The 63,529-nt window shown below is 43.2% G+C and overlaps 2 protein-coding genes and 1 long non-coding RNA gene across 8 annotated transcripts; all 3 read left to right on the top strand.

Moving 5' to 3' along the window:
* Positions 1–23,954: 23,954 nt before the first annotated feature.
* On the top strand, positions 23,955–33,265 carry LOC110497480 (fos-related antigen 2). 2 transcript variants are annotated; one of them, XM_021573603.3, is made up of 5 exons: positions 23,955–24,354; positions 24,543–24,662; positions 27,394–27,648; positions 27,900–28,007; positions 30,667–33,265. In XM_021573603.3, exons 3-5 carry the CDS (start codon positions 27,409–27,411, stop codon positions 31,198–31,200), a joined length of 882 nt encoding a protein of 293 aa, XP_021429278.1. In that variant the 5' UTR covers positions 23,955–24,354; positions 24,543–24,662; positions 27,394–27,408; the 3' UTR covers positions 31,201–33,265. The 2 variants fall into 2 exon arrangements, with proteins under 2 accessions (XP_021429278.1, XP_021429277.1); XM_021573602.3 differs by lacking the exon at positions 23,955–24,354 and having other exon boundaries at positions 24,400–24,662.
* An 8,480-nt stretch (positions 33,266–41,745) lies between these two features.
* LOC149975171 (uncharacterized) lies at positions 41,746–47,835 on the top strand. Its single transcript, XR_016488675.1, has 2 exons — positions 41,746–42,009; positions 45,775–47,835. It is a non-coding gene; the product is annotated as an uncharacterized LOC149975171 (long non-coding RNA).
* A 6,350-nt stretch (positions 47,836–54,185) lies between these two features.
* Positions 54,186–62,602, top strand: LOC100305151 (serine/threonine/tyrosine interacting protein). 5 transcript variants are annotated; one of them, XM_021573129.3, is made up of 12 exons: positions 54,228–54,432; positions 54,813–54,845; positions 54,990–55,043; positions 55,923–56,020; positions 56,130–56,190; positions 57,711–57,743; positions 59,152–59,188; positions 60,199–60,238; positions 60,388–60,438; positions 60,554–60,626; positions 60,810–60,903; positions 62,057–62,602. In XM_021573129.3, the coding sequence occupies exons 1-12, from the start codon at positions 54,373–54,375 to the stop codon at positions 62,128–62,130; spliced, it is 708 nt and encodes a 235-aa protein (XP_021428804.1). In that variant the 5' UTR covers positions 54,228–54,372; the 3' UTR covers positions 62,131–62,602.
* The last annotated feature ends 927 nt before the right edge of the window (positions 62,603–63,529 follow it).

Genomic DNA, 63,529 nt, shown 5'->3' with positions numbered 1-63,529 from the left:
TCTGTCTCTCTTTCTTTGCACTCTACCACTTTTCCTCTGCTCTTTCTCCCCTCCTTCTCCATCTCTCTCTTCCCTCTCTTTTCCACTGGCAAGTCTACCTGAGGAGCTGTCACTCTGGGTTGGGATGCTGCCGGTTCAGCCTGTCACACTGACTGAGGGACACATCCCAATCTGCCTTGTACACTGATAGACCTGTCAGGTGGAGTGACAGCCGGGACTTGGACAAGCAGGAAATAAATAGATGTAAATACGTGCATGTTGGTAACTTCTCATAGTGTGTGGACTAGTGTCCATGCAACTTGGAAAACTTTACCTGAGCCTAAATGAATGTGAAATAGCCTACTGTAAGCATGTGATATGTCAATTATAGATGAACACGAAATTAGAACTGCATTTTTTACATTTTTTCAGGTTTTCGAATTCATGTTTGAGTGAAATGTGCTCCAAATGAATTTCGTTGTTTTTTTTACTATTGAATTCTCGCTATTTACAGTAACAGGCTTATTACTAAATATTGTGTTATGCCGATTATAACTTTTTTAGCTACAAAGATTAGCACTGTTCTATAGATACAGTGGGGAGAACAAGTATTTGATACACTGCCGATTTTGTAGGTTTTCCTACTTACAAAGCATGTAGAGGTCTGTAATTTTTTATCATAGGTACACCTCAACTGTGAGAGTCAGAATCTAAAACAAAAATCCAGAAAATCACATTGTATGATTTTTAAGTAATTAATTAGCATTTTATTGCATGACATAAGTATTTGATCACCTACCAACCAGTAAGAATTCCAGCTCTCACAGACTTGTTAGTTTTTCTTTAAGAAGCCCTCCTGTTCCACTCATTACCTGTATTAACTGCACCTGTTTGAACTCGTTACCTGCATAAAAGACACCTGTCCACACACTCAATCAAACAAACTCCAACCGCTCCACAATGGCCAAGACCAGAGAGCTGTGTAAGGACATCAGGGATAAAATTGTAGACCTGCACAGGGCTGGGATGGGCTACAGGACAATAGGCAAGCAGCTTGGTGAGAAGGCAACAACTGTTGGCGCAATTATTAGAAAATGGAAGAAGTTCAAGATGACGGTCAATCACCCTCGGTCTGGGGCTCCATGCAATATCTCACATCGTGGGGCATCAATGATCATGAGGAAGGTGAGGGATTAGCCTAGAACTACACGGCAGGACCTGGTCAATTACCTGAAGAGAGCTGGGACCACAGTCTCAAAGAAAACCATTAGTAACACACTACGCCGTCATGGATTAAAATCCTGCAGCGCACGCAAGGTCCCCCTGCTCAAGCCAGCGCATGTCCAGGCCCGTCTGAAGTTTGCCAATGACCATCTGGATGATCCAGAGGAGGAAAGGGAGAAGGTCAAGTGGACTGATGAGACAAAAATAGAGCTTTTTGGTCTAAACTCCACTCGCCGTGTTTGGAGGAAGAAGAAGGATGAGTACAACCCCAAGAACACCATCCCAACCGTGAAGCATGGAGGTGGAAACATCATGCTTTGGGGGTGCTTTTCTGCAAAGGGGACAGGATGACTGCACAGTATTGAGGGGAGGATGGATGGGGCCATGTATCGCAAGATCTTGGCCAACAACCTCCTTCCCTCAGTAAGAGCATTGAAGATGGGTCATGGCTGGGTCTTCCAACATGACAAAGACCCAAAACACACAGCCAGGGCAACTAAGGAGTGACTCCGTAAGAAGCATCTCAAGGTCCTGGAGTGGCCTAGCCAGTCTCCAGACCTGAACCCAATAGAACATCTTTGGAGGGAGCGGAAAGTCTGTATTGCCCAGCGACATCCCCGAAACCTGAAGAATCTGGAGAAGGTCTGAATGGAGGAGTGGGCCAAAATCCCTGTTGCATTGTGTGCAAACCTGGTCAAGAACTACAGGAAACGTGTGATCTCTGTTATTGCAAACAAAGTTTTCTGTACCAAATATTAAGTTATGCTTTTCTGATGTATCAAATACTTATTTCATGCAATAAAATGCAAATTAATTACTTAAAAATCATACAATGTGATTTTCTGGATTTTTGTTTTAGATTCCATCTCTCACAGTTGAAGTGCACCTATGATATAAATTACAGACCTCTACATGCTTTGTAAGTAGGAAAATCTGCAAAATCGGCAGTGTATCAAATACTTGTTCTCCCCACTGTAAGCACCATTTTGGCTATATAGATTAAATAAAATTGGCACACCATCACACACATACTCTCATACACACCTACAAATGTCTGACGTTTAAGCTCATTAATATTACATTTTGTTGTGAGTATGTAGCTACAAATAATATTTGCCCTTTTTTGCGTAACCATAAAGAAATGTTAACCCAATCCAGAGACAACAGCACCTGAAACTACCCTGACACTCGATGGCAGCTCAATAAAATGCTCTGCCAGCTATACAGTATGTGGCCACTGCACAGCTGTACACGGTTTACCTCGATCTGCCCCATCAGCCCTGTAGGTCATGTCCCCAAGGACTGTGGGTAAAAAGTGAGGTGCGGGATGGACTACAGCAAACACAGTAATGAAAGAGTGAAGGGGAGAGGGGTTGCTCGTGCCAAGTGACACAAACTCCCCTTGGCAGCCTAATTACATTTTCCACTTTTCCACACTCGCATTAAACCTCCATCCAGCCAGAAGAAATGGACTCACCGGAGGAGTAGACCTCAGGAAAAGACTCTGCCCCCTACCCCTCCCTCCTTCCTTCTTTTTTGCTCCTGTCTCCTCTTTTCTCTTCCCTTGCATTTGTGCTGTAGTTGTTTGCGTATGGCAAAAGGGAGAAAGAGTCTGTTGTGCATGCGACAAGAGCAGTCAGGAGAAGTCAGTCTCTTCGTCTTCACCAGCTGACTGTCCCTTAGCACCTAGAAGAGAAGCCCTATAGTGGGAATACTCATCAGTCATTATAGAGATGCCTGCTCATTTTCTTCCATTTAAAATGTGCATGAGGGAACATGATCAAAAGCATAGATAAAACACAACATTATTGGGACGATTCTTGCAGATTAGAAGCAACATGCTGAGCTTGAGGCATTTATTGGCACACACTTCGCAGCACCATGAATTATTTTCTTCAAGATTAAGAAATACAAGCTCAAGTCTATTGTGTGGTAATCTTGCTCAAGCATTCCATGGGAATTCAGGGATATAAGCACAATTTATGGATTCCTGATTTTCCTTCGTTAATGTGTCTGTAAAGAGAGTATTCAGACAGGACGATGCTCATTTGAGTGTGCACAGTGACAAAAGAGATATTCTGCCTGTGTGTCGCTCTCTATTTCTTTCCCTTTGATGCTATCATTTTCTCTATCTCGCTTCCTTTTTTCCCCCTGCTTCTCAATGTTTGCTGTGCTGTGGCACACCTGCCTTCTAGATGGCCATTGTTGACAACCTCAAATTCTTCTCATATCTAGTCTGACAACCTACATTTCTTCTTAGATCCTCTAGATCATCTTTGAGGTAAGCAATTACACTTTATCACTGTATTTAGGAGTCATCATAAGAAAGGATCAGTTAGTGAGGATCATACTCAGCAAACTGGATGCAGTTTATCACAGAGCCATCCGTTTTGTTACTAAAGCACCTTATACCACCCACCACTGCGACCTGTATGCTCTAGTCGGCTGGCCCTCGCTACATATTCGTCACCAGACCCACTGGCTCCAGGTCATCTACAAGTCCATGCTAGGCAAAGCTCCGCCTTATCGCAGATCACTGGTCACGATGGCAACACCCACCCGTAGCACGCACTCCAGCAGGTGTATCTCACTGATCATCCCTAAAGCCAACACCTCATTTGGCCGCCTTTCATTCCAGTTCTCTGCTGCCTGTGACTGGAATGAATTGCAAAAATCGCTGAAGTTGGAGACTTTTATCTCCCTCACCAAATTCAAACATCTGCTATCTGAGCAGCTAACCGATCGCTGCAGCTGTACATAGTCTATCGGTAAATAGCCCACCCAATTTTACCTACCTCATCCCCATACTGTTTATATTTATTTACTTTTCTGCTCTTTTGCACACCAATATCTCTACCTGTACATGACCATCTGATCATTTATCACTCCAGTGTTAATCTGCAAAATTGTAATTATTCGCCTACCTCCTCATGCCTTTTGCACACAATGTATATAGACTCTTTTTTTCTACTGTGTTATTGACTTGTTAATTGTTCACTCCATGTGTAACTCTGTGTTGTTGTCTGTTCACACTGCTATGCTTTATCTTGGCCAGGTCGCAGTTGCAAATGAGAACTTGTTCCCAACTAGCCTACCTGGTTAAATAAAGGTGAAATAAAAATAAATAAAACAAAAAAGTGTAGTTAATGGGAGCACGACTTGCTCTCCGACCCCAAAAAAAGCCATTAACATTCCAAGCTGACAGGCCTTCCCGCTCAGGCCGACATTTTTGTATGCACTGGACAACATTGTTGACGGACAGAGATAAACTTCCCCATTGTGTTGTGGTTCCCTTGAAAAGCACTACTGAAAACACAATTCGATTTGACCTGTTTTGGAGCAGTGAGGGGTGAAAACAAGGCCGAGAACTACCAAAATAAAAACCTGACCTACGGCACTACTTGTCAGGTGGCCAACTAACAGGTTACTTTGTCATTGTTTTTATTGGGCCTTTTTCCAGTCTGCAAAACAAGTTGGCGAAATGTCCGGTAAGGTGATGGACGTACGAGGGTCCTGTTTATCCATAGCTGCAGATGGAGGGGTTGACTCCTCCATTGCCTGTTCAGAAGTCCCCCAACCACCAAAGGGGTGGCAGGGTAGCCTAGTGGTTAGAGCATTGGACTAGTAACCGAAAGGTTGCAAGTTCAAATCCCCGAGCTAACAAGGTACAAATCTGTCTTTCTGTCCCTGAACAGGCAGTTAACCCACTGTTCCTCGGCCGTCATTGAAAATAAGAATTTGTTCTTAACTGACTTGCCTAGTTAAATAAAGGTAAAAAAATAAGTTATTTTCCTCTCCAAGTCCAGGCTATTTGTTCGCTTCTTCGACCACACACTCCAACATTTCCCCTCTTCTGTTTTTCGCCTTGCCTGAGCAGTGTTTCATTCTTCTTTGTTTTGTGGCGTACTTCCTTCCATTGTAGCAGGAAGAACTGATACCCTCTGGTTGTAAACTTATGGTAAAGAAAAACTCACTTATTACTGTTAAGTTTGTTCACGTGTAACGTGATTGAGGATATCAACATAAGAACGCCTTGATTCTGTCCTATGTAGAAAAATTGGAGATTCTGTTTTTTACATTGGATAAAAGCAGAAGCACAAAGCTACAAAATGGTATATCATACACTGCATTTGAGGAACACTGAGAAAGTAATTCTGCTTTGAAAGTTGATAAACTTGTAACTTCACTTTTGAGAAAATGGCCTTTGAATGTTTTGGTACCTACTAGACTCTTCTTTGTCTACACCCATTCAGCATCGTTCACACAAACTTTAGCCCCCACCCAAACTCTGACCATTTTACTCACCCTAGCAGAGCTGGTTAGGCTGTTTTCATGTTGTCCAGAGCGTTGGTGAATGTAACTGTGCCACTGGAAACAATTATTATTATTAAATATTTTAAAAAATTTACCCCTTTTTCTCCACAATTTTGTGGTATCCAACAGTAGTTACAGTCTTGTCCCATCGCTGCAACTCCCGTACGGACTCGGGAGAGGCGAAGGTCGAGAGCCATCCGTCCTCTGAAACAAATGGACAGAAGTGTGCTACAGCATATGGCAGACCAATCCAAACTCATCTTTCGGCATGTCTAGCCCACTCATTATCTTAGCCAATCATGGCTAGCGGGAAAGTTGCTGTCTTTTTCTGTGGCTAAACCAATGAGGCTCGTAATTCAACAATTGTATTCATATTTACATTTGGCATACAAGTTTGTTATTAAGGCACATGAAAGTTCACATGTTCGAGAATGCATTTCTGCCAAAAAACGCATTTTGATTTAAAAAAAGTTTATGTTCAAACGGCTTTCCTGTGAAGTAGTCACCTGCGACATAAGCCTAGTTTCCTGAAACAGGTCACATATGGTACCTTCACTCACAGTCATCTCTTGTTGCACATGGTGTTGTTGCAGCTTGTTTTTGCCACTAGAATGGCTAGGGTAAAGGTTATGATTCCATTGCAGAATTGTATAGCATTTAGCAACGAATATCGAGAATCACCTTTAGTCCACTATGCAATGGACTTTGAATGGTTGTCAACATACAAAGGAGTAGTGTTGAACCGTAGCGTTCCTTAACAACATTGAGTCACCTCTCAGGTCACCAGCTCGATTTTTCCGCCCTCAGCAAACAAACAAAGAACCATTTGGTGGTTGCTACATAATGGCAAGTTGGCATTTTAGCCAGTGCTATTCCTCAGAGGTTTTCACATAAGACTATTCTTTTTTCTACAGCACTAGTGTCCAATTGGATACTTTATGACATATTGAAATTATAAATGAGACTGCGGCATTATGAATGCAAGGTTTGTTGACTACTACGAATACTCGAATACTGTTTAAAATAAGCAAAGAGGTAGGCCTACCTACTAGCGCCTCATCCATAAGCAACCTTTAAAGGTTGGATTCCTGAGATCACCACCTGTTTAAAATTGTATCAAAGCCTGCCCATACCTCCTTGAACAGATCAGTGATCTGACAAGGATGTAAAGAAGAAGTTTATGATCGAGTCATAGAAATAGATCATAGTTGGGGTTATCAATCACTGTGAAGCCCTGGAAGCTCTTGGCTTGACGTGTCCAAAACACCATATAGGCTTTCTGATTTTCTTGCTCTGACCCTCTAATTAGTTCACATCATAATGACGGCTGTCAGAATAGAGACCAGAGGATTAAAACTGCACTTGGATAAAATAAATTATCCTCGGTATCACACATTCCACTATGGTCAGGAATGCTCTATTGTGCTGGTGTGCTCCTCTGTTTCTTACTACTTGACATTAGTCACCATGGTAACCGGCAAACACAATTGCAGAAAGATAGGTTGCTAATATGGATCAGCTGTGTCTACCAATCTGGATTAAAATACAATACAAATCTGTGCAAGGTTCATGACGTGAATGGGTTGTCATCTTGAGTACTGGTTCTTCAAAATATTACATGAAATGTAGTAACATTATGAAGACCATGGTAGATGTCACCAACAAAGGGGTGCATATTTGGCTCTTACATTTTGCCATTTAAAATAGGTTGTAACAAAATTATATGTTCTTGCTTAAATTCAGGTGGTGGTTAGAAAATCTTATAGACAAACCACTATATTTTCAGTCACCTGGATAACATGTCAGCTAATGTATAGTATAATAATAACAATAACAATAATAATAATGGTAGTACAACTAGGCTTTTGAATTTTTATATGTAAAATATATATATATGATTGTCATGCTGACATCAAAAATAGTTGTACATACACCACGTGCATATGACTGCAATAACAGCTCACACTGCCTAGTTCCCTGCCTGATCCTTTACCCCATTGCCCTCCGAGTCAGCACTTTAGCGTGTGCACGCATAGACAGCATTTGGAGTGATCAGATTAGCTAGTCTGATCACATGAGGTATTATCCAGGTTAGAGTGTTAATTAAACCTGTTTAAAAAATACTGTCGCGGAGGTGATACAGAGAAAGAAAACAAATGAGTTTTGTCATCCAATTCCCATACATTCATTAAATGATTTGATAGCCGATATAAACATTTTCTCATACTTTGAATATCAGTTCATATCCTTGGCTAACTTTTAAACAAATGGAACTGAGCCCACTTCAGTTTATAGTCTGGTTAATCACACAGTTCTTCTCCCCGCCTTTCCAGCCATCTCACTTTTATCTTAACACTTTCATCATTACACGTTACCTTACGTTCCTAATCTTTCAGATTTGTCTTCGCACAAGTGAAAACATTAGTACACCAAAAAGCATACTATTTATATCATTCAATCAGACAAATACTATTTCAAATATCTCAATTACTTTCACATACATTCAAATCAAGTATTCAGATATATTTTCTTTGAAAGACAAGTAATTGAATATTTTAAGGTATTTGGAAATACACTTGGAAAGTATTCTACAGTATTTTCAAAAATGTATTTCAAATATTTTCAGATACCTGAGTTAAATGCATGGGAGTGTATTTGAAATATGTCTTCCATACTGTATCTCCAATACAAACCACCATAAAACAATATTACAATGTACGTGTGTGTAGAGTGCGTGTGCTAGCGTGTACCTGTGTTTGTGTGTGTCTTCACAGTCCCCGCTGTTCCATAAGATGTTTTTTATCTGGGTTTTTTTATCTGATTTTACTGCTGGCATCAGTTACCTGATGTGAAATAGAATGCCATGTAGTAATAGTCATAGTCTGTTCTGGACTTGGGGATTGTGAAGAGACCTCTAGTGGCATGTCTTGTGGAATACGCATGGGTGTCCGAGGTGTGTGCTAGTATTTTGAACAGACAGCTCGGTGCACTCCACTTGTCAACACTTAAACTAGAAGTAGTGATGAAGTCAATCTCTTCTCCACTTTGAGCCATGAGAGACTTACTTACTGACTTTATTGTCCCCGTGGGGAAATTTTGTTGCAGTGTCATGTACACAGTGGTGTTTTAAATACATAACACAATTGACAATACAACTTTCAGAACAGTTACATACCAATAAAACATTTTTTTTTAAAGCCTACTGGCCTTACTGAATCGATAGGAACATTAGCCCGAGCTATTTAGGAGGGATATCACATCTGGAACAAATGATTGTCTAGTTCTGTTGTTCCTGCTGAGGGGTGCCCTGTGTACCCGCGCCAAGAGGGGAGTAAGTTTAAAGTCCGGGTACAGGGGGTGGCTTGGGTCTAAAATTATTTTGTGAGCCTTGCGGAGGGTCCTGACCTTAAAGATCTCATCCAGGCCTGTCTGTTTGACTCCAAGTACCCTGCTTGGTGTGGTGATAATCCTTCTCAGCATATTCTGGCTGACAGTGGCATTGCCAAACCAACAAACAAAGACAGACATGCATATCATTAATGTTAACTCTGCTGCCCTGTTCTAAGCCAATTGTAATTTTCCTAAGTCCCTCTTTGTGACACCTTACCACACGACTGACCAGTAGTCCAGGTGTGACTAAACTATGCCCTGTAGGATCTGCCTTGTTGAAAGTGTTGTTAAATAGGCAGAGCAGCGCTTTATTATGGACAGACTTGTCCCCATCTTAGCTACTGTTGTATCAATATGTTTTGACCATGACCATGACACTCCAGTGTTACGCCAAGCAGTTTAGTCACATCAACTTGCTCAATTTCCACATTATTCACCACAAGATTTAGTTGAGGTTTAGCGTTTAGTGAATGATTTCTCCCAAATAGTTTTTGAAATATTTAGGACTAACATATTCCTTGCCACCCATTCTAAAACGAACTGCAGCTCTTTGTTAAATGTTGCAATCATTTCAGTCACTATAGTAGCTGACGTGTATAGAAGTGAGTCATCCGCATACATGACACACTGGCTTTAAAAACAATTTTTAAAAGTAAGGGGCCTAGACAGCTGCCCTGGGAATTCTACCTGGATTAAGTTGGAGAGGCTTCCATTAAAAAACACTTTTTGTGTTCTGTAAGACGGGTAACTCTTTATCCACAATATAGCAGAGGGTGTAAAGCCATAACACAATTTTTTTCCAGCAGCAGACTATGATCGATAATGTCAAAAGCCGCACTGAAGTCTAACAAAACAGCCCCCACAATCTTTTTATCATCAATTTCTCTCAGCCAATCATCAGTCATTTGTGTAAGTGCTGTGCTTGTTGAGTGTCCTTCCCTACAATCATTCTGAAATTATGTTGTCAATTGTTTACTGTGAAATAGCATTGTATCTGGTCAAACACTTAAAAAAAGGGAGCTTTACTATTCTTGGGTAGCGGAATTACTTTTGCTTCCCTCCAGGTCTGAGGGCACACACATACTAGTAGACTTTGACTGAAAATATGGCAAATAGGAGTGGTAATATAATTCGCTATTATCCTTAGTAATTTTCCATTGAAGTTGTCAGACCCCAGTGGCTTGTCATTGTTGTCTGGACAACATACATTTTTTCACTTCTTCCAGACTCACTTTACGGAATTCATAATTTGGTCAGATATACTTGGATGTGTAGTGTCAGTGTTTGTTGTTGTCATGGCATGCCTAAGTTTGCAACATCAGTGGGTTTTGTGGTGAATGAGCCATGAATGGAGCTGAGTAGCCTTTTTACCCAAAGTTTCATTTAAGGTGCTCCAAAGCTTTTTACTTTTGTTCTTTATATCATTTATCTGTGATTCACAGCACAGTTTCTTCTTTTTATTCAGTTCAGTCACATGATTTCTCAATATGCAGTACGTTGTGCTGCCAGACTTATTTGCTGTACCTTTTGCCTTATCCCTCTCAATTTTTCAATTACTCATCAATCCAAGGGGATTTAACAGTTTTTACAGTCATTTCCTTAATGGTGTGTCTTATTAGTAACTGGAATAAGCAATTTCATAATTGTGTCAAGTGCAAGGTCTGGTTGCTCCTCATTACACACCACAGACCAGCACATATTCTTTACATCATCAACATAAGAATCACAACAAAACTTATTAGGTCCATCCTTTGGAACTTTGGTTTTCCTAGATATGGCTATTATATTGTGATCACTACATCTGATGAATTTGGATACTGCTTGAAAGCACATGTCTGCAGCATTAGTAAAGATGATTAAATGTTGATGATTTCATTCCTGTACTGTTTGTAACTACCTATGTGTTGCACGGCCTTGTCCTACATTGTTGATAAGGCTGTAGAGAGCCCATGTAAAACAATTAGGTAACAATGTATAATTACTTTCATGAATAAATCTTCTTAAACTATATAAGTAATGTACATATTATTAATCAATGAGTATGTACATTTGTTGATTGCAAAATTATGTATTGATACATTTGAAACAATGTCTAATTGTAACCGGATTAGATTGTGAACGTCTCTTGGCGGAATGCATTGCTTGACTGCTGTGAGGGGTGATAAGCATGATATCGTTTGAATTGCAGCACCCAGGCAGACCCCCAAACAATTTGTTCTCGAGTTAGAGTTTGTTAAGCAGAGGCTGTGTGTGTTTTGGTTCTACAAAGCTGTGTCCATCATAACATTCAATAAACAATTATTTGTCACAATTCTTCAAAATCGAACCCAGAAGCAGACCAGGACAAGGAGAGTAGGAAGAAGGTGAGTATTTATTTACAAGTGAATGGGTAGATATATCCAGGTGGTGTAGCGGGTAGTGGTGGTGAGTTGATGGGAGTAAATAGGTGGATCCAATGGGGAAGCGGAATCCTCTGACGACCAGGCGAGAATGGGGTAAATGATCCGGGTGAGTAACTGAAGACAGAACAAACAGAGGTAAGTTCAAGGCAAGCAATACGTAACAAACAAAACAAATTCTATCCAACTTGAGGCTGATACTCTGGCACAACATACTGTTCATGGCTAACGATCCGGCAGGGAATGGATGTCAGGTCAGAGCTTTTGAAGGGGAGAGGTGATGATCAGGACAGGTGTGCAGATTACTGATGGGATACAGGTGTGGGTGAACATCGATCTCCCAACAAGCTAATTCGCCCGGCAACCAGACAGGGTGCGTTCCAGGACACCGGAAACACACTCCAGGACAGAAACACAGGCAAACAGACTCAGGAAGCGGGATTCGTGACAGTACCCCCCCTCCGACGAACGCCACCGGGCGGACTACCTGGAGCGCCAGGGTGCAGGCGGTAGAAGTCACGAAGCAGGTCGTCATCAAGGATCTGACGCCGAGGAATCCAAATCCTCTCCTCTGGACCATATCCTTCCCAATCCACGAGATATTGGAACCCTCAACCCCGCCGTCTGGAGTCCATGATGCGGCACACCGTGTAGACAGGACCACCTCCGATCATCCGAGGAGGAGGAGGACGAGGAGGAGGGGGCAACAGAGGACTGAGGTGAACCGGCTTGAGGCAGGAGACATGAAAGGTAGGGTGTACTCGAAGCGTTGCCGGCAATTTGAGTCGGACCACAGCAGGGTTAATGATTCTCTCCACCACGAACGGACCAATGAACTTTGGTGACAGTTTCCTCGACTCAGTCCGTAGAGGAAGATCCCGTGTAGCCAACCACACCTTATCTCCGATAGTATAAGCGGGAGCAGGAATACGGCGACGATTCGCCTGGATCTGATACCGGTCAGAAACTCTAAGGAGGACCTTCCTGGCCCGATGCCAGGTCCGGTGGCAACGACGAATGTGGGCCTGGACAGAAGGGACCGAAAGATCCCTCTCCTGAGAAGGAAACAAGGGAGGTTGGTAACCGTACAGGCATTGGAAGGGGGACATCCCAGTGGCAGATGAAGGAAGGGTATTATGGGCATACTCGACCCAGGGTAATTGAGATGACCAAGAGGTGGGATCAGAGGAGACAAGACAACGCAGCGTGGACTCCATCTTCTGGTTGGCTCTCTCCGCCTGACCATTAGATTGTGGGTGAAATCCAGAAGTGAGACTGACTGTAGCTCCAATGGCCAAACAGAAGGATTTCCAGACAGCAGAGGTAAACTGAGGACCACGGTCAGAAACAATGTCACAGGGCAACCCGTGGACCATGAACACCTCCCTAACCAGGATCTCGGATGTCTCAGTGGCAGAAGGCAGCTTGGAGAGGGGAACAAAGTGGGCAAACTTGCTGAATCTATCCACAATGGTCAGAATAACCGTGTTACCAACAGAAGAGGGCAACCCCGTGACAAAATCCAGGGCCAGATGCGACCAAGGTCGCCGAGGAATAGGTAGGGGGTGAAGAAGCCCAGAGCTGGCCCGATTGGTACTCTTATTCTGCGCACAAACAGGACAAGCGGCAACAAACCTCCGGGTATCTTCTCCCATGGCAGGCCACCAAAATCGTCTGTGCAGTAACGCCATAGTCCGACCAACACCAGGGGTACAAGCCATCTTGCTGGCGTGGGACCACTGAAGGACAGCTGAACGAACCGACTCAGGCACGAACAACCAACCGGGTGGACCGTTATCGGGCCCGGGCTGTGTCCGAAGAGCCGCCATCACCTCCTCCTCAAGCCTCCATGTAACGGCTCCCACGACAACGTTCTGGGGAAGAATCGTCTCAGTCTTGGCCCCACTCTCCTCCGTCTTGGAGAACATCCGGGACAGAGCGTCCGCCTTCCCGTTCTTCGACCCAGGTCGGAACGTCAGGGAAAAATTGAAGCGTCCAAAAAACAAAGCCCACCTGGCCTGACGGGAGTTGAGACGTTTAGCCGATTGCACGTAAGCCAGATTATTGTGGTCAGTCCAGACCACAAACGGTTGCTCCGCTCCCTCCAACCAGTGACGCCACTCCTCCAAGGCAAGCTTCACAGCGAGAAGCTCCCGGTTACCCACATCGTAGTTTCTTTCAGCTGGAGAAAGACGACAAGAGTAGAAGGCGCAGGGATGGAGTTTACAGTCAGTGGAGCTACGCTGGGACAGGATGGCGCCCACCCCCACATCAGACGCATCCACCTCCACAACGAACTGACGGGAAGTGTCAGGTTGAGTGAGAATCGAGGCGTTGGTGAATCGGCTCTTCAAATCTAGAAATGCTCGGTCTGCCTCAGGAGACCAACAGAACTTTCTGGTGCAAGACGTCAGAGCAGTTAAAGGGGCGGCCACCCGGCTGTAATCACGGATAAACCTCCGATAAAAATTCGCAAACCCCAGGAATCTCTGGAGATGCAATCTCGTACCGGGCTGGACCCAATCCCGAACCGCCCGAACCTTCTCTTGGTCCATCTTGATCTCTCCCCTGGAGATGATGTACCCGAGGAAGGACGTCGTGTGGGTGTGAAAATCGCACTTCTCAGCCTTCACAAACAGACGGTTCTCCAATAACCGCTGCTGGACCTGCTTGACATGCTGAACGTGGCTAGAAAGCTCCTTCGAGAAGATGAGGATATCATCCAGGTAAACAAACACAAAAATACCAATCATATCTCTCAGAACGTCATTCACCATACTTTGGAACACAGCAGGAGCGTTGGTCAGTCCAAACGGCATCACCTGGTACTCGAAATGTCCCATCGGAGTATTGAACCCAGTCAACCACTCGTCCCCCTCTTTGATCCGAACCAAATGATAAGCATTACGTAAATCAAGCTTCGTAAAAACCGTAGCACCCTGTAAAGAATCGAAAGCCGAGCTCATCAAGGGCAGGGGATACTTGTTCTTGACCGTAATATCATTCAAACCCCGATAATCAATACACGGTCGAAGAGAGCCATCCTTCTTGCTCACAAAAATAAATCCTGCTCCCAGAGGTGATGACGAGGGCCGAATGAGACTTGCAGCTAGAGACTCCTTGATGTAGGTCTCCAAGGCCTCACGTTCAGGTCGAGAGATGCTGTATAACCCCTTGGGAAAGGAGGCTCCAGGAAACAGATTAATCACACAGTCATAAGGTCAGTGGGGAGGAAGGGACTGAGCCTTCTGTTTACTGAATAGTTCACCCAACTCGTGATATGTTTCTGGAACCAGGGACAAATCAGGAGGAACAGAGTCACTGACCTGACTGGAAATGGCAGGAGAACAGGCAGTCCTAAGACAGTTAGCATGACAATCAATGCTCCAACTAGTTACCTTACCCGTCACCCAATCAAACGAGGGATTGTGTTCCTTCAGCCAGGGGTAACCAAGAACCAGAGGAACATGGGGCGAGGACAGAATGAAGAAGGAGAAACTCTGAATGATTCCCCGACAACAACATCTTAACCGGTTCAGTCCTCATAGTGATCCGTGCCAGACTACTGCCGTTCAGAGTGGTTGCTTCAATGGCTTCCGGTAATTGCTCCTTAGAAAGCCCCAGCTGTTCCACCAAGTCGGCATCAATAAAGCTGCCATCGGCACCTGAATCGATAAAAGCGTTCATCTCTAAGCTCTGATCCTTATTCATAAGGGTCGCAGGAAAACGGGGTCTGACAGGATTCTTGAGAGGTTGAATCTGGCTCGCTAAAATTCCTCCCAAAACTAGCGAGCCGGGCAGTTTAACGAGCGCTGTGGACAAGTGGAGATGTAATGTCCTGAGCTACCACAGTAGAGACAGCTGTTGGTCTCACGTCTACGTTGGCGCTCCTCCTTAGTTAGCCCGTGTCGCCCCACTTGCATTGGTTCAGGATCTGGTGGCAAGACCTCTCCACTAATCCCGTGTGGGGAATAACGATCAATACGTTCTGGTTCACTTCCTGAACCGAATGGTAACCGAGTTGCTGATTGATTGGATGGACCCACTGCTTATCCCTCCTCTCTCGGACTCTATTATCTACCCGAATAGATAAAGTGACCAAGCTGTCTAGGTCACTAGGCTCTGGATAGGATATCAGCTCGTCCTTGAGTTGCTCCGACAACCCCTGGTAAAAAGCCGCTTGTAGTGACTCCTCATTCCAACCACTCTCCACAGACAATGTCCTGAACTCGATCATAAAGTCGGCCACACTGCGAGATCCTTGGCGAAGAGTGAACAAACGTTTAGCTGCGTCCTTACCTCGGACTGGATGGTCAAAAAGCATTCTCATCTCTCCCGTGAATTCCTGGTATGAAGCCATGCAGGTCCCCTGTCGTTCCCAAACGGCTGAAGCCCATTCCAGAGCTCTTCCACGCAGCAGTTCAATAACAAAGGCTATCCTAGCCTTGTCAGAATGGGAATGGGGCTGCAGATCAAACACTAACCCACACTGCATAAGAAACGAACGGCATCCTCCCAAATCCCCTTCATATTTATCAGGCGTCGGTACCTTGGGTTCACGGAAGGAAACCGCATCAGGCACGACAGGTGAGATGGGTGAAACAGGTGGTGAATGACTCGCCAGCAAACTGAGCTGATCCTGGATCTGTGTCAAGCTAGCAGATAAGTTCTGGATTGCAACCGCTATCTCCTGTAGCGCCGTCTTGTGTTGTCCCAATGTCTTCCCCTGCTGGGTAATGGCATGGCAAACGGAAACCAGGTCCGCTGGGTTCATTCTTAGCCGGATCGTTCTGTCACATTTCTTCAAAATCGAACCCAGAAGCAGACCAGGACAAGGAGAGTAGGAAGAAGGTGAGTATTTATTTACAAGTGAATGGGTAGATATATCCAGGTGGTGTAGCGGTGGTGAGTTGATGGGAGTAAATAGGTGGATCCAATGGGGAAGCGGAATCCTCTGACGACCAGGCGGGAATGGGGTAAATGATCCGGGTGAGTAACTGAAGACAGAACAAACAGAGGTAAGTTCAAGGCAAGCAATACGTAACAAACAACAAAACAAATTCTATCCAACTTGAGGCTGATACTCTGGCACAACATACTGTTCATGGCTAACGATCCGGCAGGGAATGGATGTCAGGTCAGAGCTTTTGAAGGGGAGAGGTGATGATCAGGACAGGTGTGCAGATTACTGATGGGATACAGGTGCGGGTGAACATCGATCTCCCAACAAGCTAATTCGCCCGGCAACCAGACAGGGTGCGTTCCAGGACACCGGAAACACACTCCAGGACAGAAACACAGGCAATCACAGACTCAGGAAGCGGGATTCGTGACATTATTTGCATTCGTTCTTGCACCATGCGATCAATTATCAATTCTAAACATATATTTTTATTCTCTATGCTGTCTGCAGCATGCTCTATTTTCCTGCGCACATACAGTAAAACTGAGTGTACAAAATATTAGGAACACCTGCTCTTTTCATGACATAGACTGACCAGGTGAATTCCGATGAGATGAAGGGGAGGAGGCAGGTTAAAGAATGATTTATACTCTTAATTGAGGCATGGATTGTGTATGTCTGCCATTCAGAGGGTGAATGTGCAAGACAAAATATTTGTGACTTTGAACATAGTATGGTAGTAGGTGCCAGGCACACTGGTTTGCGTTTGTCAAGAACGGCAACGCTGTTGAGTTTTTCACGCTCAACAGTTTCCTGTGTGTATAAAAAATCGTCAACCTCCTAAAGGACATCCAGTCAACTTGACAACTCTGTGAAGCATTGGAGTCAACATGGGCCAGCATCCCTGTGGAATGCTTTCGACACCATGTAGAGTCCATGCCCTGACGAATTGACGCTATTCTGAGGGCAAAAGGGGGTGCAAAGGGGGTGCAGCCTCCAGTGATGATCCACGGCAAGAAGCCTCCAGTGATGATCCACGGCACGAAGCCTCCAGTGAGGAGTCATGGCACGAAGCCACCAGCGACGTCCTTCAGTCCGGAGCCTCCAGCGACGGTGCCCAGTACGGGGCCTCCAGAGACGGTGCCCAGTCCGGGGCCTCCAGAGACGGTGCCCAGTCCGGGGCCTCAAGAGACGGTGCCTAGTCCGGGGCCCGCAACGAGGGTGCCCAGTCCGGGGTCGGCGACGAGGGTCCCCACACCAGAGTTGCCACCAAAGTGGGGTGAGCCAGTTGTGGAGCGGGGTCTGCGTCCCGCACCTGAGCCGCCACCGCGGATAGATGCCCACGCAGACCCTCCCCTATAGGTTCAGGTTTTGCGTCCGGAATCGGCACCTTTGGGGTGGGTTCTGTCATGCCCTAACCTTAGAGATCCTTTTTATGTCTCCTATTTGGTTTGTTAACAAACTATAGTTTTGGCAAGTTGGTTAGGACATCTACTTTGTGCATGACAAGTAATTTTTCCATCAATTGTTTACAGACAGATTATTTCACCTATAATTCACTGTATCACAATTCAAGTGGGTCAGGAGTTTACATACAGTTGACTGCGCCTTTAACCTCTTGCGACGAGCAAACCCGTATCCGGGAGCGTAATCATAGCCTCAAATGCATTAGCATAACGCAACGGACATAAGAAACTTTTCCTATTCATGAAAATCGCAAATGAAATTAAATAAATATATTCAAACACAAGCTTAGCCTTTTGTTAACAACACTGTCATCTCAGATTTTCAAAATATGCGTTACAGCCAACGCTAGACAAGCATTTGTGTAAGTTTATCATGGCATAATGCTATGCTACGCTCTGCTGGCAGCAGGCAACATTTGCTCGGAAATAAGAAAAGCAATCAAATTAAATAATTTACCTTTGAAGAACTTTGGATATTTTCACTCGGGAGACTCCCAGTTAGATAGCAAATGTTCCTTTTTTCCAAAAAGATTATTTTTGTAGGCGAAATAGCTCCTGTTTCTTCATCATGCATGGCTGAGAAATCGACCGGAAAATGCTACAACTATAACGCTAAACTTTTTTCAAAATTTGCTCCATAATATCGACAGAAACACGTCAAACGTTGTTTAGGATCCATCCTCAAGGTGTTTTTAACATATATATTCGATAATATATCCGTCGAGGCAATTGGTTTCTCATAAGAAGCGATTGGAAAAATGGCTACCTCAGTATTTTACGCAAGGTTTTCTGCGGGAGACACCATGTGACCACATGCCATATATGGTCCCTTACAGCCATTCTTCAAGGGAATGCCTAAAAAGACGTCACAATGCTGTAGACACCTTGGGGAAAACGTGGAAAACGTAAGCTCATTCGTAGCTCATTCACAGCCATATAAGGATTCATTGGCATGAGGCGGTTTCAAAAAATGCGGCACTTCCTGGTTGGATTTTTATCTGGGTTTCGCCTGTAACATCAGTTCTGTGGCACTCACAGACAATATCTTTGCAGTTTTGGAAATGTCAGAGTGTCTTCTTTCCAAAGCTGTCAATTATATGCATAGTCGAACATCTTTTCGTGACAAAATATCTTGTTTAAAACGGGAACGTTTTTCATCCAAAAATTAAAATAGCGCCCCCTAAATCCAAGAGGTTGAACTGCTTGGAAAATTCCTGTCACGTTCTGACCTTAGTTCCTTTGATTTGTCTTTGTTTTAGTATGGTCTGGGCGTGAGTTGGGTGGGTTGTCTATGTTCCGTTTTCTATGTTGTGTTTTGAGTTTGGCCTTGGATGGTTCTCAGAGGCAGGTGTCGTTAGTTGTCTCTGATTGAGAATCATACTTACGTAGCCTTTTTCCACCAGTGTTTCGTGGGTGTTTATTTTCTGTCTTTGTGTATGTCACCAGACAGGACTGTTTCGTATCATTCTCGTTGTTATTTTTGTTTTAGTGTTCTGAGTTGAATAAATATCGTCATGAACATATACCACGCTGCGCATTGGTCCTCCGATCCATCTTCTTACTCCTCCTCAGAAGAGGAGGACGAGAATCGTTACAATTCCAGAAATGTATGGCATGGCTTTGGAAGCTTCTGATAGGCAAATTGACATCATTTGATTCAATTGGAGGTCTACCTGTGGATGTATTTCAAGGCCTACCTTCAAACTCAGTGCCTCTTCGCTTGACATCATGCGGAAATCAAAAGATATCAGCCAAGACCTCAAAAATGTTTTGCAGACCTCCACATGTCTGGTTCATCCTTGGGAGCAATTTCCAAACATCTGAAGGTACCACGTTCATCTGTACAAAAAATAGTATAAACAATAGTGTAAAGTATAAACACCATGGGACCACACAGCCGTCAATACCGCTCAGGAAGGAGACACATACTGTCTCCTAGAAATGAACGTACTTTGGTGCGAAAAGTGCACATCAATCCCAGAACAACAGCAAAGGACCTTGTGAAGATGCTGGAGGAAACGGGTACAAAAGTATCTATATCCTATCCACAGTAAAATTAGTCCAATTTTGACATAACCTGAAAGGCCGCTCAGCAAGGAAGAAGCCACTAATACAAAACCGCCATAAAAAAGCCTGACTGCGGTTTGCAACTGCACATAGGGACAAAGATCGGACTTTTTGGAGAAATGTCCTCTGGTCTGATGAAACAAAAATAGAACTGTTTGGCCATAATGACCATTGTTATGTTTGGAGGAAAAAGGGGGATGCTTGCAAGCTGAAGAACACCATCCCAACCGTGAAGCACGGGGGTGGCAGCATGATGTTGTGGGGGTGCTTTGCTGCAGGAGGGACTGGTGCACTTCACTAAATAGATGGCTTCATGAGGTAGGAAAATTATGTGGATATATTGAAGCAACATCTCAAGACATCAGTCAGGAAGTTAAAGCTCGGTCACAAATGGGTCTTCCAAATTGACAATGACCCAAAGCATACTTCCAAAGTTGTGGAAAATGGCTAAAGGACAACAAAGTCAACGTATTGGAGTGGCCATCAGAAGGCCCTGACCTCAATCCTGTAGAACATTTTGGGCAGAACTGAAAAAGTGTGTGCGGCAAGGAGGCCGACCAACTTGACTCAGTTACACCAGCTCTGTCAGGAGGAATGGGCCAAAATTCACCCAACTGATTGTGGGAAGCTTGTGGAAGGCTACCCAAAATGTTTGACCCAAATTTAAACAATTTAAAGGTAATGCTACAAAATACTAATTGAGTGTATGTAAACTTCTGACCCACTGGGAAAGTGATGAAAGAAATAAAAGCTGAAATAAATCATTCTCTCTACTATTATTCTGACATTTCACATGCTTAAAATCAACTGGTGATCCTAACTGACCTAAAATTGAATTTTTACTAGGATTAAATGTCAGAAATTTTGAAAGACTGAGTTTGAATATATTTGGCTAAGGTGTATGTAAACTTTCGACTTCAACTGTATTAACAACCATAATCGCACCAATTTCCATGAAATGTGTATTTTTGTGGATGATCCAAATACAGTGGGGCAAAAAAGTATTTAGTCAGCCATCAATTGTGCAAGTTCTCCCACTTAAAAAGATAAGAGAGGCCTGTAATTTTCATCATAGGTCCAATTCAACTATGACGGACAAAACGAGGAAAAAAAATCCAGAAAATCACATTGTAGGATTTTTAATAAATTTATTTGCAAATTATGGTGGAAAATAAGTATTTGGTCAATAATATCTCAATACTTTGTTATATACCCTTTGTTGGCAATGACAGAGGTCAAACGTTTTCTGTAAGTCTTCACAAGGTTTTCACACACTGTTGCTGGTATTTTGGCCCATTCCTCCATGCAGATCTCCTCTAGAGCAGTGATGTTTTGGGGCTGTTGCTGGGCAACACGGACTTTCAACTCCCTCCAAAGATTTTCTATGGGGTTGAGATCTGGATACTGGCTAGGCCACTCCAGGAACTTGAAATGCTTCTTACGAAGCCACTCCTTCGTTGCCCGGGCGGTGTGTTTGGGATCATTGTCATGCTGAAAGACCCAGCCACGTTTCATCTTCAATGCTCTTGCTGATGGAAGGAGGTTTTCACTCAAAATCTCACGATACATGGCCCCATTCATTCTTTCCTTTCCTCAGTCGTCCTGGTCCCTTTGCAGAAAAACAGCCCCAAAGCATGATGTTTCCACCCCCATGCTTCACAGTAGGTATGGTGTTCTTTGGATGCAACTCAGCATTCTTTGTCCTCCAAACATGATGAGTTCAGTTTTTATCAAAAAATTATATTTTGGTTTCATCTGACCGTATGACATTCTCCCAATCTTCTTCTGGATCATCCAAATGCTCTCTAGCAAACTTCAGACGGGCCTGGACATGTACTGGCTTAAGCAGGGGGACACGTCTGGCACTGCAGGATTTGAGTCCCTGGCGGCGTAGTGTGTTACTGATGGTAGGCTTTGTTACTTTGGTCCCAGCTCTCTGCAGATCATTCACTAGGTCCCCCAGTGTGGTGGGGAGGGGGGGGGGGGGGTCTTGCGTGGAGCCCCAGATCGAGGGAGATTATCAGTGGTCTTGTATGTCTTACAAGGTGTCCTTTGACAGCTCTTTTGTCTTGGCCATAGTGGAGTTTGGAGTGTGACTGTTTAAGGTTGTGGACAGGTGTCTTTTATACTGATAACAAGTTTAAACAGGTGCCATCCATTAATACAGGTAACGAGTGGAGGACAGAGGAGCCTCTTAAAGAAGTTGTTACAGGTCTGTGAGAGCCAGAAATCTTGCTTGTTTGTAGGTGACCAAATACTTATTTTCCACCATAATTTGCAAATGAATTCATTAAAAATCCTACAATGTGATTTTCTGGATTTCTTTTTTTCATTTTGTCTGTCAACTATGACAGACCTTGTTCTTGTTTTAATTTTGTCTGTCATAGTTGACAGACAAAATGAATGATGAAAATTACAGGCCTCTCTCATCTTTTTAAGTCGGAGAACTTGCACAATTGGTGGCTGACTAAATACTTTTTTGCCCCACTGTACCTGCTTTTGATTCCTGCAATTTGCCATTCTCATACCAAGCATTCCTCACATTGTTGGTGATGAATATAGATGACCCCCTCACATGCCTGACTGGAACTCTGCAGCAGAAAGACTCAAAATCCGGAAAGGGCCAATGCGCTTTATTGTTCTAAACATCATTGCCATGTAGGTCAGTTTGCAGACTAAATTAGTCATAAGAATCTGATGCAATAGATTGAAAATGTGTTATTTCATTACCTATGCTGAAACTTGCACATCACACACTATAATTCATGTTATGGATTATATAACACATTGTTTATGTAGAGAGGGAGTAAACCCCAAAGGCTGTTTGCACACCTGATCCATAGGCTACCAAATGTGGACGATGGGGCGCAATGATCAATAGCCTAGGTTCTATCTGGCACTACCCCAAGCCTACATTTAAGTTTTTATATCACCTTTGGTCTCATTGTAGCTTTTACCTTTCAACTATTTCCCGTTAGCCTGGCTTTTCATATTGGACCACTCTGGAAACTGTCTTGAACAGATGATGGCTATAGGTCAAGGGCGACTCAATTAATTCAAAGGTCATTTGAGGTAACTCCCAATATTTTGTTGTTCCTTTTGTGTCATTGGTCTTTCGTTTTGAACGTTTCCTAAACAAGTGTAGACCTAATTTAACGGTAGTTTGTTGAGTGTAGGCATCTCTCTTAAATAGCTTTCTTGGCAAGGATGCATGTAACAAACACTATTTTAGTGGTGTTATTTGTAGTTGTGGTTTTAACGATTAACATAGGAACCATATAACATTGGATTGCAGTTAATATGGCATTTAGCAGGCCTTTTCTACGTGGCGTATTCTGGGCTCTATGCCCTCATGGAACTGCGTCTGAATTACCCCACATTTCATGTCGCATCCTTTGCTGTAGCTATGAAACACATTTTTGTGTAACACATTATCCACAGCTGCACTCTATGATAATTCCATAGCATTTTTTTGTGTTGTGTTTTGTTTCCAGATGTCCTTACAGCAAAATAACCTGCATGAACCACATAAGCAATATGCCTTTGCAAGATGTATTTTCTGAAATGTCACTGGTCCAAATAGTTCGATGTGCTATGAGGACTCGAGACGGGGGAAAGAATGTCGAGAAAGTGGTAGCGTTTCCTTTATTATTTCCCCGTTACTGATTTTTTTTTAAAGGGATATCATCTCTCTCGATTGCGTTCTCCCTCTCTCTTTCTCTCTCTTTGGTAAAAATCAAAAGCTTCAAACACTTTGAATAGTTATGAAATGAAAATCCACAAGGACTGCAAGATAAAGATATAACATGCGGTGATTAACTGCATAGACCTGCTCTGTGCGGCCCAGAGACCCTTTCCCTAGAGCAAGAGATGAGAAAGTGCGTTGAGGGAGGGGAGGTAATCCCTTCCAGTCTCTGACGTGTCTTTACCAAGGAAACCCACACGCGTGTCCACTGACGCAACTGCCCATTTCAGGAAACATGCGTCAATGGACCGTACCAAATCAGACAAACGGTGTATCTCACCTCCAACGGATTTTATATACATGTGCATAAACATTTAGCATAAACATAATAAATCCCCTTTAAATCCCCTTTAAATCCCCTATGTCATGTATAAACAATAAAACTGATTTACGATACTGTGTGCTGATTTTACAATCTTAGCTGTGATAACCCCTTCCCAAGTGAAGTGTCTACGCCCAGGGACTGTGACGTGGGAGCCGTTAGCGTAGATAAGCGGTTGCATTTGTTCATATTGCCGTTAGAGTGAGTCATCTTAGGAAGTTCGGTGAAGGGATATAGAAAGAAATACAGAACTGTTCCAAGGGATAGCTGAAATAAATGTGTCTTGGGGAAGGGATTCTATAGCGTAGGCTGAGGTGGAAAGCAAACAAAGCTTCTGTCTGTGACTCACACGCAAAACGGGTCTATTCTCCGTCAACTCTGTTTTGACAGCGAAAGTAGGTGTCCTGCTGACTTTTTTTTCTTGAAGTTGGCTCTTGTAGCACACCCGAATAGGCTAGCAGTGGAGGAAAGAACAATAGCTGAAGTTATTCTCAAGGAGATAATTATTTTGGAGTGGACAAAAACAAAATCGGCTTTACTTCTTGGTAATTACCTTAAGTTATTTAATTTCGAAGAGACTGGATTTATTGCACTAATAGCCAGGCTATTTTGACAATTTTGTGGGGGTTCTCAGTGTTTTAAAGACTGTTCAAGTCAACTGTTCGTTTTTTTTGAGAGCGTCGGAGCTCATATCATCTACTGAAATCGTCCTCTTTCCTGGATCATGTACCAGGACTACTCCGTGAACTACGACACCTCGTCCCGCGGCAGCAGCACTTCTCCGGCCCGGCCAGAGTCATTCACGAGCGGCAGCAGCACGATCGGCAGTCCAATCTCTACCTCAAGCTACCAGGTAACCAACACTATGTATTTTCTCTTCTCTCAAATGAAAATATTGATATTCACAACTATCATTAGCTTAATTTGAGTTTCATTGTATCTAAATGTCACTGCAGTTGTCTGAGTTTCTACCCACTGACACTCTTCGATTGGTAGCCTAACTTGATGCGTAGCTACAGTATTGTCAAGGCTATCACGCTGAAGACGGGTGCCAATTTTGGGATTTTGTCATGATGACGGTGTCTGCTTCTGCCAAATGGAACCAGTTGACGTGCGGAAGCACAATAGCTGGACTGGTCATAGTTTAAGTTGGTCTTTTGAAATGAGCCTATACTTCAAATTACATGATGGGTTACATCATCTTCGAGATAGTCAAGCATTGCCGTTGGTGCTTTCTCTACCCTGGAAGGGTTTAGTATTATGCAGGCAAAAGTTCCTGGAATCCTTTTAGTTTTTTGGGGGCGGAGGACAAGTATTCTGTTAAGTTTTTTTTTTCTCTTACAGCAGTGGTCAAGTCCCAGTATGTTATTGAGGACCAGAATCCGGGAAAGCGGGGAACGTTTTCCGGGGCACTAGGACTGACATGATAGCTTATTGGAGACAAATCTCGGTGCCATGAAACGTGTTGGCTGTTTTATTTGGACCCCGCACCTGAAATGTTTCCAAACAATGGTGCTTTTCATGCATTTTAATTAGTTTACCCACGTTCGATTCACCTATTGTCTGTGCAAACTTGATTTTAGAATCGCCTTCCTTGACATATTTTCATTTACCAGAAATGTATGACCTCTCCGTGGGGCAACAGGCACCTCAATTTATTGTAATCAACCATTAGATTACTCAATTTATAGCTTTACCTTCTGGTTCGTTATCTGCCCCTGGGATTTATGAATGCAATGGAATTTTCACTGTTGCCTCACTTCTGGAATGTATTGGTGGGGGACCTGGTTTTTCTCTCTAGCCTAATATAATACTGCTTCTGCCTTACTGGAACTGACCGTTTTACGCACATGCGTTACATATCCCCAACATGACTCATCACAACATAATGGATGAATTAATCATCGAACATTGTAAGAGCTTTCATTGTCTGTGCAATGGACACGCTCACTGGTGTCATATCCTTGCCTTTAACTCTATCACCATAAAGGTGCCTCATGAGGGCTTAAGAGTATGCTTTATTTAGTAGGCCTCTACTATATTTTGCCTCATAGATGGTCACTTCTGTGCTGCAACTCACAATGTTGGTCAAATGTGTCACTGTCTTATGAGCGTTATAGTCTTCAGATACCCAAGTAACCTTGATGTCTTATCTAATCTATTTTATTAGATAGGTTACACTTGTATATGGAAAGAGATGGGCCTATCCAGTGATATCAGTGCCAATGCAAAACAACTATCACATTTTCTGACGGGAATAAACTAGTCATCACACCTTTGTCCTTTCTCCATGGATTGTATTTTTTTCCAGAGATGTACAATTCCATACCATGTTGCTCACCAGATGACTTGCTGATTGACGTAACTAAGCCCTTGTCTCCTATAGCCATAGTAAGATGGAGGCAGTAGCAGCACTACGGGCTTTCCCGCCATGATTCACTGAATGTGTCACTGACTGCCACTCTGGGGGTTAAACAGGCAAATCTAGACAGTGTTTGTGTGTGGAGTCAGTGATTCACTACTACAGTAGGCTTCAATGTAGAGGATTTGTGAGTATGATTAAGAGTGGGTGACCTGTGTGTGTTCAAGGTGGTTAAGCTACAGGGCTTGGAAATTGATAGCAGAGTCAAATAGCCTACATGTCAAGTGGTGTGTTTCTCTGCTGTAACAAGTGGGGGAAAAAAAATGAATGGAAATTGAGATCTGTGAAATAGTCACCATGTTGGTATGTTACTCCAATACAATGATGGGTCTTCCCCTAGAGTTGACACAACTTACTTGCTAGGCCCTGCCCCAGAATTTTGGGCAACCAATGGACTCCAATGGATAGTCAAGTCCACCACCTGGACAAGGACAAGCTCACTTTTAAATGGTATGAAAGCCTGTGAAGGCTATGTTGATAAACATTTTTTTTTTTTTTTTTTTGTAAGTGTTTAAATGGCTGAATAATTTAACAGTGCTGCAGGAGGAGCAACTGTGATTCCTGAAATTCAGAGCCAGTTCATGGAGTATTTTTAAAATCTGAAATTATACTTTTGTTACATTATTTGCTAGCCCAGCTGGTTAGCTAGCACGCAGTCTCATTGACCTCCAAATGTTGCTAATGCTAGTTAGCTAGCCAGCCACTTAATATATATTGTTTTCTTAAGGTGTATGTTAGCTAGCTAAGTTAGCAATGTTATGAAATATAACTCCCATCTGCTGTCGACATGAGGATATGATTTGAGAGCACTAGTTGGCTCCAATTGCATGCTGGCAGGGAATTCAGAGCCATTCAGTGGCTAGCTACACTACAAATATAATTTTACCAGCTTCACATGAAGCAATTGTTATAGCAGTCCACCACAACATACCCAAGAGTTTCCTGATTAGCAAGGGGAAGTCTGAAATTAAACAGTCTGTATTAGAAACAGTTTGATTTTGGCAGTGGTTGAATTGGGCTTCCTGTGAAAATGTCAGAGGTTGCAATAGTAAGCAAAGGATCAATTGTCATCTTAATCATCCACTCACCATTTCTCTCCTGATCTGCCCTCTTTCTCCCTCTCCCAACCTCCCTTTCTCTTTGCTACCTTACCTGTATCTAGAAATACCGGGCCGACATGCCTGGCTCTAGCAGTGCCTTCATCCCCACGATAAACGCCATAACGACCAGCCAGGACCTGCAGTGGATGGTGCAGCCCACAGTGATCACCTCCATGTCCAACCCTTACTCACGCTCCCACCCCTACAGCCACCACCTCTCCAACAGCCCCGGGCTCCTGGGTCACACTGCCCTCGCCCGCCCGGGTGTCATACGCTCTGTCGGGGACACCCGCGTACGACGAAGGAGAGATGAGCAGGTGAGGACCACAAGTGTACAGATGCTTGTGTTCAAAAGTTACATGTGTGGAGAGCATCTTGTGGCGGCAAACAACATTTTAAAATATCTTCTAATATTGTAAAACAGAGTTCTACTTTCAAAGTACCAAGATGTGAGGAATTTGGCGATTTTGACGATGATGGCTTATAGTTGTAAACCCAAATCTTCTCTACTTGTTTGTTCTGTTCAGCTTAAGTGTTAATGACAACTCAGTGTTCTTTTTGCCCTCAGCTTACCCCTGAGGAAGAGGAGAAGAGGAGGGTGAGGCGCGAGAGGAACAAATTGGCAGCCGCCAAGTGCCGCAATCGCAGACGAGAGCTCACCGAGATGCTCCAAGGGGTTAGTTAGACAACTGCACAACACACTCTCCTACGCGTACACACATGCACATACATACGCCCCTGTCAGTTTAAATTCCAGAGACTCTCTATTTGTTAACTTAGTTGCTACAATTCTTCATATGTTGTGCACTTGCAGTACAAACGAGGCACCAAAGGGGGGAAAAACATATTCCCTTGTGCAGAACAGTTTCATGTTCAGCTCAGTTCACTAACACTTCTCAAACAGTGTTGCACGTATTTATGCGTCGACCTCAAACCAGAACCTTGCGACACTGGTTTGTCTAGGTCTCTCGGAGGACTTTAGCTATTAGCACTAAGTCGTGCTGACAGTGGATGTAAGGGTTTTTGTCTGGGTGCAGACAGCTGTAGACATGGACAGGGCTGGGCCCTAACCCTCCTAGCTAAGCAGACAGCACCAATTAGACTCATTAGCTCAATTACAAAAGAAACAGGAAAGGAATGTGCTGCAGGCAGCTGTCATTATGAATGGGAGATGTTTTATAAAGTGGGAGTTTCATCTCTTACTATCCCATGCAATTTTGACGAATCCATGGCTACACCCTCCAACTGCTTCCAGCAAAAACGCCTTCCCTCCACCACACACAACTCTTAGTTGAATTACCAAATAAGGAAGTGTCATATTCCAGCTATGTCAGCAAACTTATCTATCTTGTTCTATTGCTCCTATTTTTTTGGGGTGGGGGGGTCTGCTAGTTTGTCTCCAACACAAAGATATGAGAAAGTAGGAAACAAAGTTCTCAGACAGGCCTGTGACTTATCTGTTTTCTGCCCTCCCGATCTGGTGACTACAGGCTTCAAAGGGTCTGTCTTTGTCTGCTGGGTCCGTGACACATTAATGACACATTACGCTAGAGGAAACGCGCTGTGTTTTGCGTGTTACATCACGGAACTCCATCTGAGAACAACAACCTTAAACATAAATGTGTTTTTTTGGGGGGGGACAAAGTTGTAATAGGAATTACTTTTAGTATCAGGATAACGGTCACACCACCAAGATGTGTATTGATTGCCCTTTTGCTGTATCTCAACTCTTTTCCTTAGCAAACTTATAGTACCTTCAGAAAGTATTCATACCCCTAGACTTTTTCCAAATGTTGTCTTACAGCCTGAATTTAAAATGGATTAAACTGAGATTGTCACTGGCCTTCAGTACACACAATACCCCATAATGTCAGTGGAATTATGTAAATAAGTTCAGGAGTAAGAATGTGTAAGTGTCATGGACTCACAATAATACAATAGTGTTAACATGATTTTTGAATGACCTCTATCTCTGTACCCAAATGAACATCTGTAAGGTCCCTCAGTTGATCAGTGAATTTCAAACACAGATTCAACCTCAAAGACCAGGGAGGTTTTTCAATGCCTCACAAAGGGCACCTATCGGTAGATGGTTCAAAATAAATAAAGGCAGACATTGAATATCCCTTTGAGCATGATGAAGTTATTAATTACACTTTGGATGGTGTATCAATTCACCATGTGATTACAAAGATACAGCCGTCCTTCCTAACTCAGTTGCCGGAGAGGAAGTAAACCGTTCAGTAATTTCACCATGAGGCCAGATACTGAGTTGAATGGCTATGATAGGAAAAAACTGAGGATTGATCAACAAGATTGTAGTTACTCCACAATACTAACCTAATTGACAGTGTGAAAAGAAGGAAGCCTGTACAGAATAAAAATATTCTAAAACATGTATCCTGTTTGCAACAAGGCACTAAAGAAAAAAAATGAGCAAAAAAAAATATGGCAAAGCAATTCACTTTTTGTTCTGAATACGTGTTATGTTTGATGCAAATCCAACACATTACTGAGTATCACTCAATATTTTCACGCATAGTGGTGGTTGCGTCATGTTATGGGTATGCTTTTAATCGTTAAGGACTGAGTTTCAGGATTAAAAATGTACATAATGGAACTAAGCACAGGCAAAATCCTAGAGGAAAATCTAGGTCAGTCTGCTTTCCACCAGACACTGGGAGACGACTTCACCTTACAGCAGGACAATAGCCTAAAACACAAGGCTAAATCTACACGGGAGTTGCTTATCAAGAAGACAGTGAATGTTCCTGTGTCTGAGTTTGGACTTAAATCTACTTAAATCTATGGCAAGACCTGAACATGGTTGTCTAGCAATGATACATTTGAAAAGAATAATGGGAAAATGGTGCACAATCAAGGTGTGGAAAGCTCTGAAATTGCCCATAAAGACTCACCGCTGTAAGTATTTACTCAGGGGTGTGAATACCTTTGTAAATGAGATTTCTGTATTTAATTTTCAATAAATGTGCTAAAAATTCTAAAGCATATTTTCACTTTGTCATTATGGGGTATTGCATCTAATCCATTTTTAATTCAGACTGTAAAACAGAATGTGGAGTAAGTAAAGGGTTATGAATACTTTCTGAAGGCACTGTACAATGTGCTTTGGGTTCTTTTGGGGAAATGGCGACCTCTTGTGGTAGCATTAGGTGATGTAGAAACTTACCAATGTGAACCTTAAACAGTGGTTGGGGCTTTGCTGTCTAATCCATACACCAGAATTGTAATTGAGCTGAATATGAACCCTTCAGATACTGAAGATAAAAAAAAAAGTGTCCTTATCAGCTGTTTTTTGTTGCTGTGGTTTACAGGAGACTGAGGAACTGGAGGAAGAGAAGTCTGATCTACAGAAAGAGATCGAGACACTGCAGAAGGAGAAGGACAAGTTGGAGTTCATGCTGGTGGCCCACAACCCCATGTGCAAGCTGCCCCCCAACGATCGCCAACAGAGGGGCCACCACCAGCAGCAGTGTGCCCCTCTCCCTCTGACCATGCGCAACAGTCTGGGTCCCCGAGGCCCCATCAACCCCGTTGTGGTGAAGCAAGAACCTCAAGAAGACGACGTGGAAGGCAGGTCCCAGCGCTCTGTCATTAAGCCTATCTGTCTTGGGGGAGGTAGTGGGATCTTCTGCGATAGTGACAGCCTCAACACCCCGGTGGTGGCAGCCTCCACCCCAGCATCCACACCCAGCGCCCCCAGCCTCATATTCACCTACCCCAGCATGCTGGAGCCCGAGAGCCCCTCGCCATCCTCTGAGTCCTGCTCGAAGGCTCACCTGCGCAGCAGCAGCAGCGGGGATCAGTCTTCGGACTCCCTCAACTCGCCCACCCTCCTGGCCCTCTGAGCAGGGACAGTTATGGTGAGTTTGTGGTGGAGGGCGAGCAGCGCCCCCTTCTTGGCAGACAAAGCACACTCATACCTGGACCAAGCCAGCCGTGAGCTGTGTTCTTGCCACCAGGAACCCTCAAGGGCTAAGCCGCTTGTTTTTCTCATACGCGTCAGTGTGATTTAAATCAAATAAAATGTATACCCAAATGTGTGCACCTGTACCAGCCAGTGTCATCCCTTCATTTCAACTCCAGCACCTCAATTTGCTTGTTGAGCAATAAACAGATGACATGGAGGTGAGAAATGCCAGCAAAGCCATTCATATGAGGCGAAAACAGTGGAAAGCAAGACATATATTTTTAGATCAACATTAAGTAAAGCCATCTGGTGACAGTTGCACTCTCCTACGATCAATTTATCAATAAATCACTAAATGAGAAATAATTTCCTTGACATCCCTCCTGTTTGAAGGAGGGATACAGAGACAATGGAGAGATTTCAAAAGACAGTGTTCATAAACATCTGACTATTTCTATATCTACTTGTATTTATGGCGTGTGCTAATATTTTCTAAATGTGTCCTTGCGTTCTGATGTCTTCTGATCTGGCTGTAGAACAGCAAAAATGGTTCATAGGGTGAGCTGTAAAGCCACAGTGTCTCATAGGAAAAGAGCCAATTTTTACTCAATGCCTTGTTTGTCACCAGTCTACTCCTAACATTGATCATAGTATCGATGGCCATCATATTAAAGTTTTCCTCAGTAACGTACCTGAACTATATTATGCATTTATTACAAGTTTGTGCGATTTACATTGTGAGGGATTTCTCTTCTGTGTGGTGGTTGAATACAATTTATTTTAAGGAGCAGCATGGGAGGCATTGGGGTTTAAATGCTGGAGTGATATCTGAGGAGAAATTGAAACCGTGTTCCCTTCTACTTCTAAAATGTCATTCACCAAGACAGTTTGACCAATGAGGTTATTGTGAGCAACTCCTTATACCCCCACTACTGATGGCAAGTTCAACCAGACACTCTAGAGCTTGATTGAAAATTAGCCATTTGTTTTGTATCAGCATTCTTTTTTTCCTCTCGCCTGTAACAAACTCTGGCTTTGTCAGAAAAAGGGGATTGGATATTGCCCAGTGATCTCAATATTCCCTTGCAATAGGGTAGGTTTCGAAACCAAGAAAAGACATCTGTACTAAAGGAGTGGTCTGGTTGAACTTTTCAGATGCTACTGTGGTGTGAAAACATGGTAATAGTAACACTGGCTACATAATTTTGTAATTTCATCATTAATGTTCTTAAGGGGCAACACCAATATGTGTGCAGGTGACCCTATTATCAACAAGCACATTGTAACCTGTTCACTGGCCATTGTGGCCATTTCAGACCCATAGCAAAAACAATGCACTTCCCAATTCCTTTTGACTGATGGGACAAATGAGATTTTCTTTACAGCTGGCCTGAGGTGGAAGAGGAATGTCTTGAGGATAATGGTGAAAAAACACTCGTTTGTGTTTTATGGGACAGAGGGTTAAGGATACCAAGCACTGAAATGGATAGAATTGCAATATTTCAGATGTATTGTTTACTTCAAAAATTCTTTACATGGCCAGTGGGGTAATGACCATTGTGGTGATCACAGGACAGAAGACGGACTGAAACATTTGTTGTGCTGGGTGCAGCAAATAAGACGTAAAAAGCATTGCTGCTGTTGTGGACTAGTCACATCACTTATTGATCTTTGTTTGGATGGTCATAGTATCACATGATGGCATTTGGACAACTCCTATCATGCATTGGGATAAATTGCAGACCAAGAAAAAAAAGAACGTAATTGTCAGTTTCTTGTCTGTTCAAGTCTTTTGAACCCCCTAAAAACACGTAGGAAAGCCATCAACTTTAGATATTCTACTGTACATGTCATCTGCGGTATGTCTTCTGTTTTTGAAATCTATTTCTTATTTTTCCAAATGCTTTAATTGTTTAAAATTAATCAAAACAAACAAAACAGCAATGTGTCGCAATGTTTGTTAATTTCGTAATTCAATAATAAAAAGCATTTTCAACAAGGGATTCTTGAAAGCTGCTATTGTTCATCATTTAGGTCTTCAGTGTCTATGGGCAATGCAGTGTCATTTTTGTATCTCTGAACATTAGGCACATTTGATTTGAAAGGCGGCGTACCTCTAAATTAGGGCTTGATTCAATCTGTATTGCAAAAGATCCAGGGTATAGCAGGATGGACATTTTAAAGACAATGTTCCCGCATTAATGGAGACTGCATTCATGGTAAACGCTGTATATCTCGGCTCAATCGGACATTAGGCTACCTTTTTACATTTCAATCGTGCTATACCACAGATCTTCCTCGATCCGGATTGAATCGAGCCCTTAAGTGGAGTATGAGTAGAGTAAACCACCTGTCATGCAATAGCAGAACATAACACTGCCATAAAAGATGGCGACAATGTCAATACAGGAGGATTCACGGTGGGGTGGAAGTCAGTGTTACACATGCACACATCTTGGTAGGTCGTTCTAAGCAGTCAGTTTCAGTCAGTCCTCGTCTTGTCCCATATATCTTCGCATATCTTATTTTCTTTTCCAAAAACACTCTCCTGCAACCCACCTCACCAATTTAAAAAAATATATTTTTATCTGAAATCCACAATAGAAGCTAGCCAGTTTACTGGCTAAAGTTAGTATTCCGCTAACCATGGTTTGTGGTCATCAGCTATCCTTTCGCTCAAATCTATCGCCAGTTTTGTACAATGCAACTCAGCCCAGAACATACCGGAGATATTTTTCTCTCCATATCCCCGGATTTCAACCGCAAGCTCTGGACATTTACACCTGGATCTCGCAGCTAGATGGCTGCTATCCGTGTGACTTGGCTTACGTCGATCCCGGAGCAAACATCAATATTCCGGAGCTAGCTAGCTGAAGAGATCCATCAGCCACTCCTGGGCTACAATCACCTATCCGGACCCGTTTTACTGCCGATACGGAGCCTTCACGACTGGACTACTGACGTTATCTGCCCGAGGGAGCTATCCAACTGGCCCCTCCGTCGTGACGTTACCTGAACACCCATCTGCGGCCCGCTAATCGTTAGCTGTCTTATCGGCTGCAATCTGAATAGGTCTATCGGGCAATTTTTCTTGGGTCACTATAACTATATCGGCAATTGGATTGATCCCCTCTACCACACGGAACCCCACTAATCTACCGACGGAAATGCATAAGGTGGCTAAAAACAGACCTCCATCCTAAGCCAACTTGCTACCGATGGCCAGGCTTGCTGTCTGAATTGCCGTGACCCCAACCAACCTCACTACTCACTGGACCCTTATGATCACTCGACTAAGCATGCCTCTCCTTAATGTCAATATGCCTTGTCCATTGCTGTTCTGGTTAGTGTTTATTGGCTTATTTCACTGTAGATCCTCTAGCCCTGCCTTATCCGACCTTTCAGTTCCACCACCCACACATGCGATGACGTCACCTGGCTTCAATTATGTTTCTAGAGACAATCTCTCATCACTCAATACCTAGGTTTACCTCCACTGTATTCACATCCTACCATACCTTTGTCTGTACATTATACCTTGAAACTATCTTATCACCCCCAGAAACCTCCTTTTACTCTCTGTTCCAGCCCTGCAGTGCCTAGCTCCACTCCTATTCCCCAGGTGCTCTCTTTTGATGACTTCTGTAACCGTAATAGCCTTGGTTTCATGCATGTTAACATTAGAAGCATCCTCCCTAAGTTTGTTTTATTCACTGCTTTAGCACACTCTGCCAACCCGGATGTTCTAGCCGTGTCTGAATCCTGGCTTAGGAAGACCACCAAAAATTCAGAAATTTTCATCCCTAACTACAACATTTTCAGACAAGATAGAACGGCCAAAGGGGGCGGTGTTGCAATCTACTGCAAAGATAGCCTGCATAGTTCTGTCCTACTATCCAGGTCAGTACCCAAACAATTTTAACTTCTAACTTTAAAAACTACTCTCTAAAAACAAGTCTCTCACCATTGCCGCCTGCTAAGAATTCTGACTCTCACAGACCTGTTAGTTTTTCTTTAAGAAGCCCTCCTGTTCTCCACTCATTTCCTGTATTAACTGCACCTGTTTGAATTCGTTACCTGTATAAAAGACACCTGTCCACACACTCAATCAAACAGACTCCAACCGCTCCACAATGGCCAAGACCAGAGAGCTGTGTAAGGACATCAGGGGTAAAATTGTAGACCTGCATAAGGCTGGGATGGGCTACAGGACAATAGGCAAGCAGCTTGGTGAGAAGGAAACGACTGTTGGCGCAATTATTAGAAAATGGAAGAAGTTCAAGATGACGGTCAATCACCCTCGGTCTGGGGCTCCATGCAATATCTCACCTCGTGGGGCATCAATGATCATGAGGAAGGTGAGGGATCAGCACAGAACTACACGGCAGGACCTGGTCAATTACCTGAAGAGAGCTGGGACCACAGTCTCAAAGAAAACCATTAGTAACACACTACGCCGTCATGGATTAAAATCCTGCAGCGCACGCAAGGTCCCCCTGCTCAAGCCAGCGCATGTCCAGGCCCATCTGAAGTTTGCCAATGACCATCTGGATGGTCTGATGAGACAAAAATAGAGCTTTTTGGTCTAAACTCCACTTGCCGTGTTTGGAGGAAGAAGAAGGATGAGAACAACCCCAAGAACACCATCCCAACTGTGAAGCATGGAGGTGGAAACATCATTCTTTGGGGATGCTTTTCTGCAAAGGGGACAGGACTGCACCGTATTGAGGGGAGGATGGATGGGGCCATGTATCGCGAGATCTTGGCAAACAACCTCCTTCCCTCAGTAAGAGCATTGAAGATGGGTCGTGGCTGTGTCTTCCAGCATGACAATGACCCAAAACACACAGCCAGGGCAACTAAGGAGTGGCTCCGTAAGAAGCATCTCAAGGTCCTGGAGTGGCCTAGCCAGTCTCCAGACCTGAACCCAATAGAACATCTTTGGAGGGAGCTGAAGCATCCGTATTGCCCAGCGACAGCCCCGAAACCTGAAGGCTCTGGAGAAGGTCTGTATGGAGGAGTGGGCCAAAATCTCTGCTGCAGTGTGTGCAAACCTGGTCAAGAACTACAGGAAACATACGATCTCTGTAATTGCAAACAAAGGTTTCTGTACCAAATATTAAGTTCTGCTTTTCTGATGTATCAAATACTTATGTCATACAATAAAATGCAAATCAATTACTTAAAAATCATACAATGTGATTTTCTGGATTTTTGTTTTAGATTCCGTCTCTCACAGTTGAAGTGTACCTGTGATAAAAATGACAGACTACATGCTTTGTAAGTAGGAAAACCTGCAAAATCGGCAGTGTATCAAATACTTGTTCTCCCCACTGTATGTGAACTGATTGCCCCCCATCTATCTTCAGAGCTCGTGCTGCTAGGCGACCTAGTCTGGAACATGCTTAACACCCCAGCTGTCCTACAATCTAAGCTTGATACCCTCAATCTCACACAAATTATCAATGAACCTATCAGGTACCACCCCAAAGCTGTAAACACAGGCACCCTCATAGATATTTCTAACCAACTTGCCCTCTAAATACACCTCTGCTGTTTTCAACCAAGATCTCAGCGATCACTACCTCATTGCCTGCATCCGTAATGGGTCAGTGGTCAAACGACCTCCACTCATTACTGTCAAATGCTCCCTGAAACACTTCAGCGAGCAGGCCTTTCTAATCGACCTGGCCGGGGTATCCTGGAAGGATATTGATCTCATCCCGTCAGTAGAGGATGCCTGGTTATTTTTTCAAAAATGCCTTCCTCACCATATTAAATAAGCATGCCCCATTCAAGAAATTTAGAACCAGGAACCAGACCTGACTGCCCTTAACCAACACAAAAACATCCTATGGCGTTCTGCATTAGCATCGAACAGCCCCTGTGATATGCAACTTTTCAGGGAAGCTAGAAACCAATATACACAGGCAGTTAGAAAAGCCAAGGCTAGCTTTTTCAAGCAGAAATGTGCTTCCTGCAACACAAACTCAAAAAAGTTCTGGGACACTGTAAAGAGGGAGAATAAGAACACCTTCTCCCAGCTGCCCACTGCACTGAAGATATGAAACACTGTCACCACCGATAAATTATAATTGAGAATTTCAATAAGCATTTTTCTACGGCTGGCCATGCTTTCCACCTGGCTACCCCTAACCCGGTCAACAGCACTGCACCCCCCACAGCTACTCGCCCAAGCCTTCCCCATTTCTCCTTCTCCCAAATCCAGTCAGCTGGTGTTCTGAAAGAGCTTCAAAATCTGGACCCATAAAAATCAGCCGGGCTACATAATCTGGACCCTTTTCTTTCTAAAATTATCTGCTGAAATTGTTGCCACCCCTATTACTAGCCTGTTCAACCTCTCTTTCGTGTCGTCTGAGATTCCCAAAGATTGGAAAGCAGCTGCTGTCATCCCCCTCTTCAAAGGGGGGACACTCTTGACCCAAACTGCTACAGACCTATATCTCTCCTACCTTGCCTTTCTAAGGTCTTCGAAAGCCAAATCAACAAACAGATTACCGACCATTTCGAATTCCACCATACCTTCTCCGTTATGCAATCTGGTTTCAGGGCTGGTCATGGGTGCACCTCAGCCACGCTCAAGGTCCTAAACGATATCTTTACCGCCATCCATAAGAAACAATACTGTGCAGCCGTTTTCATTGACCTGGCCAAGGCTTTCGACTCTTTCAATCACCACATCCTCATCGGCAGACTCGACTGCCTTGGTTTCTCAAATGATTGCCTCGCCTGGTTCACCAACTACTTCTCTGATAGGGTTCAGTGTGTCAAATCAGAGGGTCTGTTGTCCGGGCCTCTGGCAGTCTCTGAGGGTGCCACAGGGTTCAATTCTTGGACCGACTCTCTTCTCTGTATACATCAATGATTTTGCTCTTGCTGCTGGTGATTCTCTGATCCACCTCTACGCAGACGAGATCATTCTGTACACTTCTGGCCCTTCGTTGTGTTAACAACCCTCCTTACGAGCTTCAATGCCATTACAACTCTCCTTCCGTGGCCTCCAATTACGCTTAAATACAAGTAAAGCTAAATGCGTGCCCTTCAACCGATTGCTGCCTGCACCTGCCCTCCTGTCCAACATCACTACTCTGGACGGCTCTGACTTAGAATATGTGAACAACTACAAATACCTAGGTGTCTGGTTAGACTGTAAACTCTCCTTCCAGACTCACATCAAACATCTACAATCCAAAGTTAAATCCAGAATTGGCTTCCTATTCTGCAACAAAGCATCCTTCACTCATGCTGCCAAACATACCCTTGTAAAACTGACCATCCTTCCAACCCTCGACTTCGGCGATGTCATTTACAAAATAGCCTCCAATACCCTACTCAATAAATCGGATGCAGTCTATCACAGTGCCATCTGTTTTGTCACCAAAGCCCCATATACTACCCACCACTGCGACCTGTACGCTCTCATTGGCTGGTCCTCGCTTCATACTCGTCGCCAAACCCACTGGCTCCAAGTCATCTACAAGACCCTGCTAGGTAAAGTCCACCCTTATCTCAGCTCGCTGGTCACCATGGCAGCACCCACCTGTAGCACGCGCTCCAGCAGGTATATCTCTCTGGTCACCCCCAAAACCAATTCTTCCTTTGGCCGCCTCTCCTTCCAGATCTCTGCTGATCTCTGCTGGATGGATTGTAGACTGGAACGAACTACAAAAATGTCTGGAAACGCTGATCTCCCTCACTAGCTTTAAGCACCAGCTGTCAGAGCAGCTCACAGATTACTGCACCTGTACATAGCCCATCTATAATTTAGCCCAAACAACTACCTCTTTCCCTACTGTATTTATTTATTTTGCTCCTTTGCACCCCATTATTTATATCTCTACTTTGCACATTCTTCCACTGCAAATCAACCATTCCAGTGTTTTACTTGCTATATTTTATTGACTTCGCCACCATGGCCTTTTGCCTTCACCTCTCTTATCTCACCTCACTTGCTCACATTGTATATAGACTTCTTTTTCTACTGTATTATTGGCTGTATGTTTGTTTTACTCCATGTGTAACTCTGTGTTGTTGTATGTGTCGAACTGCTTTGCTTTGCTTTATCTTGGCCAGGTCGCAATTGTAAATGAGAACTGGTTCTCAACTTGCCTACCTGGTTTAAATAAAGGTGAAATAAATAAATCAGAACATGCCTGCAGTGACGAGCATTAAACTACACTTGTCGCCGTTGTCAACACATGGCCATTAATTATAAAAATGTACAGGTAAGTGGTTGGTGCCATTATCCTTATCTTTTCAAAAGTTTGTATCAATTTCACAGTATACACTGATCTCTAGTGGATAAAGTGAGACAGAACATCTGGACAGCCAACAGAGCAGGGTAAAACACACCGCCACTCACCCAACTGCCTGTAGAATTGATTTTGCAGGAAAAGAGAGGAGTGAAAGTGAAAGTGGAGTAGAATGTGTACAGTTGGGTTAGTGTGTCAGAGGAGATGGTGTAGAAGGGCAGAGTGTCAACTGCCCAGTCCAGATACCTGCCCCCTCCAACAGAATTGAAGTGTATGGTAGTCTGCTTACAGTTGCGGCAGGCAGAGTATATGTACTTAGAGCATTGCAGAATCTAGGACTCATAATTTCTAAGCATTCAGTTAACCTCCTCTCCTGTCCCGCTATTTCCTTTATACCACCCCTAAAATAGTCTCTGTCCCACTCCACTCTGCCTCCCAGTAACAGTGCCCAGTTAGCCCTTCTCTACACAGACCTCATATATCCCTGGGTGATCTGGATACAGTGCATTTGGAAAGTACTCAGACCCCTCGACCTTTATCACATTTTGTTACATTACAGCCTTATTCTAAAATGTATTAAATTGTTTTTTTACCCCCTCATCAATCTACACACAATACCCTAAAATCACAAATTAAAAACAGGTTTTTAGACATTTTTGCAAATGCATGTAAAAAAACTGATATCACATTTACAGAAGTATTCAGACCCTTTACTCAGTACTTTGTTGAAGTTACCTTTTGGCAGCAATTACAGCCTCAATTATTTTGGGGTATGATGCTACAAGCTTGGAACACCAGTATTTGCAGAGTTTCTCTCATTCTTCTCTCCAGATCCTCTCAAGCTCTGTCAGGTTGGATGGGGATTGTTGCTGCACAGCTATTTTAGGTCTCTCCAGAGATGTTCAAGCACATTCAGAGACTTGTCCCGAAGCCACTCCTGCATTGTCTTGGCTGTGTGCTTACGGTCATTGTCCTGTTGGAAGGTGAACCTTCGGCCCAGTCTTAGGTCCTGAGAGATCTAGAGCAGGTTTTCATCAAGGGTCTCTCTGTACTTTGCTCCGTTCATCTTTCCCTCGATCCTGTCTCCCTGTCTCTGCCGCTGAAAAATATCCCCCACAGCATGATGCTGCCACCACTGTGCTTCACCGTAGGGATGGTGCCAGGTTTCCATCAGACATGACACTTGGCATTCAGTTAAATCTTGGTTTCATCAGACCAGAGAATCTTGTTTCTCAGTCCTTTAGGCGCCTTTTGGCAGACTCCATGCGGGCTGTCATGTGCCTTTTACTGAGGAGTGGCTTCCATCTGGCCAATCTACCATGAAGGTCTGATTGGTGGAGTGCTGCAGAGAATGGTTGTCCTTTTGGAAGGTGCTCCCATCTTCACAGAGGAACTGTGGAGCTCTGTCAGAGTGACAATTTGGGTTCTTGGTCACCTCCCTGACAATTAAAATGTCTAAAAACCTGTTTTTGCTTTTTAATTATGTTGATTTAATGAGGTTAAAAATAATTTAATACATTTTAGAATAAGGTTGTAACGTAACAAAATGTGAAAATAGGGAATGGGGCTGAATACCTTGTGAATGCGCTGTATGGCTGATAGCTTCCCTGTGTCACCTTTCTGTTTCCCTTAGACAGAGTGTTCTGTGTGCTGTGTTTGGATCCAATGTGAGCTTACAGGCATCCGATGGAGAAAACAACATTTATAGACAAATCAGTAATATGAGGATTCTGTGTTATGCACTATAGCCCGTTACCATATATGTGATTGAATATTATTTGCTGTTGGCTTGTGTGGATGTATGTATGTGTTTTGCAACATAGCTGACTTGAAACATTGTTAACAGTTTCAGGGCCATGGGCCTTTCTCATGATGGACAAATATAGAATAACATGAAGACAGGAACTGTGCAATGAGTTGGGGGGGCACATTCAGAACGTAGTGTTGCGAGAACAAACGGTCTTTTGTTAGATAACAGGAGCCAGGTGCGAGATAACGGTATCGAGCATGAGCGCATAGATATTCTTCACAGCAACAGTTACATCTATCAACTGAAGCGCTTAGGGGGCTAGGACCAGCCTCTGCGCCAACAATCAACGATAGGCTGGGTGAGTTTAAACCACGCCCAGTCTCTACTCTGACAGGCCGGCTCGGAAGCAGGAACTATTTCTGTCAGGGTATATTTATAATATCTTTGTCAAGAACAAGTCAGTTCTCTGTTTGCCCTGCGAGGTGGGACAGAAAATTGCATTTACCACTTATTGCTTAGCTAATAAAAAATACATAGTATACAATTGGTGACTCATTGTCATATTTATCCTGATACCAGATTCGAATTGACGCGACTCTAACAATTGGTGACCCCCTAACGTGATCTGGTGAAGGATTTCGCTGGACATTCGTGTGCCAGCCGATTGGCCGGTACTATCGTCGGACGGTGTGTCTCACAAATCCTGACCGGTCAACTAAAAAAGGTAATCAGAAACCTGTTGTGAAAAACGAAAGTTCTGCACATTGGAGTTATCCAAATGTAGTTTTGTGAGACACCTGTTTGATGTAAGTAACCAAATTCTATTAATTTATATTGGTAAAGGATCATGGGGAATGCATAGTGGTAAATGCAATTTTGAACTGATCGATCGCTCTTATGGTATAACAGCGAATGTACTGTACTAAATGGGTCGGTTGGTGTAACGTGTACCCAGTTGTTTGAATGAAGGTGAATCGGATTGGTTAAAGGAATTCACTAGTGTGTGTGAGCAGGATCGCAATGTAACAATGAATGCTGTGTACTGGTGTGCATGAGGAAATGTTTCTAGTATAAATGGATATTTACTTTGGGTAAATTTAGAGTGAGTGCAGTAACACTGGAGTGGGCACGCTGTATCAGAGTGAATGATCTACAGATAGAATTTGCAGGCCAACAAATTAAAAAGACCTGTGTTACATTGGATGGTTGCTGAAGCATATGTAGTACATTAGATATTTCAGTTGTAGCTGGTATCAACTTTGAATGAAAGGTTTATAAATCCTTATAAGGGTTATAGTACCTGGTTATATTGCATAAGAGTAAGGGAGGATAAATAACTGTGCATTTTTATTATTTAAATTGAGTGCTTCGAACTGACGTATGTTTGTAAGGTTTGAGTGATTCAACCGTGTATGTTTGCAGGTTTGAGTGATTCGAACTGATGTATGTTTGCAGGTTTGAGTGATTCGAACTGATGTATGTTTGCAGGTTTGAGTGATTCAACCGTGTATGTTTGAAGGTTTGAGAGAGTCGAACCGTATGATTGTAGTACATTAGGTATTAAGTCGAAATACTAATACCAATGACCTTCGGGTAAATAACAGGTGTGAGACCTAGGTTATGTTTTGAAACGGTAAAGGAGAAGTGCACGGTGTTTACTAGACAGTGGCTAGATTGGGACACATTCTAAGGCAGCACACAATTGAACCTGATAATTTATATTGTATTCAAATTAAAACAAGTAATTGAAATACATTAGACAATGGCTAATCAGGAGGCAGAGAAGGTGTTGAAAACATTGAAATCAGCATTAGAGACCAATGGAGGAAAAGAGAGAAAAGATTGGAGAAAGAAAGGAGAAAAATTATACAGACGATGGATAGAAGAGGGCAGTATTGCCGCGTCCAACGGGCTCCCAGGCGAAGGGGAGCCTGGTAGAATGATGGAAGCACTGAAGCGTAAAACATACAAAACCTGTTCCAAGTGGAAACAGGGAGGAGAGCCGAGTAAGGGTAAAATCAAGGAAGACATGGAGAAGGATAAATTGAAGGAACGCATAGGACTGGCTATGCTGGAAAAACTCAAGAAAATGTGCACGGATGAAAACCCACCAAAACCACAGGGAGGTAGACTATACCCGGAACTCCCTAAAGCGCCACCACCCTATGATAGTCCACGAATAATGGCACCTGTACTGGATCGCTCAGCCACAGTAAACTACCACAAAAGACCAGATGATGGCAGCAGTGGACAAGAATGGTGCCTGGCGTCAGAGGGAAGAAAAGAAGAAATACAGGCTCTGGTGGAAGCTGCCAGAGAGCTGAGCAGAGGAGTGGCTGAACTAAGTAAAGTACAGATGGAAGGAGGAAATATGAGCATAGACAGCAGGAGTGAAAGTGGATCCTCTGATAATGGAATCAGATGGACTGAGACAAGCCTGACAAATACCCAAGAGGAAGAAGAGGAGCGGAGGAGAGTATGGAATGAACTCCAAGACAAACTCAGAAAGGAGGAGGGAGCAGTGAAAATACTGGAACGGACCCTGAAAGACATGGAACGGATTGAAATAAGGCGTAAGGAACAGACTAAGCTGAATCAATGCACACCGACATCAGGGCCAGGTGTACATTTCATCAGGCTGGGTACGCACAGCCAAGGAACAGAGGAATATGAAGATGGTGAAGACACACCCCGGGTTGGGCCCCCACAATGTGAGCTTGACCAAAGATTCATCTGTGGCGTATTTGAGGGGGGCCTATGGGATCAACAGTCCGCTCCCGCACACCACACCAGGAGTAAGACCAAACAGGGTGGTGCTAACATGATGCCACTAATACAACTACCTGGTGGACAAACAGTATACAAACCTTGGGCTCACAGGGACTTGCAGACTCTAGTAGAAGCCCTGCCGCTACCAGAAGAGTCTGAATGTAGGTGGGTGAAGGCCTTTGAGAGCCTGACTGCAGCGGATGAACTGACAGTAGGAGACATGGTGGCTGTCATGAATAGATGCATGGGGGACCAGGAATGTTGTGAACTCATGAATGATGCAGGGATGAGAGGGATGTTTGCCATAAAGACTCCATTTGATCAATACCGCAATGGGATGTGGACTGCCATCAGGAGGAAATACCCCACTCAACCCAGGCCTCAGTTGATGAAATCATTGACCCTAGAAGAGGATGAAACTGTGCCGGTTTATATGAAAAAAGCCAGGATCCTGTGGAGACAGGCCTGGAATGCTGAGACAGATAAGAATGAGATGAAACATCTATTTCTGGAACAGTGCATGAAAGGGCTGCCGGACCAGGTGCGCACAGAGTGTGAAAAAGTGGTGCAGATCACTGCGAAGAATGTGATGGAATTCACTGAGATTGCTCAACACCATATGGAGAGAAGGAAAAAGGAAGTAACTGCCCAGTGTTTCCAGATTTCTATGAAATATGACCTATAATTAATTACATTCAATATGATTGAAATAGTTTTCCTTACAAAAAAATGTAATACAATTGTATTTGTCACATGCTTTGTAAACAACAGGTGTAGACTAACAGTTAAATGTTTACTTGCGAGCCCTTCCCAACAATGCATAACATTTCAATTATGTTAAAGAAAGGCTTGTCTGTGTTAGAATGGGGTGGGCATAACCCAACAACAGAATGATATGGACGTATACCAGTCATTCAAAATATTAATGCGAGTAGACCGCTGATTAGCCATCTCATTCTCAAGACCATTGCATCTTCAAATAGTTTACAAGTCTGTTTACAAGTTTCTCAAATTCATGCCTTGGCCACAAATATGATCCAACAACATTATTTGGGTATGAGTTACATGAATGTGAACTTTTAAAAATGCGTTTTTTTACTGGGCAGTTACTTTAAGAACTTTGTCCCATAAAGCTGGGTTTCCCAAACTTGTTCCTGCCCCCTTTTTTGTTTTTGCCCTAGCACAACACAGCTGATTAAAAAAAATCTTTATCTAGCTAGGGCTAGGGCAAAAACAAAAACGTGCACCCAGGGAGAGCCACAGGACCGAGTTTGGGAAACCCTGCCGTAGAGTACTGTAGAGAGAAACATTTGTAAAGTCATTTGTAAACTGGGTTGAGTCACTGATGTGATCTTCCTGTCTGGGTTGGCGCCCCCCCTTGGGTTGTGCCGTGACGGAGATCTTTGTGGGCTATACTCGGCCTTGTCTCGATGGTAAGTTAGTGGTTGAAGTTATCCCTCTTGTGGTGTGGGGGCTGTGCTTTGGCAAAGTGGGTGGGGTTATATCCTTCCTGTTTGGCCCTGTCCTGGGGTATCAGCGGATGGGGCCACAGTGTCTCCTGACCCCTCCTGTCTCAGCCTCCAGTATTTATGCTGCAGTAGTTTGTGTGTCGGGGGGCTAGGGTCAGTCTGATATATCTGGAGTACTTCTCCTGTCTTATCCGGTGTCCTGTGTGAATTTAAGTATGCTCTCCCTAATTCTCTCTTTCTTTCTCTCGGAGGACCTGAGCCCTAGGACCATGCCTCAGTCATGCTGACTACCTGGCATGATGACTCCTTTCTGTTCCCAGTCCACCTGGCCGTGCTGCTGTTCCAGTTTCAACTGTTCTGCCTGCGGCTATGGAACCCTGACCTGTTCACCGGATGTGCTACCTGTCCCAGACCTGCTGTTTTCAACTCTCTAGAGACAGCAGGAGAGGTAGAGATACTCTGAATGATCAGCTATGAAAAGCCAACTGACATTTACTCCTGAGGTGCTGACTTGCTGCACCCTCGACAACTACTGTGATTATTATTATTTGACCATGCTGGTCATTTATGAACATTTGAACATCTTGGCCATGTTCTGTTATAATCTCCACCCAGCACAGCCAGAAGAGGACTGGCCACCCCTCATAGCCTGGTTCCTCTCTAGGTTTCTTCCTAGGTTTTGGCCTTTCTAGGGAGTTTTTCCTAGCCACCGTGCTTCTACACCTGCATTGCTTGCTGTTTGGGATTTTGTGCCAGGTTTCTGTACAGCACTTTGAGATATCAGCTGATGTAAGAAGGGCTATATAAATACATTTGATTTGATTTGAATAAAATGTCACCCAACAAAAAAATAATGCATGGGAAGGTACCCTTGGTTTGTAGGAAAGGCTTTCTGTCTGAATTCTATAGGCAGTCTTCATGGACACATACATAGGTACAGGTGAGTCCGATCTCTCATGCTGGGCCTTGTCAAAAACATAACATGAACATTAGTTAAACCACGAATCAAAGAATATCATGCCTTTTAAATGTCTAGTCATTCTCTTTTGGATTTCGCAATAGTGTATTTTTCCTCTGACCATGTTCTATGATTTCTATGCGTCATTTCAATTGTAATAACTTTGTTACATTTCATGTTATTATGTAGAGGTAATGTTCTCCATCCCTGAACTTCACTGGCTTTTTGATAGACCGCAAACTCGTAAAAAGTATAAAAAATGTCACCCTCCACAACAACAAAAAGATATGCATGGGAATTTACCCTTGTTTTGTAGGAAAAGCTTTCTGTCTGAATTCTATTGGCAGCATCATAGACTGGTCACTCTTCATGGACATACAGCCGGTCTCTGCTTGTGGACTGGGCCTCAGGACAACACAGAAAAACATTCCAGCTTTAATTCAAACTGTCTGAAAATGATGGAATTGTATTGAGCTCCTTGCAGGATTTCAGATCTCAAGTCATATCTGCACACACAGATACTCAAACATACAGCACAGACTGTTTTTACTTCTTAGCTCCATGGAAGGGGTCCTAATCGACGGAAGGACTCATTTCAGAGGCTGAACTCTTCTCCTTTCTTGAAAGAGACTCATTTTAAAGGCAGTGGTCCTCTTCTCTCTCTCTTCACCTAAAGCAACTCTTGATATGTACCTACCCTGTGAATGTATATGCAGTAGATCATGGGCGGAATCTTCATCTTAACATTTTCTAATGCTTGTGTCTCTCTGCTACTTGTGCCATGCCTTGCCATGTTGTTCAGTCACATAGCATCTACTGCGATTAAAACTATTACCTTAAGAAATCTGTCACACTCATATTACACACACACTTATCTTCTATGTAGTTGGGGCGGAGGAGACCAATATGAAAATGTTTGGAGTGTAGTTGGGAGAGAGAATAAAGTAGACGGCATGGGTCAACATTTTTGATTTATGGCCCTGTGTCCAGATGACGCGTACATGTCCAAATATGGGCATCCGGCCAGGACATCCTGTTCCTGTTGTCACGTGTTAGAGGGTGTGTTATTTTATATCTATATTGCATCTATTCCTTTGAAGTTGTCATGCTGATTGATGTCTAGGTACCTGGTTGAACTGGGGGGGTTTGAAAGAGTATGGCCCCACACCCTTGTTTTATTGCCCTTAGGGTTGCTATCTATGAAGCAGGAATGTGTGTGTGTGTGTGTGTGTGTGTGTGTGTGTGTGTGTGTGTGTGTGTGTGTGTGTGTGTGTGTGTGTGTGTTAGAAACAAGGTCCCTTGGCATTGTGTACATTTCAAGCTTTCAACAACAATAAAACAGCCATCTAAATAATGTTTCTCAGCCTAACACACTGTTGAGTTTCCTATTCAGTTCTCTTTATATGTACATGCACAGAGCGTCCAGGTGGTTCCAGCCTATGGATGTTCGGTGCATGTACACCAGGGAGATTAGAACCTAAACAAGATTTTTTAAATAAAACCCAGAATAATAAGCATAAAAATATGTCTCCTAGGCCAATTCTCGGGGTGCTATGCGGCTCATATCATAAACCCAATGACAAAAGCCTGGAGGATGTTTTGCGTGAGACCCCAGAATGTTTTAAAGGAGTTTTGGATACGAGTGAGGGACATATGTCTTACATATTCCAACCTGAGGAATCTATGGTTAAGATATTCACAGACAGCGGCCCCAAACCCCATTATCGGGCAGAACCCGGGAGTTTTTCTCCAGCGCTAAGGATGAGAGAATGGCTTAAGATAAGACTCGCGCTGTATCAAATTGAACAGGCCTTGAGCGCTTCAAGTTTACCCGGATATGCGCTGGAAGAACTGGTCTGTGGACGAAGTGATCTGATGGCCCTAAGAATCGCTTCAATGGTGTATACCCCTGACTCCAAAGTGACAATTTGAGCATGTGAACAATTTGATAGTGCAAATGCGACGAAATCTGTCAGTTCATATGTATTTTCCAAAGCATGCAAGGATGTAAACTTGTTTATGCCTGTGTTAAGTTTTAAATTGCGTGATTATCATATATTCAGAACACTTATGAATAAGCTGGACAGTCTTTTCCAAAATCGTGCACAATTACGGCGATGGCCGAGGTTATCGTTGAGACAAACACAGGACTCACAAGCCAAAAGGAGGATCTTTCCCTAGAGTGAAAACGTTTGTGAAAGCTTTGATGGAGCGGGCAAGCTTCTTTGCAATGGTGAATTGGAAACTGATAATGGTCAGGGCTAACCAGCCCCTTTATCTGTAAGAAATAGTAAAACATTTGCATTATAACGTGTTAAAATGTATGTACTAAATATTTTGAATTAAATAATTGGTTTTAAAAATGTATCTCACCCTTTAACAAAAGGGGAAACTGTCTTTTCTCTCACGCCCTGGTCTGTCGCAGAGAAATGCAATGTCTTAAAAAAAAACAATGTATTATTTTATAGTCTTTCCTACAATGGTATGTTATAAACATTACTGGTTATTAAAGTTTGTAATGATTTACAACTGTAGGCCTCCAATGTTTTTACATAAATACATTGTTTAAATATTAGTAAAATTGGGTAATTAATTCTAACGTCTTAAAAAAGTTTGTACTAAATATTTTGGAATTAAATAAAAGGAATTTAAAACAGTATCTCACCCTTTAACGTTAGGAAAATGTATTTTACATCATCACCCCGGTCTGTCGAGAAGAAAAAAGACACGGAAAATCAGGGTGCATGCGTGAGTGTGCGTGTGACGGGCCAGCAGGAGTGTGTGTTTCAAAAACAAAGGGGAGGGGTGTGTGTTCAACAATGCCCAGGCATCTGCACTCAAGGCCCTTTCTCTCTGTAGGGGATCGTTTGAAACCAAGGTTTGCACTATCATGCATGCAGCATGTCCAGATATCTGCCGACCCCCGGGATTAAACATTGATATTTCTAATTAGCGCCCGGTGCCCCCACACCGGTTGTAGACAAAATGTCTCGACATCCCCTCCTGTTGTTTGAATTCACTGCCTTTGTTCTCTAAACCAAATATACAGGGTGTTAAATACATGATATCTCCCGAAAAAATGCCCACCACAGCCCTGCAAACTCATTCCGTACTTTCTCTAGTTAGGGACACAAACGCGGAGCGAGTCTAGTGGAGCATATACTTTAACACCATGTTAGCACAGCTTTAGCTTCAAGCCCACAGGCCAATGGCCCCGAATATTTATCGGCCAGGACAGATAAAAAGATAGTCTGTGAATCCCGCCTAATGGATATTTCTGAAGGCTACTGGACATAAGTGATTGGGAAGCGACTGTTAGACGGGGATTCTCAGAAGCAAACTGCGCCCTGTCCTTTACGTAGCCCTTCACCATCACACAATTTTCGGCGTAAGTCCCCAAAAAAACAAAAAAAATCCACAATGATATTTATATATTAAAAAACGAAAAGTGTGCACTCTGAACCACTTCGGAAGAGCAGATGAAACAGATGCTATTCTACGTTTTTATACTAACGTGTACATACATAGAGAGCCAACACATCAAGATCTAACAGGGATGAGTGGCGATTCATAGTACAACAGGAGTCTTCTGTAACCTGCAATATGTGTTAAATATGTCATATGCAAAACCATAAAACTCTGACAAGAAAACAATGAAAACCTTAACACGACTACATGCATTGCCATTATTTTAGTTTCCATCCACCAATGGTTGAATTTGGTACTTTTTCTTTGTACATGCACCAAGCCTCCAAGTGGCTGACAACCAACCGTATGGTCTCAGCAAGATTACATACCCTCACTCGACAATCCTGTCGACGGTTCTATAGAACCCTTTTTTAACCTTAATAAGTTTTGCAGGTTCCGATAACTTTTTGCAATAAAAATCATGGTCCTTATCTTTGATATTATACCAGCTATGGGGGTATGTAATCTCGCTGAGACCATACAGTTGTCAGCCACTTGGAGGCTTGGTGCATGTACAAAGAAAAAGTACCAAATTCAACCATTGGTGGATGGAAACTAAAATAATGGCAATGCATGTAGTCGTGTTAAGGTTTTCATTGTTTTCTTGTCAGAGTTTTATGGTTCAGGAGTCATGGGTTGGGGGAAGAAGCCTTTTGGACTTAGACATGGCGCTCCGGTACTGCTTGCCCTGCGGTAGCAGAGAGAACAGTCTATGACTAGGGTGGCTGGATTCTGACAATTTTCAGAGCCTTCCTCTGACACCGCATGGTATAGAGGTCCTGGATGGTAGAAAGCTTGGCCCCAGCAATGTACTGGGCCATACGCACTACCCTCTGTAGTGCCTTGCGGTCCGAGGCCGAGCAGTTGCCATACCAGGCAGTGATGCAACCATGCTCTCAATGGTGCAGCTGTAAAACTGAAAACTTTTCAGTCTCCTGAGCGGGAATAGGCTTTGTCATGCCCTCCATTGTCTTGGTGTGTTTGGACCATGATAGTTTGTTGGTGAAGTGGACACCAAGGAACTTGAAGCTCTCAAACTGCTCCACTTCAGCCCGTCGATGAGAATGGGGGCGTGCCCGGTCCTCTTTTTCCTGTAGTCCACAATCATCTGCTTTGTCTTGATCATGTTGAGGGAGAGGTTGTTGTCCTGGCACCACTCGGCCAGGTCTTTGACATCCTCCCTATAGGCTGTCTCATTGTTGTCGGTGATCAGGCCTACTACTGTTGTGTCATCGGCAAACTTAATGATGGTGTTGGAGTCATACCTGGCCATGCAGTCATGAGTGAACAGGGAGTAGAGGAGGAGACTGAACACGCACCCCTGAGGGGCCCCTGTGTTGAGGATCAGCATGGCAGATGATCTCTCCTTACCATATAGGGCGGCCCGTCAGGAAGTCCAGGATCCAGTTGCAGAGGGAGGTGTTTAGTCCCCGGGTCATTAGCTTATTGATGAGCTTTGAAGGCACAATGGTGTTGAACGCTGAGCTGTAGTCAATGAATAGCTTTCTCACATTGGTGTTCTTTTTGTCCAGGTGGGAAAGGGCAGTGTGGAGTGCAATAGAGATTGCATCATTTGGGGATCTGTTGGGGCGGTAGGCAAATTGGAGTGGGTCAGAGCCGATGTCGTACGATTCAAACTTAGTCCTGTATTGACGCTTTGCCTGTTGGATGGAGGAGGGCATTCGTTGGAGGGTATAGCAGGATTTCTTATAAGTTTCAAGGAGTTTGAAGGCACAATGGTGTTGAACGCTGAGCTGTAGTCAATGAATAGCTTTCTCACATTGGTGTTCTTTTTGTCCAGGTGGGAAAGGGCAGTGTGGAGTGCAATAGAGATTGCATCATTTGGGGATCTGTTGGGGCGGTAGGCAAATTGGAGTGGGTCAGAGCCGATGTCGTACGCTTCAAACTTAGTCCTGTATTGACGCTTTGCCTGTTGGATGGAGGAGGGCATTCGTTGGAGGGTATAGCAGGATTTCTTATAAGTTTCAAGGAGCTCCTTGAAAGTGTCAGTTCTACCATTTAGCTCAGTGCGACTGTTGCCTGTAATCCATGGCTTCAGGTTGGGGTATGTACGTACGGTCACTGTGGGGACGACGTCATCGATGCACTTATTGATGAAGCCAATGACTTATGTGGTGTACTCCTCAATGCCATCGGAGGAATCCCGGAACATATTCCAGTCTGTGCTAGCAAAACAGTCCTGTACCTTAGCATCTGCTTCATCTGACCATTTTATTTTATTGATCTAGTCACTGGTGCGTCCTGCTTTCATTTTTGCTTGTAAGCAGGAATCAGGAGGATATAATTATTTTCAGATTTGCCAAATTAAGGTTGAGGGAGAGCTTTACATGCATCTCTGTGTGTGGAGTGAAGGTGGTCCAGAGTTTTTTTTCCCTCTGGTTGCACATTTAACATGCTGATAGAAATTTGGTTTCCCTGCATTAAAGTCCCCGGCAAATAGGAGCGTCGCCTCTAGGTGAGCGTTTTCTTGTTTGCTTATGGTGGAATATAGTGCCAGCCTCTGACTGTGGTGGTATGTAAACAGTTGTGAAAAATGCAGATGAAAACTCTCTCGGTAGATAGTGTGGTCTACAGCTTATCATGAGATACTCTACCTCAGGTGAGCAATAGCTCGAGACTTCCTTAGATATCGTGCACCAGCTGTTATTTACAAAATACATAGTGTGCCACCCTTTGTCTTACCAGAAGCCGCTGTTTTATCCTACCGGTGTAGCGTATAACCAGCCAGCTGTATGTTGATAGTGTCATCATTCAGCCACGACTCCGAGAAGCATAAGATATTACAGTTTTGAATGTCCCGTTGGTAGTTTAATCTTCTGAGTAGGTCATCTATTTCATTGTCCAAAGATTGCATGGTTGCTCGCAGAATGGAAAGAAGTGGGGGTTTATTCGATTGCCTACGAATTATCAGAAGGCAGCCCGCCCTCTGGACCCTTTTTCTCCACCTCCTCTTCACGTAAATCACGGGTATCTGCGCCTGTTCCCAAGAAAGCAGTATATCGTTCACGTCGGGCTCATCAGACTCATGAAAAGAAAAAAGGATTCTGCCAGTCCGTGGTGAGTAATCACGGTCCTGATATCCAGAAGTTATTTTCGGTCATAAGAGACTGTAGCGGCAACATTATGTACAAAATAAGTAAAAAAATAAGTTACAAACAACGCAAATAAACAAACAAAAAATACAATCGGTTGGGGGCACGTAAAACGTCTGCCTTCTCTGGCTCCATTGTTATGAAGGAAGTAGATATTTTGGCATTTATTGCTGTGGCGATAAACTGCAGAAGTAGATTAGGAGGCCCCCTATGGAGTCAGAATTTTCTGACCTCAACTGACCAAGACTCACCTCCAACAACACATACAACTTCACATAACTCTGCCCCAAAACAATTACAAATTATCTCAACCACTGGCATAGGGGCTTTTTAGGTGAGCACTGATGCCACCCTGTGATAAGCAGTGCCCACTTTGCAAAATATTTATCGCCTCTCCGGGGCGCTGTTGCAGTGACGCGGCGCTCCCCCAACATTCAAAAAAATAATCTAACATAAATCATGTAGCAGATATAGTATATATCTGTAGAAAGAGTATGTGGCCTTTTCTGTAGCCTACATCATGCAGGTTTCTCTGATCAAATAGCCTAAACTAAATGGCTCCCATCAAATAAAAAAAGTGCTGACATGTTAACAAACAACATGCCCTAATAACAGGACAGGTCAAAGTAAAATGGAAAATATGGAATGGACAAACAGGCCTAAGTAGGGCTCTGAGTGTGTTTTGAGGGACTAAGGGTTTTACGTTTTTGCTTTGTATTTAGTTTTTAGTGAATTCCATTTTACGTTTTGGATATCCCTTTTTTTATTGGTCATCCGGGATCCTTGGGACATCCCTACCCTAACATTAACCATAGTCCTAACCCTGACCCTAATCTTAACCTTTTTAAATTTCAAATTCAGTGGGGGTAGGGATGTCCCAATGAACCATATAGCACCAAAGCTTTTTTAATTTCCAGCATCCAGTAGTGTGAGGAAATACACCGTTTGCCCTAAAACATCACCTGAGAAGAAGAATGGTTTCCACTAGTTACCATGAAAACAACCAGTTTTAGTCTTAATTTAAGTTTATGTTTTGGCATAATGTTAGCCGCGTGGTTAGGTTGAACGATAGGTTTAAAATCACATTTTAAGAAGATATTTGGTAGAAATGGGCGTGGTTAATGACTTTGTGGATGTGGTAACTAGTGACGAACGACATCTACGTAACTTTGGTCACGTGACTCCTCCGAGGGAGCAGCATGGTGGACATGAATACGCAACCTCAAAACAAACTCCTGCAATTATTCACTTAGCAAACCACGAAAACCGTGTGACAGGCCTAGGCCACGTCCGCCTGAGGTCACTGCAACATGGACGAGGATAATAAACTTCACTTCCCGTCCCTTCCTGCGTCAAAGGATGACCTAATGGTAAGCGCTAGCACGCAAGCTAACGCAGCTAGCAAATCATGAACAATTTAGCTAACTTGCGAGCATACTCAAAAACAGCCCATAACATGAACAAATTACTCTAATAACATGTAATCGCACTCGCTAAATTGGACTTTTAGCTAAATGTAATCATGAATGAAGCATTTTTCAAATGTTTGTTTGCTAGTTTGCTAACTAGCTAACCACATATCGCCAGTCGAAAGAGTTCAGCTGGCTGTCCCATTGGCAAGTGTAGCTTATGCTCGCTACAATAACACATCCAGGTAGGGGTATCTTGTGGCAGATGACTACTGACCGGCTAGAGAACTAGCTAACCAGTCAGTTAACATATTCCATTGTTTTTCTTATCTATTCCACAGGACTGGGCGTATCCAATGAGAAGAGAGATGCAGGTACCGTTTGCTTGTTGCCCTTTTGTCCCCAAAATTGAATTATTGTAAGGGGCACCAAAAGTGACTGCTGCTGAGTGATTAGCTATAGTAGCTAAATCATGTAATCTCATAATGATGTACCTAAAACCTGTTCATCTGTTTTAGGAAATTCTACCAGGCCTGTTTTTAGGTCCATACTCAGCTGCTATGAAAAGCAAGGTAATTTGGTATCCTGTAAATCTGCTGGGTTGGCTGTTCTTATCTGCTGAGGGCAGGTGTGGGTGCAGGCATTTGTTCCAGACTAGTCAAGCGGAAACTGTTTACTGTTTAAGAACCAAACGGAATGAAACTGGGAGGAAACTACCAAAGTATTTTTATTTAACCTTTTTTAGCTAGACAAGTCAGTTAAGAACAAATTCTTATTTACAATGACGGCCTACCCCAGCCAAACCCGGACGATGCTGGGCCAATTGTGCGCCGCCCTATGGGACTCCCAATCATGGCCGGATGTGATGCAGCCTAAATTCGAACCAGGTACTGCAGTGACGCCTCTTGCACTGAGATGCAGTGTCTTAGTCCACTCCGCCATAAGTAACGCTAATTTACAATAGACAACGTTTTGCAACAGAATTGGCGTAATGGTTACACCCCTGATTCAACCTGTCAAAGTCTTGACTATAGACTGGGTTTAGTTAATTACTAGAAGCAGGTGTGTTTCTGCTTGGCTAGATGAAAAGCCAGAACCCACACCGGCCCTCTACGTTGGTCATCGAAACATTGAAGGTCCTCAGCACGGTTTTCCGATAGTGATGGAACTTATGCTTACAAGTGTTTTAATGATCCTACAACGCGCCGAATAACAAATTACGTGTGTTGTTGGAGCATGTGTTGATACTGATAGGATCGAAAGAAAGGCAGGGCTGCTCTCTAATCAACCTTCTCCATTCAAATCTTACCTTGAAATTATGATTATTCCACAATATTAATGACGGATCAGCTCCTAGAGAGATGATTTTGGGAAACCGTGCCCTGGACTATAAAATAACAACATATTGTAGAATCTCAAAAAGTTAACCTATCTCTTTTGTTCTCTTTTAGCTTTCTGTCCTTGAAAGACAGGGGATAACGCACATGGTGTGTGTCCGCCAAGATATCGAGGCCAATTTTATAAAGCCCAACTTCCCACATAAATTTAGGTAAGCGACAAACTGAGAACAGGTACTTGTAGTGTTTATAACTCAGCCAATGACATCTCTCACTTAATTTATCAGCTAATTAATGTGGCCTGCTTTCTTCTGTTTTCAGATACCTCGTTTTAGATATTGCTGACAATCCTGTGGAAAACATAATTAGATATTTCCCTATGGTGAGTTTCAGCATATGTGGTGGATAATGTTACATAGTATTTCAGTCGGTCAATAAAAAAAGTGGTCAGCTGAAGCAGGTGCTAAGCTACAGGACTGTTTTGCTAGCACAGACTGGACTATGTTCCGGGATTCTTCTGATGGCATTGAGGAGTACACCACATCAGTCACTGGCTTCATCAATAAGTGCATCGATGACGTCGTCCCCACAGTGACTGTACGTACAATTGAAGTCGGAAGTTTACATATACTTAGGTTGGAGTCATTAAAACTCATTTTTCAACCACTCCACAAATTTCTTGTTAGCAAACTATAGTTTTGGCAAGTCTACTTTGTGCATGACACAAGTATTTTTTCCAATAATTGTTTAGACAGATTATTTCACTTATACTTCACTGTATCACAATTCCAGTGGATCAGAAGTTTACATGCAATAAGTTGACTGTGCCTTTAAACAGTTTGGAAAATTCCAGAAAACTATGTAATGGCTTTAGACCACGCAGCCGTCATACCGCTCAGGAAGGGGACATGTTCTGTCTCCTAGAGATGAATGTACTTTGGTGTCGAAAAGTACAAATCTATACCAGAACAACAGCAAAGGACCTTGTGGAGATACTTTTGTACCGGTTTCCTCCAGTATCTATATCCACAGTAAAATTTGTCCTGCATCATGTTGTGGGGGTACCTTGCTGCAGAAGGGACTGGTGTACGTCACAAAATAGATGTTATCATGAGGAAGTAAAATTATGTGGGTATATTGAAGCAGGCTTAAGTGGAAAAATGGCTTAAGAACAACAAAGTCAAGGTATTGGAGTGGCCATCACAAAGCCCTGACCACAAGCCTATAGAAAATGTGTGTGCAGAACTGAAAAAGCGTGTGTGAGCAAGGAGGCCTAGAAAACTGACTCATTTACACCAGCTCTGTCAGGAGGAATGGGCCAAAATTCACCCAACTTATTGTGGGAAGCTTGTTGAAGGCTACCCAAAACGTTTGACCCAAGTTAAACAATTTAAAGGCAATGCTACTAAATACTAATTGAGTGTATGTAAACTTCTGACCCACTGGGAAAGTGATGACAGAAATAAAAGCGGAAATAAATAATTCTCTCCACTATTATTCTGACATTACACATTCTTAGATCCTAACTGACCTAAGATGGATTTTTAACTAGGATTAAATGTCAGCAATTGTGAAAAACTGAGTTTAAATGTATTTGGCTAAGGTATATGTAAACTTTCGACTTCAACTGTACATACCCCAACCAGAAGCCATGGATTACAAGCAACATCCGCACTGAGCTGTTGGGTAGAGCTGCCGCTTTCAACGAGTGGGACTCTAACCCGGGAAGCTTATAAGAAATCCCACAATGCCCTCAGAAGAACCGTCAATACTGGAATAAGATCGAATCTTACTGATGGATTACCAGGACGTGTACTCCGAGCATGCGCTGACCAACTGGCAAGGGTCTTCATTGACATTTTTAATCTCTCCCTGTCTGTAATACCAACTTTTTTCAAGCAGACCACCATAGTCCCTGTGCCCAAGAACACTAAGGTAACCTGCCTAAATTACTACCGACCCATAGCACTCACGTCTGTAACCATGAAGTGCTTTGAAAGGTCAGTCATCGCTCACATAGACACCATTATCCCAGAAACCCTAGACCCACTCCAATTTGCATACCGCCCCAACAGATCCATAAATTATGTAATCTCTATTGCACTCCACACTGCCCTTTCCCATCTGGACAAAAGGAACACCTGTGAGAATGCTATTCATTGACTACAGCTCAGCGTTCCACACCATAGTGCCTTCAATGCTCATCACTAAGCTAAGGACCCTGGGACTAAACACCTCCCTCTGCAACTGGATCCTGACGGGCCACCCCCGGGTGGTAAGGGTAGGTAACAACACATTTACCACGCTGATCCTCAACATGGGGGCCCCTCAGGGGTGCGTGCTCATTCTCCTCCTGTACTCCCTGTTCACTCATGACTGCATGGCCAGGCACGACTCCACCACCATCATTAAGTTTGCCGATGACACAACTGTAGTAGGCCTGATCACCGTCAACAATGAGACAGCCTATAGGGAGGAGGTTAGAGAACTGGCCGAGTGGTGCCAGGACAACAACCTCTCAACGTGATCAAGACAAAGCAGATGATTGTGGACTACAGGAAAAAGAGGACTGGGCATGCCCCCATTCTCATCGACGGGGCTGAAGTGGTGCAGGTTGAGAGCTTCAAGTTCCTTGGTGTCCAGTACACCAACAAACCATCGTGGTCCAAACACACCAAGACAATCGAGGGCACGACAAAGCCTATTCCTGCTCGGGAGACTGAAAATATGTGGCATGGGTCCTCAGATCCTCAATGTTCTACAGCTGCACCATTAAGAGTGGTTGCATCACTGACAGGTATGGCCTGCTCGGCCTCTATACCAGGCGGTGTCCGAGGAAGGCCCTGAAAATTGTCAGAATCCAGCCACCCTAGTCATAGACTGTTCTCTCTGCTACCGCATGGCAAGCGGTACCGGAGTGCCAAGTCTACGTCCAAAAGGCTTCTTCCCCCAACCCATAAGACTCCTGAACAACTGATCAAATGGCTACCCAGACTATTTGCATTGCCCACCTACGCTGCTGCTACTCTATTTATAATCTATGCATAGTCACTTTAACTACCGACATGTACATGTTACCTCAATTACCTTGACTACCGGCGCATTGAATCTGTACCTGTACCCCTGTATATAGCCTCGCTATTGTTATTTTACCACTGCTCTTTAATTATTTGTTCCTGTTATTTTTCATTTTTTTTACTTAACCAACAATGCAGTTAATTTGTTTGTTTAGGGCTTATAAGTAAGCATTTCACTACAAGGTGTTGTATTCGGCACATGTGACTACAATTTGATTTGATTTGCCCTGTCATGTTAAAATGTATATATTTTCCTCTCTCCACAGATTAAAGAATTTATTGATGACTGTTTAGCCAGTGGAGGTAATAAACATTTATTTAATTGAATAGTATCTTGTCTTTAGAATTTAGTTGCAATAAACTGTGTGCGTACAACAGTGTGCGGGTACTTTTACTTCAATGTTACATTTCTTGTACCCTGCACCTTGAGAATTGTTGGAATTTGCAGTACTATACAGTACTTGTGAACTCTTTACAATATACACTACTGTTCAAAAGTTTGGGGTCACTTAGAAATGCAACTTTTTTTGTCTGTTTAAAATAACTTCAAATTTATCAGAATTACAAGGTAGACATTGTTAATGTTGTAAATAATTGGTGTAGCTGGAAACGGTTTATTTTTATGGAGTATCTGCCAGTTTTAGGACTTGTGAGGCATCTGTTTCTCAAACTAGGCGCTCTAATGTACTTGTCCTCTTGCTCAATTGTGCATTGGGGACTCCCACTCTTTCTATTCTGGTTAGGGACAGTTTGCGCTGTTCTGGGAAGGGAGTAGTACACAGTGTTGTACCAGATCTTCAGTTTCTTGGCCATTTCTTGCATGGAATAGCCTTCATTTCTCAGAACAAGAATAGACTGATGAGTTTCAGAAAAGTTATTTGTTTCTAGCCATTTTGAGCCTGTAATCGAACCCACAAATGCTGATGCTCCAGATATTCAACTAGTCTAAAGAAGGCCAGTTTTATTCCTCCTTAATTCAGAACTACAGTTTTCAGCAGTGCTAACATAATTGCAACGGGGTTTCCTAATGATCAACATTAGCCTTTTAAAATTATAAACTTGGATTAGCTAACACATGCCATTGGAACACAGAAGTGATGGTTGCTGATATTGGGCCTATGTAGATATGCCATAAATCAGCTGTTTCCAGCTACAATAGTCAATAACAACATTAACCATGTCTACACTATTTCTGATCAATTTGATGTTTTAATGGACAAACAATGTGCCTTTCAAAAACAAGGGGATTTATAAGTGACCCAAACTTTTGAACAGTAGTGTATATTGACTCTGTCCTTGTCTTGTTCACATAGGAAAGGTACTAGTTCATGGAAACGCAGGGATATCAAGAAGGTTTGTCACATCTCATGTTAAAGATTCGATTTTTAATAGATCCTTAGTGTTTGAAAATACTCTTCTTGCCTGCTTGAGTATTGATCTTGCTTGATCTTCCTGTTAGACAAGTATTACTCTCAATCACAATTATTGTCTTGTCCTTTCAGCGCTGCCTTAGTTATTGCATACCTTATGGAGACATTTGGCATAAAGTACAGGTAAGACCGTTCAACAAACCAAGCAGGTTTCATTTATTGCAGAGACACTGTCCAGATGCATTGTGACCAAATATCTAGTAACATGTCCTTCTGAAATGTGCTGGTTCTTCTACAGGGATGCTTTCAGCCACGTTCAGGAGAGGAGATTCTGCATCAACCCTAACGTGGGCTTTGTGCATCAATTACAGGTAGGGTCCTGTGTATCAAGTCGTGAACTCATAATCTTTCAAACAGCTCTGATCACTGAGATTACATGAGGCATGTCTTGTATGGTTTTCAACTTTACAAATGTGTCAGATGGATGTCTGCTTAAAATTCTGTCTGAATGGTTTGTAATGCAGCGCTCCATCTCTTGATGATGTGTATTCCAGGAATATGAAGCGATCTACTCAGCTAAACTAACTATCAAGATGATGTCACCAATACAGCTGGGCAGATCGTTCTCCCTGCATGCTGGAATGCCAGGTCAGTGTGTGCATCTTCCATTCATGTTACAGTTACAGGAACCTGGGCTCATTCCACGCTTACCATACACGTCTGTGTCACCGTGAGTGCATTTTAAGATGACTTACCAACAGCCTAGAAAGTCCTCGATTGCAGTCGGCGGAGGTTCTTATGTACAGACAACACATTTAGTGGTTTTCCAACCGCAAAGCTCATAGCAACAGGGCAGCGTCAAAATACCCACCGTTGTTCAATAGAGGTTTTAGTTAGAGAAGAGTTTATTGTGACATTCTACCACCCTATATCGTCCAACAACACATTAAGAACACTCACAAACTAAATATCATATTGTGGTAAGAGGTCTCTCAAATATCACATTTGTTTGGATCCACTATAGCAGGGGTACTCAAGTACTATTTGAGAAGTTCCTGTCACACACCTTTCCTAGGTGGCAAACCCCCACTCGAAACCCATGTGACCCAAACTGTTCACAGCCCTGTTGGCGGAGATAGAATTATTAATTTTAAAGTTAATTTCCCGCAATTCTACACATTTTCCATGCCTTATGAGTGTTTATATGATATCGGGTTGAAGTCCGACCGCGGTCTGCCAGTAGAGTATATGGGGGCACTACAGCTTATAAATCGTGGCAAATTATTCTTATTCAGGTTCACGTAGGTCAAGCTAAACACCCTAATTAATGATTGGGGGACAATTGTGCTTTCCACAATAGCTGCAGGGTGCAGTGGATGAGGAGCAACTGCAGACTCTTGAAGCGACTTAAATCAAAACGGCATGACCGCCAATCATGTGGTTTATGCAGTCGACTTGTAGGCTCAACTTTTATCCCTGTATTGCAATATGCATTGAAAGAAGTTGATCAGCAACTGAGCTGAATTGATGCTCTCATAAGTGCCCAAAGATAAGCGATTCTTTCCCATGAAATTCAGGTGTTTACACAAAGTTTATTAAAGGGATACTTCGGTAATTTCCTACTTACCCAGATTCAGACAAACTCACAGATACCATTTTTATGACTCTGCGTGCAGTTTGAAAAAAATGTAAGGTAGCATATTGTACCGAAGTATCCCTTTTAAGTTCACCACCAGTCACTGCTATCTTTCCCTTTCTTTATTTCTGGTTGTTTGACCCTTTGAATGTCTGTACTTCTCAGGCAGCCTGAAACGAAGCCTGGAAGAAGACGAGGACTTCGGGGGAATGCAGGTCACTGCTGCACAGAACGGATAGGTTTATTATGCAGATAGCAGTGTCTTTGCATACAGTGCACTCTTTTTTTAAAAACATTTTTATTGGGATTAAAAATGTAAATATTTCAACTTTTCTAAAGGTGGGGGATTGGGTTCGCTTCCTGACGTCTGAGACCAAAGGGAGGGGGGTACAGTTTCATAAGTGATTATTATTTTTTGCTGTATGCACTGTTTTTTGCAGTTTTATACTATTTAAAGCATTTTGCATTTTCAGCGGGACAGTATTGCAATAATGCACTTTTGATACTTGATTTGTTATTTCTCGCCAGAAGGTGGCAGTTGGCGTAAGGGACAGTAATAGAAAGTCAATGCCCTATGGAGAGATGGAGGCCCACATTTGGGAGTGTTGGACAGAGATCAGGCTTAAAATGTGATGTTATTTAAATGAAAGGGAGAGAAAAAAGCTTGCCAGAGAATTAACGACCCACTGCTCAATAAACAGACGGCTAACATGCCTGTTGTACTGTCATTTCTAGATTATCAACTTAACACTATTATGGAAGTTTACGTAAAAGTCAATGCACCCAAGTAGTATAAGTCAGGTTTTTGTATTTCGAGCAATAGACAAAGTAACAACCAGTCTAATGTTTAAAAAGTATTTATTTGCATTTTACATAGAATGTATTCTTATAATTAAATGATAAAATACAAATGTCTGCAGTTAAGACTACTGAAAATAAGGTTGAATAAATAAGCTTTCACTACAATAACATTTAATTTACCCCACACAAATATACATGGCAATTCTTTGATATCTGATACCAAATGTACTGTAGCTATGTAGTTTATGGGACAGAATTCCCTCTTGATTACAAACTTCCTGAGGGCTGAAATAACCAGTAACTAATACAACCCATGTCAAATCAAATTGTATTTGTCACATGCGCCGAATACAACCGGTGTACAGTCGTCGCCAACGGTTTTGAGAATGACACAAATATTAATTTTCACAAAGTCTGCTGCCTCAGTTTGTATGATGGCAATTTGCATATACTCCAGAATGTTATGAAGAGTGATCAGATGAATTGCAAAGTCCCTCTTCGCCATGCAAATGAACTGAATCCCCAAAAAACATTCCCACTGCATTTCAGCCCTGCCACAAGACGACCAGCTGACATGTCAGTGATTCTCTCGTTAACACAGGTGTGAGTGTTGATGAGGACAAGGCTGGAGATCACTCTGTCATGCTGATTGAGTTTGAATAACAGGCTGGAAGCTTCAAAAGGAGGGTGGTGCTTGGATTCATTGTTCTTCCTCTGTCAACCATGGTTAACTGCAAGGAAACACATGCCGTCATCATTGCTTTGCACAAAAAGGGCTTCACAGGCAAGGATTATGCTGCCAGTAAGATTGCACTTAAATCAACCATTTATCGGATC

This window comes from Oncorhynchus mykiss, chromosome 19 (genome assembly GCF_057628025.1).
Source record: "Oncorhynchus mykiss isolate SJ-2025 chromosome 19, ASM5762802v1, whole genome shotgun sequence".
In the NCBI taxonomy this organism is placed as follows: domain Eukaryota; kingdom Metazoa; phylum Chordata; class Actinopteri; order Salmoniformes; family Salmonidae; genus Oncorhynchus; species Oncorhynchus mykiss.
This window is presented reverse-complemented; position numbering and strand designations above follow the sequence as displayed.

Coding starts and splice junctions, on each gene's coding strand:
- LOC110497480 (XM_021573602.3), top strand. CDS start 24,534: ATGTACCAGGACTACTCCGTGAACTACGACACCTCGTCCCGCGGCAGC. Junction 24,663..27,393: donor TCTCTACCTCAAGCTACCAG/GTAACCAACACT, acceptor ACCTGTATCTAG/AAATACCGGGCCGACATGCC. Junction 28,008..30,666: donor TCACCGAGATGCTCCAAGGG/GTTAGTTAGACA, acceptor TGTGGTTTACAG/GAGACTGAGGAACTGGAGGA.
- LOC100305151 (XM_021573129.3), top strand. CDS start 54,373: ATGGACGAGGATAATAAACTTCACTTCCCGTCCCTTCCTGCGTCAAAG. Junction 56,021..56,129: donor AACTTCCCACATAAATTTAG/GTAAGCGACAAA, acceptor TTCTGTTTTCAG/ATACCTCGTTTTAGATATTG. Junction 60,439..60,553: donor ACATTTGGCATAAAGTACAG/GTAAGACCGTTC, acceptor GTTCTTCTACAG/GGATGCTTTCAGCCACGTTC.